This window comes from Mizuhopecten yessoensis, unplaced genomic scaffold (assembly GCF_002113885.1).
Source record: "Mizuhopecten yessoensis strain PY_sf001 unplaced genomic scaffold, ASM211388v2 scaffold9651, whole genome shotgun sequence".
Lineage (NCBI taxonomy): Eukaryota > Metazoa > Mollusca > Bivalvia > Pectinida > Pectinidae > Mizuhopecten > Mizuhopecten yessoensis.
This window is the reverse complement of record NW_018408154.1, coordinates 2069268-2134137: the sequence shown is the minus strand read 5'-3', so window position 1 is coordinate 2134137 and position 64870 is coordinate 2069268. Positions and strand designations below refer to the sequence as shown.

General features: G+C 37.5%; 4 protein-coding genes and 1 long non-coding RNA gene across 9 annotated transcripts in view; 2 read left to right on the top strand and 3 right to left on the bottom strand.

Annotated features, from left to right (window-relative positions):
- Positions 1 to 4258: 4258 nt before the first annotated feature.
- On the bottom strand, positions 4259 to 13264 carry LOC110458555. 2 transcript variants are annotated; one of them, XM_021510309.1, is made up of 4 exons: positions 13169 to 13264; positions 10027 to 10777; positions 6949 to 7219; positions 4259 to 5099 (listed from the first exon to the last, which is right to left on the bottom strand). In XM_021510309.1, exons 2-4 carry the CDS (start codon positions 10614 to 10616, stop codon positions 4917 to 4919), a joined length of 1044 nt encoding a protein of 347 aa, XP_021365984.1. In that variant the 5' UTR covers positions 10617 to 10777; positions 13169 to 13264; the 3' UTR covers positions 4259 to 4916. The 2 variants fall into 2 exon arrangements, with proteins under 2 accessions (XP_021365984.1, XP_021365985.1); XM_021510310.1 differs by lacking the exon at positions 13169 to 13264 and adding an exon at positions 13085 to 13159.
- A 17-nt stretch (positions 13265 to 13281) lies between these two features.
- LOC110458554 (acyl-CoA dehydrogenase family member 10-like) lies at positions 13282 to 41774 on the top strand. 3 transcript variants are annotated; one of them, XM_021510308.1, is made up of 23 exons: positions 13282 to 13383; positions 15448 to 15654; positions 16837 to 16985; positions 17421 to 17618; positions 18047 to 18205; positions 18309 to 18468; positions 23340 to 23434; positions 23702 to 23817; positions 24243 to 24424; positions 24833 to 24983; positions 25603 to 25748; positions 26127 to 26300; positions 31084 to 31266; positions 31440 to 31606; positions 32055 to 32195; positions 32403 to 32540; positions 32687 to 32777; positions 33871 to 34029; positions 34275 to 34447; positions 34723 to 34866; positions 35831 to 35908; positions 37615 to 37766; positions 39225 to 41773. In XM_021510308.1, exons 2-22 carry the CDS (start codon positions 15456 to 15458, stop codon positions 37756 to 37758), a joined length of 3147 nt encoding a protein of 1048 aa, XP_021365983.1. In that variant the 5' UTR covers positions 13282 to 13383; positions 15448 to 15455; the 3' UTR covers positions 37759 to 37766; positions 39225 to 41773. The 3 variants fall into 3 exon arrangements, with proteins under 3 accessions (XP_021365983.1, XP_021365980.1, XP_021365981.1); XM_021510305.1 differs by lacking the exon at positions 37615 to 37766 and having other exon boundaries at positions 39225 to 41774; XM_021510306.1 differs by lacking the exons at positions 13282 to 13383; positions 37615 to 37766 and adding an exon at positions 13492 to 13712 and having other exon boundaries at positions 39225 to 41774.
- LOC110458556 lies at positions 24973 to 27177 on the bottom strand. Its single transcript, XR_002463809.1, has 3 exons — positions 27095 to 27177; positions 26629 to 26839; positions 24973 to 25024 (listed from the first exon to the last, which is right to left on the bottom strand). It is a non-coding gene; the product is annotated as an uncharacterized LOC110458556 (long non-coding RNA).
- Positions 41775 to 49835: 8061 nt separating the features above from the next.
- Positions 49836 to 59180, top strand: LOC110458597 (acyl-CoA dehydrogenase family member 10-like). Its single transcript, XM_021510369.1, is given in 11 exon segments — positions 49836 to 50372; positions 52896 to 53062; positions 53482 to 53622; positions 53742 to 53879; positions 54002 to 54092; positions 54503 to 54661; positions 54814 to 54986; positions 55265 to 55365; positions 55367 to 55406; positions 57287 to 57364; positions 57878 to 59180. Coding segments are annotated over 11 exon segments (1296 nt in total). The 5' UTR covers positions 49836 to 50320; the 3' UTR covers positions 58034 to 59180.
- A 2285-nt stretch (positions 59181 to 61465) lies between these two features.
- LOC110458579 (Fanconi anemia group J protein homolog) overlaps positions 61466 to 64870 on the bottom strand; it is a 52556-nt gene continuing 49151 nt past the window's right edge. For both annotated transcript variants that reach the window (XM_021510346.1, XM_021510345.1), the window contains exons 28-32: positions 63637 to 64870; positions 63361 to 63424; positions 62878 to 63003; positions 62477 to 62640; positions 61466 to 62029 (exon numbers count right to left, since the gene is read on the bottom strand). The exon at positions 63637 to 64870 is cut by the window's right edge and continues 120 nt beyond it. In XM_021510346.1, the coding sequence (XP_021366021.1) occupies positions 61988 to 62029; positions 62477 to 62640; positions 62878 to 63003; positions 63361 to 63424; positions 63637 to 64870 (1630 nt within the window). In that variant the 3' untranslated portion in view covers positions 61466 to 61987. The remainder of the gene's footprint in view (positions 62030 to 62476; positions 62641 to 62877; positions 63004 to 63360; positions 63425 to 63636) is intronic.

Below are 64870 nucleotides of genomic sequence, written 5' to 3'. Positions count from 1 at the left end.
TGCTGGGCAAAAAGAGACAAATGCAGTCATGATATTAGAATTGATCCTGGGGTCTGGCCACAACCGTAGGGACCTAGTTTCTGAGTCACAGCTTGGAAACAGTTGAGATCCCCACCCCATAACCATACATAAAATTGCTGGGCATGAAAAATTGAATACAGATATATATGCTACAAGGATTGGCCTTGGGGTCTGGCATATTCCCTTGGATCTCATTTGGAGAATATTCTGCCATGATTGCTTAGATATCCAGGTGGGCGATACAGGCCCTATGGGCCTCTTGTTATTATTACATGATTCAACAATATAATTGGTAGGCTGTTCTTTTGTTTATGCAAGTGAAAAAGTTTCCAAGTAAATAGAATATGTTCATTCAGAGCTACATAGTTATGCAATGATTTGTAATATAACATGTAGTCCTCTGTATATTAGATCTACCGTATTTGATCACAAACAAACCTTAGACCTCACTCGTACAGGTACTACCATAATGTACCATACACCTGGTCCTTGGCAGCATGACTATAAAACATGATGTATCATTACTCGACTTACGATAAAATGTTATAATATACAAATGTATTTATAACTGTTAATAATATGTCATGTTACTGAGCATGTCAATCAAATTATTTGCATTTTCTTGATTGTAAAAGAACGACATAAGTAAAAGTACCTTGCAAGAATCAATATATACATTATAATGTGCAAATGTTCATCCAAGACCAGTAGGTTAGGTACATAAATACTATTGTATTGCATTACATTTCCAGTATATAGCTTCATTATAAAATTATTCCAGGAACAGATGAACGGCATGTACATATTTGATTCTCATGTTATTCTTGCATTTTGTGAGATGAGAGGAAAAGTGTCAAAATGACACTCATCATGTTGCATTCATATATATGTACACACCACGAAAAAAAGATACAATAGTTAACATACTTTGCAACAGTGTTTACATGAACACAGGGGTTTTGTCAGGTGTATGGGGAATCGGCCATTGTCCTTAAAGTGGAAAATGTGTCAGAAGTTTGCTACAAATTGGAAAAACATAAGTACACAAGTTTTTGTGTAATTCGGAAAGAATACTTTCCCTTTAGTAGAGTGTTTGCCTGGCAGTTTGACTTAACTTCTGTATAGTTGCTAATATTCACGAGGGTTAAAATTTGCGAAATTAAAACCATCTTAAATATTTTGAGATCATCATCATAACATCCACGCTTCACACCTCCATGAAATCAGTTGAGCTGAGGCTACTAGATCAAGACATCGTATGGAACGAAGAACACTATACAAAATAGTGAGCAGGTAAATCGAAATTTTTAAAAAAATCTTATATCGTGGGTCATAACAATTGACAGAGTTGGAACATTGAGGTTGAAATTTGGAGAATATAGGGCCAAATTTCACATGACAAAATCCCTGGTACATACCTCTTTTCAGTATTTACATACCTTCTAACAGTATACAACTACATATAACAAAAACACTGATTTAAATAACAATCCAAAAGCACCAGTTTGTTTCCCAAAAAGAGATATAATGTAAATTGAATGTCACAACCAAATCCACAATTGTTGAAAAAAACAAATACTTGCAAAAAATATTTAAATTTTGGGTTTCAAAATATTTTAATTATGCATAACATAAATTGCATTGATTGCATATAACAAAGTCAAATACACTGTATATAGCTTTGAACTTGTGTAGGGTTATTTCTATATGTTTCAGGGAGAAAATCAATATTTCTGCATTGTAGAATTATGTACAACTGTTCAGTCTATGATATTTTAACACAGTGAAATGGTTTAACTATTAGATGTGCACTTATCCCTATAGTATTAATTCCTGTAGTATTTTTTCTACTTTGAATACTACAGTAGAGTTTTTGAAAAACAATGAAACATGTAATGTGTATTAACATTTTAACAGTTAATTGTAATTATACATTGTAACTTTCATTGTCTGTAACCTTGTAATTAATGCCTGCAACTGGAAATTTCTACTGCATCGTTATATCGTTGATTGAATACCAGATAATCCTCCAGCGAAAATAACAATGCCATGAAAAAATACCTCGTTCACAGTATGTGAAAAACTTAATGTTGTACGTCTTATACCATAGGCTCTTTTGGCGTTTCAGATCAGTAGAGTAAAAAATATGTATTGAAAACACATTCAAAAAGTTTAAAATAAGCTTCTTTCATAAATTTAAGAAACTATTTAGATAAAATGTATTTTTTTTCCAAACATCTGTGCCATCTAGATATTCAACTGATAAATATCAGTCAATGACACAGAATCAAACAAAATGTGGTAATAAATGACTTCAGGCCTATAGGGCAAACAAAGATATACACACCCCAGGTCTAAAGGAGACGTTCATGATACAACAATCCTCAGGAGACCAGGGGAGGTTTTGTGGCATAATGCACACCAGGGGAATAAGGGGAGTTTACAGTATAACAACCCCTAGGGGAATTAGAGCAGTTAACAGTATAACAATCCCCAGGGGACGGGGGGAGATTTTGTGGCATAATGAACACCAGGGGAATAAGGGGTATTTAAAGTATAACAATCCCTAGGGGACTGGGGAGAGTTTGTGGTAAAACAATCCCCAAAGGCTGAGTGCACGCGTACGTGGTTCACAATAAATCTATAACAAACCCCAGGGGACTATGCATGGGAAAGTTCATACTATAACAAACCCCAGGGGACTATGCATGGGAAAGTTCATAATATAACAAACCCCAGGGGACTATGGGAAAGTTCATAATATAACAAACCCGAGGGGACAATGGGAAAGTTCATAATATAACAAACCCCAGGGGACTATGGGAAAGTTCATAATATACATGTAACAAACTCCAGGGGACCATGGGAAAGTTGATACTATAACAAACTCCAGGGGACAGTGGGAAAGTTCATGATAAAACAAACCACAGGGGAGTATGGGAAAGATCATACTATAACAAACCCCAGACTATGGGAAAGTTCATGAAATAACTGGACTAATTGATTGATTGGTTTTACTTCTGCTTCACGACCAAGTTGTTTGGTTATCGAGCAGGCGATAATACCCAGGGGACTATGGGAGAGTCCATACTATAACTGTCCCCAGGTGACTATGGGAAAGTCCATAATATAACAAACCCCATGGGACAATGGGAAAGTTCATACTATAATAAACCCCAGGGGACTATGGGAAAGTCCATACTATAACAAACCCCAGACTATGGGAAAGTTCATGAAATAACTGGGCTAATTGGTTGATTGGTTTTACTTCTGCTTCACTTCCAAGTTGTTTGGTTATCGAGCAGGCGATAATTCCCAGGGGACTATGGGAGAGTACATACTATAACAAACCCCAGGGTACGATGCATGGGAAAGTTCATACAATAACAAACCCCAGGGGACTATAGGAAAGATCAAAAAAAAACAACCCCCAGGGGAATATGGGAAAGTTCATAATATAACAACCCCCAGGGGACAATGGGAAAGATCATAATATAACAAACCCCTGGGGACTATGCATGGGAAAGTTCATCATATAACAAACCCCAGGGGCCTATGGGAAAGTTCATAATATAACAAACACAAGGGGACTATGGGAAAGTCCATAATATAACAAACCCCATGGGACAATGGGAACGTTCATAATATAACAAACCCCTGGGGACAATGGGAAAATTCATAATATAACAAACCCGAGGGGACAATGGGAAAGTTCATGATAAAACAAACCACAGGGGACTATGGGAAAGATCATACTATAACAAACCCCAGACTATGGGAAAGTTCATGAAATAACTGGGCTAATTGGTTGATTGGTTTTACTTCTGCTTCACTTCCAAGTTGTTTGGTTATCGAGCAGGCGATAATTCCCAGGGGACTATGGGAGAGCCCATACTATAACAAACCCCAGGGGACTATGGGAAAGTTCCTAATATAACAAACCCGAGGGGACTATGGGAAAGTTCCTAATATAACAAACCCGAGGGGACAATGGGAAAGATCATAATATAACAAACCCCTGGGGACAATGGGAAAATTCATAATATAACAAACCCCTGGGGACAATGGGAAAATTCATAATATAACAAACCCCTGGGGACAATGGGAAAATTCATAATATAACAAACCCAAGGGGACTATGGGAAAGTCCATACTATAACACACCCCAGGGGACTATGGTAAAGTTCATAATATAACAACCCCCAGGGGAGAATGGGAAAGTTCATAATAAAACAAACCCCAGGGGAATATGGGAGAGTCCATACTATAACAAACCCCAGGGGACTATGGGAGATTCCATACTATAACAAACCCCAGGGGACTATGGGAGAGTCCATAAAATGACAAGCCCTAGAGGACCTGGGGATAATTGCCAATAAACAGAATTGTAGTTAAAACCACAATTTTCCAACTTTATTATCAGCTTATCTTGAAGCTGTAAATGACATCTGAAATTTACCATATATTAGCTGTTTTCAATATAAATTCTGCATTTCAAAATATTCATTCGTTTTTACCGTTTCAGTACTTCATACTAAACCAACAAATAAATATCACTACTCATGTGAAAGGAAGAAAATAAAGTAATAAACAATAACGAATCCACATGTTTCAAGCTTCCACATGTTTCAAGCTAATCATTATATGTCATTATCCTTATTGCACAATTTCACAAAATATTAAGATCAGTAGTAATGCCCTTCAACTGTTCTAACGAAATTGAAATCTTTCAACTTGAAAAGAAAAGTTATGACATTGAAACTTATTACCAGAATACCAGACAAGTTTTTTGTTTGTCTTTGAATTGAATTAATATAAGGAATGCAAATGACTGCACTATTTTAATTTAGTGAGAATCGCTGGTTTTACACCAAGCCTTTGTATGTTGTTAGGTATTATACATCACTGTCCGTCATGTGTTCCAGGATGTTATTCCAGCCTCTTTTGGACAGAAATCTGTACCCTTTCCCAGCCAGGTATTCAATGGTTTCTGCAGGAGTTTCCCATTGACGTTCGTGTAAATCCTCATAGATAATAAAGGCTGGCCGGTACCCAAGTTCCATAAAGCTATGGAGAATCTGTAAATACATAAAACATGTCCTCTACTTATGGTAACCATGTGTGTGTAAAAAGAAGGGATTATTTTCCATCTGTATATCATCAACGACGATGCATACAGTACTTCCAATTGTATTTTTCCTCTCTTTCAGTCTTTGAAATTGTAAAAGGAAATGAATAATTAATTCATTTGTTAAATTGCCTTTACTGGGTGAATAATTTGTTTCGTTATAATAAAACACTTATAGAATGGGTAATATTCAGGAAATAGCAAATTTATGGTCACCCTTGGTGAAAAACTATTCCCCTCGATGGCTTCGCCGCCTCGGGAAATAGTTTTTCACCTCGGGGGACCATAAATGTGCTATTTCCCTCCTACCCATTCTATAACTGTATATTATTATACCTCTACTTATTTTACACTATACCAAAGTAACCACATAAACAAGCTATTTCCCCTCTAACTGCATGCCAGGGAAATAGCTCGTCTGGAAGGGTGCGATAGTTTTGAAACTATTTCCCTCGGAAAATGCGGGAAATTGAGTGACATCTTGGGCGGGGTCTATCCGAATATTGACCAATCAGCGTAATCAAATTAATTCAGAATTCGCATTTATGTTATTGCTAATTTTCAAGCAAAAACTGTGATTTATTGTTTATTGTACATGTGATATCCTTTATTTCATGCTATTGCAAATACTGTTTTTTTCTGATGTTGATTCTCAAGAAAATGTTAGTTTTGTTAAAGTGTCCCAACTGTTGAAAATTTGTTGTCTAATAATATTTAGAATATTGTAAGGGAGTGTTTGTATCGGTATAATAAAATAGTTGAAGCATGGGTATTTCGGGATATAGCAAGTTTATGATCCCCCTCGTCCAGGACTATTTCCCTCGGCTTCGCCTCTGGAAATAGTCCTGGCCTCGAGGGATCATAAACTTGCTATATCCCTCATACCCATACTTTAACTGTTACCTATAGTATAGTAAAACTCCACTTACTCAAACCTGTGGGGTCTAGTTGAATAGTTAGAGGAAACTGTGGCATCATATATTATACTATAGTATAGTAAAACTCCACTTACTCAAACCCGTGGGGTCTAGGAAACTGTGGCATCATATATTATACTAAAGTATAGTAAAACTCCACTTACTCAAACTTGTGGGGTCTAGTTCAATAGTTAGAGGAAACTGTGGCATCATATCAATGAAATGGTGGCTGGTTTAAGATTAAAATCATCTATTTTACATCGGGACGAATGTCGAACAGCTCTGCTAACGTTTAGCATGATGCCGATGGTGATTCTATATGCACCATGGTAAGTAATTGAAAGGAAAGAAATATTTGTGACATTTTATAAGATACGAAACTGTTCAATGATTAATTGATCATAGATGTAATCGGTAACCCTACCTACAACCCTATTTTTTTTGTGCATACCCTAAAACATTTTAAGGCAATTGTCAAAGAAGCAAAGTTAAAGTCAAGATCACTCTCCTATACAAACCATATCCAATTATATGTTGAAATAAATTTGTTACCTACCTACGTATATACCTACCCCTTAATTTTCCCAACATATTCCACGAAACATATATATATTTTGTCTGGCCTTTAGTGACAATCAATTTCTGATGAAAGTGAGTGTACATGTCAAACTAGTCATCAACACATCACAATTAAACATTTCACTGATTGTGCTTTATGAATTTGTATAAAATTCTTGCTCAGAGAAAGTGAAGTTTGAATTTTTCAGTTTAGGACAGTAAGAACAAACCATTAAATGTGTTCAGCTACATCTGTTGCAGTAATTGTAAATATCTGCACTATTGGTTAGATTAGTCGTAATTGTTAGAAGTGTGAAATCTTACTGTGTTTCCACCACCTTCAGCGTCAATAGACAGAATACCGAAGTAGCGTGGGATGCCGTACTTTGTGACAAAAGTCTTTACACTGAGACTCTGGACCTTGATTAGACTCTGGCGAAGCTTTTTGTCGTACAAGTCCCTCTCCTGGAGGACATGGCCTTCCATCGATACCATGTCGTCAGTATTCACGAAGTCCACCATAGCATCGCTGTTACCGATGATTGCCTCCACAAACCTCACAGTCTGGTTGCCATCTCGATACGGATTGTTGTACCTGTAAAGGAAACAAAAGTGGGTAAAATTCTTTAGACAGGTATCTATGCTGGAGAAGTGACTCAAAGGATTGAAGTCTGTGTCTAACAATTGTCAAAGGTTCAGTCAATTTGACCTCCAGTCTGACAAAGATGCACATGGTGCTGGCTTCAACAAGAACATAATGACTTCTGATTCAAAGCCATTCCTTGCATATATTACAGCAACCAGTTTTTCGGGCAAATCCATTCTTATTGACATTATTTACTTACAGGGGATTGAATAATAGAAATAGTGACCTTGACCTCAACTTCTGACCCATCAATCTAAAATGCAATTCTGCCTGCTTTCAAAATATATAATGTAATCGGGTGAGGCCTCGTGCCATCATGTCCAGACAGCGTGACATTTAAAATGATCCTTGGAAGATTCCATAATTAGTAACACTACAGCATTGTAAGGTTGTACATGCATACCAACAAAAGACAGGAAGCCCAGAGGGCCTGTATTGGTCACCTGGATATTTGAGCAATCATAGGAAAATATTCTCAATAAAAGTACTTTTTGAGTCTCCTTGGTATAAGAATGTTCCAGACTAAATTAAGCTTTATACTACTCTATCCCAGCATGCTATTGGTCAAATATCATCACCCAGCACCTCCTGGTATTGCATCAGAAGTTGTTTAGTTATTTAGATGTTTGACCCCTGTGACCTTGAAAGAAGGTCAAGGTAATTTATTTGGGGAGACTTTATAGCACTTTGTCCCAATTACCTACTGGCCAAATATCATTGCTCTTGGCCTCTTGGTTATTCAAAAGAAGATGTTTTAAAATTGTTAACACTTTTTACATTTGTGACCTTGAAAGTAGGTCAAGGTAATTTATTTGAGGAACCTACATATATCACTCTATCCAAGGTACCTACATGCCAAGTATCAGCACTCTGGTCTCCTGTTTATTAAAAAGAAGTTATATATAGGTTTTTAACACTTTTTAACCCTGTGACCATAAAAGTAGGTCAAAGTCATTTATTTGAGGAAATTTTATATCACTCTGTTCAAGGTACTTACTGGGCAAGTATCTGTACCCTAGGCCTCCTGGATATACTGAAGAAGTTGTTTAATAAAGGTTTTTACAATTTTGAACCCTGTGACCTTCAAAGTAGGTCAAGGTCATATATTAGAGGAAATTATATAGCACTCTGTCCCAGGTACCTAATGGCCAAATATCATGGTCCAAAGTCCTCCAGGTCTAAAGAAGAAGTCATTCAAAAAATAAGTTGACGATGACGGACAACACACCATAAGCTCAACAGACAGACAGATGGACAGACAGACAGATACGAAAACTTTGCGCTCCCTCCAAATGCAGTTGGTGAACATGTGTATGAAGCTACAGTTGTGCAAAGGGAACTACCACATATAGTGTAATAAAGAAAATGAATAGTGACAGATCATACATACATGCAATGCATGCGATTCAGTTTAACTTGGGGAGGACCCTATTCATCATACTACTGTCTATTGGGATGAGACAGGGGTATCTTAATTCTTGGGAGAAGATTCTTGCATTGCTGAACACTCTGGAAGCCTTGTATGACAACAAAATAATGTTCTCCTTTGGAACGAGTTTCCCAGATCTTTTCTGGCCTTTAAGTCCAGGCATATGTAGCATCAGCTGTAAAACCATGACAATATAACATTGCACTCAAATGACACAAGTACAATGTGAATGCTTTATTTTAATGCTGATATGTCAAATGGAAGACAAAATAACCACACTCTCTTTCCATAGACGAAACGTCCTGGGTTGAGTGACATTTGAAAATTATCAAGCAAATTCGTGGAATTTATATCCCCCGCTTGCAAGACATTGTAGGTAAACATTATTGAGGTTAGGGTTAGAAATATGAGTATCGTGCTGTTGAGACATAATGTATAGCTTGAGACTTGAAGAAAAAAACAAGCCTTATACAGAAGTTAAAGACTTTTTACTGAACATGTAGGTATTACGGTGTAAATTAATCGTTTAATCCATCAGAATTTACTCACCTCATTAATTAACCGTAAATATGCACAAATCACATCGGTTGGCAAACTTAGCATGAGTCGGATGTGCATACAGAATTTGGTTGAAATATCTGCACAATATCTAAAGCAATTATCACACGAAAACCAAGATTGGTGGAAAGACAGAGGAACATAAACATTGTTATTAAGTTTGAAGGAATTTGGCTAATATTTGTTAGAGTAATGATCAAGTGGCCATAACTCTGCCAAATGGGGTCCGGTTGTCAAACTTGGGAGAGCCCTTAATGCGTTGAACCCTGTAACTAAGTTTGAAGACAATCGGATAATATTTGCGAGAGTTAATGAACAGAAACAGCAGATAATGATGTTTTTCGTTATTCAAGGGTCCATAACTCCGCCAAATAAAGTTCGCTGAAAGTAGTCATCGAACTTGGCAGAGCCCTTAAAGCATATAACCCTGTTACCAAGTTTGAAGAAAATCGGTTTACATTTGTTGTAGTTATTGCACGGAAACGAATCGTGACAGACAAACTGACAAACCCAAATTAATATCCCCTCGGTGAAAGCGGGGGATAAACATTATCACAGTGTTCAACGGGTAAACAATACAAATCACTCACTCAGTCATAGCTTGATAAAAGGACCAGTTGGTCTTGTTGAAATGTTGACGGTTAATATGTACATTGTTTTTGTATAAAGTAAAACTTTGATATTATACCACACAGGGTTGATATAGGGTCACTCCTTTTTTTCACTACAATAGACTATCAAAAACAAGTGACCTAGTCACCTTACTTACCTGCGTAGATTGAGCATTGCCATTCTCAGCTGTTTCGTCTGTGGCTCCACAAGGATGGCATCCCATCCCCACTGTATAAAGTTGAAAGAGTTACTGGACAGGAATCCGTCATTAGCACCAATATCTACCACCAGGTGTTCATACATAAACTTCCGTCGTCTTGACAGGCGTCTATACAAAAACAGTGATTCTCCAGAATGGGAAACATCAAGTCCAAGCATCCCAACTTTCATACGATTTGATCCATCTTCTGGAAACGCGACGTACACACGTTCCAAAGTCTGTTGTATCAAGGAAACAAAACCACCTGCCTTCCCTGAATATACAAAATCTCTAACCATTTTACTTTCTGCAAATTTATCGATCCAAGAATTGCTCTGTTTGTTGAGTACCGGGGTGATGTTGTCCTTCATCAGGTGGTATCCGTACATGATGAACATATTAAAGAACATAAGTTCTATAATCAGCACACCAACTACCACAAAACAGCAACATTTGAATACCTTTAGGGGGTGTGTGGCACATACACAGCCTTTCAGGGACCTCCAGTCCCTATCAGGCACCAAGGAGGAAATCTTCAAGTACTTCATTGTAGAGGATAACCAGTAATGTGGTCCAGTTTTGTATTATCTATAATTAGATTTAGATAGTCATGTTGTGCTTGAAGTAATCCCATATCCTGAACTCGTCCCTGTAGGGATTTCCATTCCTTATATCTAACTGCAATGTGTTTATACAATAAATAGAAATTCTGAAATGGAAAATAATAAGTTAAAATCAGTTAAGCACTGAAAGGCTAGGCTTTTCACTAGAACTAAGGACTGAAATAATATACTGAAATATACTAAATGACTCTTCAGCAGATACAAGTTAAAGTTCTTTATTTACCTTAAGCCTTACGACTTATCATGATCGGTGTAAATATATTAAACAGGATATTTACGTATGTATTGCTTGTGCAAACTAAAACAAAATGAAACTCTTCTTCTATATCATTAAGATCACACTTTGCACATAATATATTAGTTCTATCAATGCCAACAGGTAATGCCCAGTTTCAATATTTAATTTGCGAGCTGACAGTCAAAATCAAGCAATTTCTTGTATATGACAGTAATAAAATTGTATCATTTAATTCTCTGTAAATTAAAGCATACCTTTAGAGATACCTGTAATTTCACTATATCCCTCTTGATTAAAAATGTCAAATAATCTTGCCTTAATAATTGAAAATGTGAAATTGTTCCAATTCTGAGCGTCCCAGATATATCCTAAGCCTATAACCGATACAATACATCTTTTATTTCAGACCCATTGATCTTTAATTAGCAGCATATGCGTACCTGCTCAGAGTTTAACCTCCAACATACTTGTAGTACATGTATAATTTACAATAAACTTACCACAATGTCAATAAACTAATGTACCATCGAGGTATTTTGTCACAACTGGCTAAATAATATAACTCATTCACAACTTGACTCACTGTAAGTCATTCAGGTAATGCATTACAACACTGCATTGCAAAAAATATTCATAGAATTAACTTTCTTAAAATTATTATCGTTAAACATAAACATATATAATTATTAAATTCCATTTAATTTTTTTTTAATTTTTTTTTTATCAATTTACAGCACTGATCCATTTCTTAAATTTTTTTCAATTTTTAAAATCATGTACATGTACATACATCAAGTCATCAACAAAACAAAACCAAATTGTTTCCACCAAATCTGGAAAGAAACTTGTCCATTGTGTACCCTACATGTTGTACTCTGAAGTTCAAGCTTTTGACTAGTATTTACATTATCGATCCAGCTAAATTTGGATTTATGTACACAGGCTTAACTCTATTTAAACCATAATGTCAATAAGAGTTTAAATGTCGCGTTATCACATGGACTTGTAACTGATCTTAATAAAACTAAAATGAGCATATACATTTGTACAAAGAAGATTGTGGTAACATCTAAAACGTAGAAACGAAAGCAATAAGGACAAAATAGTCCAATATTGCGGGTACTATCATCTGATCATGCAAATGTCCGTTGGATGAGTATTACTTAAATAGATCTTGTCTGTCATTGTTTTTTGGTAGTGACAGAAAACACTTAGTTAATGTCTGTGAAAAACTAAGAATGTTGTTCAAAGAAAAAGAAAAAAGCAAGAGGCCCTGTATCGCTAACTTGGATGTTAAATGTAAGTTGACAAAAAAGCCTAGGCAGGGGTAACTGTCATTGCCATATGGTACATCTTGTATCGTTGTTTCGGTAGGGGAAACTTGGCTTAGAAGTCTGATAATAAGTAAGATTAAATTGCTGCACATGCCTTATTACCTATGTACAATTGGTGACCTACTCATGAATAGTTAATATAATGTTGTATAGATTGTTAAAAGTACCTAGGGAAGAATTTTAGAAGGAGTCTGGATCTATAGTATATACATTTATAGAGTCAGTCTTGAGTTTGAGCGAGTCAGTTTTTTTAGGTTCGGGAATGAGAGCCTCTGAAAAGAGAGGCCAGGGAGTTGAAGGCCTTGGCTGGAGGAGCCAGGGATGAGATTGACCCCAAATAGCCTAGACGGCACTTGGTGTGCTTTAGAACTACTGTAGATCAAATGTGTTTGATGTTATATACTAGCTGCATGCTGAAACTATACCAAAATTGTAAAAATAAACATGTCAAAATAAAGGAGAATGAGTTAATTAGATAATGGCTTATATACCATATTAAAATCTTAACCTTTTATTCTATTCTTGTACATAAGAAAAAAACCTATATATTTTGGGCCAAAATCCCCCATTTATAATCACTTGACAAACACATCTTCTGGAGTTAAAAGTTAGTGGCTTAATTTGTCTTTAAAATAATACAAATTGTCCTGTGTGCTCGCGCGATAGACATTCTTGGGCAAGAATTAGTATACAACAAGAATGTTTGACTGCTTTCAATCCGTCCTGTGATTCATCAGTGATTCTTGGTGTAAATTATTGTAAGGATGGGTTACCTTTTTGGTAATTTGGTCTACCAACTCTTTCAAAACTCAAGGACTTACATTTGTATGTTGCTAGGACCTGATTCCAAAGCTATAAGAACACATGTTACGGTTAGTGAAATTAGTAAGTTTGTGACATCTTACCTATCACAAAATCCGCGCTCAACGTATTCATCTGTGTTGTTATTAAAAGGATAATAAGTATAATCTGCTCCTCTGCAGAAATCGTTTTGGTGAGTCAGACGTTTCGTAAGGGGAGATCACTCTAAAAAGTGTCGGTGCAAATCCGAACAGAAAGTCAACAATCCGCCGAGCCAGCTCGGTTGCTTACCTTTTATTGGTCAAGAAGTTTAAAACAGGTCACGACGTCTTGGTCATTTATCATGCATTTTATATCAATATGTTTTCTTATTATATGCAGTAATGCTAAACACAATGAATTGTTTATGTGAATGTAGAAACGGTACTTCACCCCATGGGCCATGATTATGATATGAAAATTTTGTTGCCTTGGCCTTATACAGTATTATTGCTAAACACACTTTGGACTGTAGTTTGTCTTCTACTATGTATCATAACCTTATCTGCTATGGACATCTAGAATCATCGTGTGATTGTCTGCCAATATACCTAACATATAATTATAATCGTGTAAAAATAAGGCCTGTGATTGGTGTTACTGAGTGAGGTAATGTTAAATTTAAACTTTATTTAGTTTACAGCTATAATGAAACAAGTTATTACAGCTTATATTAATCCTGGACTGAACGATGGTAATAGTAACTTAATATCTCTCTTAAGTGGAGGCATATCAAGGAGAACAAAAAGAAAAATAGGCTGATGTGATTTTTTTTCTACAAGTTGCTCATTTAATAATATTGTTTATAAAAATCTATTTGAGGTAGGATAAATGTGTTGACTAATTACATGAATTAAATCATAGCTGTCAACCCTCCCTCCTTAGGAAGGAGACTCCATCATTACGGAGGGTGACTCCTTCATATTGACCAAAATTGACAGATCACCCTCAAATAAAAAAAAATCAAATCGTTTTCTGTTTCAAGTCCAAACACACACAAACCAAAAATCTACATCCTGTGGTCAAATGATCTAGTTACTGCAGGGTGTGTGTAATGATCATAACAGGTGTGTCAGGATCAAATGAATGCCTTTAGGAGTTATTTTTATACAAATAAAGGGAAAGATAAAATAAGCAAAGCAGTTTCAGTCCCCTTTCTCAATCTTTCTCCCTCATTGCAAATGTGGAATGCGACCAATCTCCTTCATTGAAGGTTTCAGAGGTTGACACCTGTGATAATATTTGTCAGTGATATTTTACGGACTGGAGAGTACTTTCACACTAGTTTTGATAAAGATATCTATATTATAACTGTACTTTTATTTACTGAAGTGTAAATCAAACACAATTACAGCTTATTCCTCAAAAGAAAAATGGTGACACACACATCTAAAACAGTATTGATATTCCTGCAATGTACATGGATGTCTTAATTCATACAAATATTATCAGAAATTAATGTGATACTATACATATGTTTGTAATATGAAACCATTGTAATGGTTGGTTGTGAGTTTGTCAGACCAATAAACAGAATAGAAAAATAATTGTGTACGTGATGCTTATCTTTAAACTTAATTGTGTAGGTGATGCTTATCGTTAAACTTAATTGTGTAGGTGATGCTTATCTTTAAATTTAATTGTGTAGGTGATGCTTATCTTTAAATTTAATTGTGTAGGTGATGCTTATCTTTAAACTTAATTGTGTAGGTAATGCTTACCTTTCAACTTAATTGTGTACGTGGTGCTTATCTTTAAATTTAATTGTGTAGGTGATGCTTATCTTTAAATTTAATTGTGTAGGTGATGCTTATCTTTAAACATCCTTGATTAATGCTTTTCAAAAGATTTTTGTGATTGTGGATATATCACAAAATAATTGGAGAGATACCACTGTTCTAAAACCATAGCTTAAAAGGTTATTAAGGATTTCCAGGATAATTTCAAAGCCGGCTTAATTTCAAGGTTGTCTTATTAATATTTTGAGGTCATTTGTATTGACCATAATTAAGGCATGTATGACATATCTTCAAGGCCATCTTTCTTTCAAATCTTTATAAATGGCAGTACTGCTGGGTGTGTGTAATGATCATAACAGGTGTGTCTGAATCACATGAATGCTTTTTGGACTTATTTGAAAACATAAAAAGGGAAAGATAAATTGAACAAAGCCGTTTCAGTCACATTTCACACACTTTCTCCCTCATTGGAAATGTGGAATGAAGGAGATCTCCCTCATTGTATTTAAAAGTCCTTATTAACTTGAACCAGGCTTTTTGATATGGTTTTAATATATAAAAATATTTGAAACTAGGATAAACACAGTGATATATTATTTTTACAGATGGAAACATGCTGAGATGTTCTGTACTCCTTCCTAACCTATTAGGAAAGACATTCAGTGATTCCAGTAGAGTCTTGTTACCTGCCCTTTGTACCGCTTCACCACCAGGTGTCAGGAGGATGGCTGCGCCCAATCAGAAAAAAACCAAGGCAGTGATCTTTGATCTTGGAGGAGTTATTGTCCCTCCCCCATTTAAGATGTTTGAAGGTAATACTCGTTATATAGTGCAGTTATATTGGATCAATATATATATGTGTCGGGTGTATAATATTGTGTGTCTCTGCCTATTGTTTGACAATTAAGAGTACGCTCTGTTACATATTTATTTAGTGGCTGCAGGAGTATCTAGTATTGAGAATGATTTGGTCCCTGATAGTGATAGACTATACATTAAGCATTCAGCGATTTGCTCTGCCATGCAATTGTGACTAAATTTAGTGCATGATTCTTGTCACTGAAAGCATCTAAAGATTATTTTCTCGAGACAACAAGTTCAATAAATATTTTGGTTCACACTAGTGATAAAAACAATAATGGTAGACAATGTTTTTTATTGATTTTAGAAACATTTCTTCATATCAAGTCTATCACACCAGGCTCCACTTGATATTTATAATGATGATTTTCCTCCTCAAAATTCCAGGGTTTACTTATCTCACTTACATTCTCTGCACCCCTGGAATATGTCATGACAAATTGACGGCATGAAGGTAGCAGCTTGACTGATTTCAGGGTAAAAATAACTGACCAATTGCTAGCTAGGCTGATATCTGTCCTTAGAAGACTACATAGGAGCGACGCCCGGCTTTAACGTCAATCAATGCTACTGTGATGCCTCTGCATGATTCTTTTGGTGTACATCAAAGTATCATACTAGTTTTAACTGTATTACCTGCAAGGTGGCCTGTACAGAACCTTCAATTTTGTCATGAGGTATTGTGAAGAGAACGTAAATGAGCGTAACCCCTGGAATTTCGAGGATGGCCTTGTCTAATCAGTATATACATTCTAAATGATGAATAGATCATAATGTAATTATAAATGAATTTAAAGATACAATGTATAGATGCATCATGAACTTTCATTCATGCACCAGTAAACAAGGAACATATATTGTTGTTCCTTTCCAGAACTGAAATGTCTTTCGAAAAATAATAGCAAGAAGGACTTATTCACAGTATTTACCTGGAAATCCTATCATCAACAAGACCACATTTAATACTTTTATATCCAAGAGTTTTTATCTTGTAGATAATATATAAACATTTTTTTTTCAGTAATTAATAACTAATCATGATCTTACATGATACATGTATTATGTGATATAGCATAATTAAATTATATTAGATTATTTTTATAAAATTAATGATTAACATTCTGGCACTGCAGATTATGAGAAAGCTAAAGGTCTGCCTCCAAAGTCCATATCGCGGGTCGTAGTGGAAGGCGGCAGCAATGGGTCCTGGAATAAACTGGAGAGTGGCCAGCTCTCTGTCACACAGTTCTTTGATGTGTTCCAGAAAGAGTATTTTGACTTGGTTTGTTCACCTTATTTACTTGTCTTCTGAATCGGATTTCTGATGTACAATTACTAGTTCTGGGTACACAATACATTAATGCCTAGTAAATACTGTTGTTATTGTGGTTTCCCACTTTTTCTTCTTTTTAAAAAAAGTATATTTAATAATGTTTTTTTTTTTGATTGCAATGTACATGTAGTGCTGAATATGCAAGGCTATGTTTTACACTAGCAATGATTTGTCATTCTCAAAACTATGGAAAATATGCAGAGAACTAGACAACATCCATTTCGATATTGACATACCGTATGTACAATATGTATATCAGTAATGGTTAGTACAGGTACCAATAGTTTCTTTATATATCATTACCAAAATGATTAAACTATTTTAATTTACTCTAACGCTTATAAAGTTGCACAAACCCAACCAGACATGCATGTATTATTACAGACAGGGAAGAATATTGACGTGGCCGAGTTGTTTCGAGGCTTTGGTAAGTACCTAGGGAAACCCTACCCTCAGATGATCGACGCAGTTCAGTGTGTAAGAGCCGAGGGACTGAAGACTGCCCTTCTCACAAACAACTGGCACTGGCCTGGCAGGGACTCCAGCAACAGCCTGCCCCTCAGCCGTAGTCTATTTGATGTGGTAGGTCAGTTAAAAGTGTTCACAAAGAGTTTCGTTTCTCTGCAACTTTTCAGAAATTTTTAACATTAGACAAATGAAATTTAGTGCATTCAGTAATATGTACCAGTCTTGCTGCATAAATGGTACATGTTCAGGGGTAAAGCCTGACAGACCTGTATATGTTATGTAATCTTTGAACGTCTTTGTCATGGCTCATAAAAGTATTAACATCAAACCACTAGCTTAGGTCTGTCCATATTATATAAATGAACAACTTTCATCTAATTTTGGTTTATCTGTTAGCAATGTGCTAAATAAGAGTGGCCAAGTTTTGTTTTTTGTTTAAACCCCACAGGAATAGGAAAGTATGGAACTAAGAGTTAAGATATTCTAACACACTGTTTACCATTATATTCTATTATCTACATAGAATATCTGTTTGTGGGTAGATCATTGAGTCGTGTGTTGTGGGGATGAGGAAGCCAGACCCTCGGATCTATGAGATGTGCCTGAAGCAACTAGATGTGGCTCCAGAGGAATCAGTTTTCCTTGACGACCTCGGTGGCAACCTCAAGGCGGCAAAGGCTCTCGGCATCAATACTATTAAGGTCAGTTTATGAATGTGAGATCACATTTTTAATACCAGGGGAGGGGGTATCTGTTATTTACATATAGAATTTTGTTTGAATGAATGTATTATTCCTTGTTCAGGTATCAAATCCTGACGTAGCGATTCGAGAGTTGGAAGGGTTCTTGGGTGTACCCCTCCATGGTTATGTAGAAGGAACCGTAGCTGTGGCAGAACACCTAAAGGTGCCAATGGACAGACTGGAGGACTACCTCAAAAACGTTCTCCACATTCAATCCTCAGGTAAAATGGTAACTCTATTCCTTTTGTTCACTCTCAAAGGTTGAAACACAGCATTATGGATATAAGTGTTTGTGTAAGTTTATGTTGGGAAAACTATTACTGTGGAGGTAGGGGAGACTGTTACTCTGGGAGTAGGGGAGACTGTTACTGTGGGGGTAGGGGAGACTGTTACTCTGGGAGTAGGGGAGACTGTTACTGTGGGGGCAGGGGAGACTGTTACTGTGGGGATAGGGGAGACTGTTACTCTGGGAGTAGGAGAGACTGTTACTCTGGGAGTAGAGAGACTGTTACTGTGGGGGGTAGGGAAGACTGTTACTGTGGGGGTAGGGGAGACTGTTACTGTGGGGGGAGGGGAGACTGTTACTGTGGGGGTAGGGAAGACTGTTACTGTGGGGGGAGGGGAGACTGTTACTGTGGGGGTAGGGGAGACTGTTACTGTGGGGAAGTGGAGACTGTTACTGTGGGAGTAGGGGAGACTGTTACTGTGGGGGGAGGGGAGACTGTAAATGTGGGTAGGGGAGACTGTGACTGTGGGGGTAGGGGAGACTGTTACTGTGGGGGTAGGGAAGACTGTTACTGGGGGGGTAGGGGAGACTGTTACTGGGGGGGTAGGGGAGACTGTTACTGGGGGGGTAGGGGAGACTGTTACTGGGGGGGTAGGGGAGACTGTAACTGTGGGAGTACGGGAGACTGTTACTGTGGGGTTAGGGGAGACTGGTACTGTTGGGGAAGAGGAGACTGTTACTGTGGGGGTAGGGAAGACTGTTACTGGGGGGGTAGGGGAGACTGTTACTGGGGGGGTAGGGGAGACTGTTACTGGGGGGGTAGGGAAGACTGTTACTGTGGGGGTAGGGGAGACTGTAACTGTGGGAGTACGGGAGACTGTTACTGTGGGGTTAGGGGAGACTGGTACTGTTGGGGAAGAGGAGACTGTTACTGTGGGGGTAGGGAAGACTGTTACTGTGGGGGGAGGGGAGACTGTTACTGTGGGGGTAGGGAAGACTGTTACTGTGGGGGGAGGGGAGACTGTTACTGTGGGGGTAGGGGAGACTGTAACTGTGGGAGTACGGGAGACTGTTACTGTGGGGTTAGGGGAGACTGGTACTGTTGGGGAAGAGGAGACTGTTACTGTGGGGGGAGGGGAGACTGTAAATGTGGGTAGGGGAGACTGTGACTGTGGGGGTAGGGGAGACTGTTACTGTGGGGGTAGGGGTGAGTGTTATTGTGGGGGTAGGGGTGACTGTTATTGTTTGGGAAGGGGAGACTGTAACTGTGGGGGTAGGGGAGACTGTTACTGGGGGGGGGAGACTTTAAATGTGGGTAGGGGAGACTGTTATTGTGAGGGTAGGGGAGACTGTTACTGTGGGGGGAGGGGAGACTGTTAATGTGGGGGTAGGGGAGACGGTAACTGTGGGGGTAGGGAAGACTGTTACTGTGGGGGAAGGGGAGACTGTAACTGTGGGGGAAGGGGAGACTGTTACTGTGGGGGTAGGGGAGACTGTTACTGTGGGTGTAGGGGAGACTTACTGTGGGGGTAGAGGAGACTTACTGTGGGGGTAGGGGAGACTTACTGTGGGGGTAGAGGAGACTTAATGTGGGGGTAGGGGAGACGGTAACTGTGGGGGTAGGGAGGACTGTTACTGTGGGGGAGGGGGAGACAGTAGCTGGGGGGGAGGGGGAGACGGTAACTGTGGGGGTAGGGAGGACTGTTACTGTGGGGGAGGGGGAGACAGTAATGGGGGGGGAGGGGGAGACTGTGGGGGGGGGGGTAGGGGAGACTGTTGCTGTGGGGGAAGGGGAGACAGTAACTGTGGGGGTAGGGAGGACTGTTACTGTGGGGGAGGGGGAGACAGTAGCTGGGGGGGAGGGGGAGACGGTAACTGTGGGGGAAGGGGGGGAGGGTGTTTTGGGGGGGGGGGGGGGGGGGAGACTTACTGTGGGGGTAGAGGAGACTTACTGTGGGGGTGGAGGGGGCTTACTGTGGGGGGAGGGGAGGCTGTAAATGTGGGTAGGGGAGACTGTTATTGTGGGGGGAGGGGAGACAGTAACTGTGGGGGTAGGGAGGACTGTTACTGTGGGGGAGGGGGAGACAGTAGCTGGGGGGGAGGGGGAGACGGTAACTGTGGGGGGAGGGAAGACTGTTACTGTGGGAGTTGGGAAGACTGTTACTTTGGGGGTAGGTGAGACTGTAACTGTCCGAGTTGGGAAGACTGTTACTGTGGGAGTAGGGGAGACTAACTGTGGGGGTAGAGGAGTCTTACTGTGGGGATAGGGGAGACTTACTGTAAGTTAGGGCTGAAAGAGACTGATCCGCTCCAGATCTTAACAGCCGGGCCTTGCTTATCCAGTCACCTTCATTCCCAACTAAAAGAAGCCAGATTTGGAGACAGCTGAAAAGGGATTTTATTGAAAAAAAAGTCTTTCCCCTTAAATGCTGGCGGGATTAATCGACAATTGGTAAAGTGATGGCTGAAAGGAAAAAGGATAAACCATCTGTTTTTAATAAGACAAAATTAAGAAACCATTGGTTATCTCTTAGATATATTTATCACTTTCCAGCTTGTGAATTCAGAAACAATCATGGTAGAAAGGTGGCTGGTTTGTAAGCTCACCTGCCCGAAGGGCAAGTGAGCTAATGCCATGGTGCGTCGTCCATCGTCCGTCTGTCCGCTCTCAACTTTTTACTTTAAACAACTTCTTTTCAGTTACCAAAATGCCTAGGATGATGATATTTGGCCAGTAGAATGCTGGAATCAGGGGCTACCAAGTTGTTCAAATGAATGACCAATTTTGAAGGTCACAGGGGTCAAATATCTTAAAATCTTCAAGCAACTTCTGCTTAATAACCAAAAGGCCCAGGGTACTGACATTGGGCCTGTAGCATGTTGGGGTGAAGGACTACCAAGTTTGTTCAAATGAATGACCTTTACCCATATTCAAGGTCACAGGGGTCAAATATCTTAAAATCTTCAAGCAACTTCTGCTTAATAACCAAAAGGCCCAGGGTACTGACATTGGGCCTGTAGCATGTTGGGGTGAAGGACTACCAAGTTTGTTCAAATGAATGACCTTGACCCACTTTCAACCTAATGTTCTTGTTCGACACTCAAGGTCAGAGTAGGGGAAACTGTTACTGTGGGGGTAGTGGAGACTGTTACTGTGGGAGTTGGGAAGACTGTTACTTTGGGGGTAGGGGAGACTGTTAGTGTGGGGGTAGGGGTGAGTGTTATTGTGGGGGTAGGGGAATTGTGGGGGTAGGGGAGACGGTAACTGTGGGGGTAGGGAGGACTGTTACTGTGGGGGAGGGGGAGACAGTAACTGGGGGGGAGGGGGAGACGGTAACTGTGGGGGAAGGGGGGGAGGGTGTTTTGGGGGGGGGGGGGGGGGGGGGGGAGACGGTAAGTGGGGGGGAAGCGGAGACTATTACTGTAGAGGGTAGGGGATACTGTTACTGTGGGGCTAGGGGCGACTTACTGTAAGTTAGGGCTGAAAGAGACTGATCCTCTCCATATCTTAACAGCAGGGCCTTGCTTATCCAGTCACCTTCATTCCCAACTAAAAGAAGCCAGATTTGGAGACAGCTGAAAAGGGATTTTATTGAAAAAAAAGTCTTTCCCCTTAAATGCTGGCGGGATTAATCGACAATTGGTAAAGTGATGGCTGAAATGAAAAAGGACAAACCATCTGTTTTTAATAAGTCAAAATTAAGAAACCATTGGTTATCTCTTAGATATATTTATCACTTTCCAGCTTGTGAATTCAGAAACAATCATGGTAGAAAGGTGGCTGGATTGTAAGCTCACCTGCCCGAAGGGCAAGTGAGCTTATGCCATGGTGCGTCGTCCATCGTCCGTCTGTCCGCTGTCAACTTTTTACTTTAAACAACTTCTTTTCAGTTACCAAAATGCCTAGGATGATGATATTTGGCCAGTAGCATGCTGGAATCAGGGGCTACCAAGTTGTTCAAATGAATGACCAATTTTCAAGGTCACAGGGGTCAAATATCTTAAAATCTTCAAGCAACTTCTGCTTAATAACCAAAAGGCCCAGGGTACTGATATTGGGCCTGTAGCATGCTTGAATGAAGGGCTACCAAGTTTGTTCAAATGAATGACTTGACCCATGTTGAGGGTCACTTGTGTCAGATGTCTTAAAATCTTCAAACAACTTCTTCTCAATAACCAAAAGGCCCAGGGTACTGACATTGGGCCTGTAGCATGTTGGGGTGAAGGACTACCAAGTTTGTTCAAATGAATGACCTTGACCAACTTTCAAGGTGACAGGGGTCAAATGTCTTAAAATCTTCAAACGACTTCTTCTCAATAACCAAAAGGCCCAGGGTACTGATATTGGGCCTGTAGCATGCTGGGATGAAGGACTACCAAGTTTGTTCAAATGAATGACCTTGACCCACTTTCAACCTAATGTCCTTGTTCGACACTCAAGGTCACAGGCGTCATATGTTTAAAACTTTTGAAAGGTTCTTATGAATCAAACACTGATATTCTGCCTGTAGCTGTATTTTAGTCCACTTTTAAGATTACAAGTGTGACATCAATACCAGGTGAGTGATGTAGGTCCATTGGGCCTCTTGTTGAGAGTCCACTCTATAGATACAGAGGTGACAGGGGTTCCATTGTAATTATATTATTTAGTCATTAGACTTAACTAGATGATGACAAAGCCACAGTATAAGATATAGAGAGGTGACTGGATGATAGGGGTTACCTATTAAGAAATACTACACATGCTTATTTTATAATTATTTTCTGTATATTTGTGAGATTCGTGACTTTAATACGCTAGAACGCGGGCTAGATTGTCAAAGATATTTGAAAAGATAGCAATATATTTGCATCCTTAAATTTCAGATCCTCCTCACATCCGCTGTTTTCTGCATGGCCAGTCCAATCCAACTTACTATGTATCTTATGGAGGCAAACAGCTCGTCCTCCGCAAGAAACCGGTTTGTAAACAGATTGATCATTCACTGGTAGTCAAGAGGCTGTCATTCGACAAATATGATCTCCGATGATAGTGTTGGATACCCTTTGTCGAAAGAAAACATTTATGCATCTCTGATATTGCTGCTTCTTAATGTTAAAAAAGGAAATTGTTATGTCATGTGTGTATATATTTTGATAGTTTGCTAGAAATAAAATTGTGTAATTCTTTAATTGGACACTTGATTTGAAAGCAAACTGACATTGTTTCCTGTACTCTTCCTTTGAAGCCAGGAAAGCTACTGCCATCAGCCCATGCTGTAGAGAGAGAATTTCAAGTGATGCAGGCTCTTGGACAACATGGTGTGCCCATGCCTAAAATGTATGGACTTTGTGAAGACCCTAGGTACGTAGTAAACCAGTACTGATGCCATAATAGGAGCTCTTATAACTAAAGTAAAGTACAGTATGTTTTCCATATTCAACATATATGCAAGAAATAATTGAAATATCCTGTTTGTATGTTATGCAATGAGCTAGAAATGGATGCTGCGAGGCATGTTACAGGCAAATTTTGCTCTGCCCCTTTGTTACTCTTGTTTTCCAAGTTGAGATGGGTGTACAATACAGGGCCCAAATACATGTTGTTCAGATTCATTTATAGACATCAAATTAAAACCCTAAGCTCAGATATGAAAAAAAAAATCAGTAATGATTTTCAAATTCATAAAAGAAGCTTTTAGAACAACTTGAGGACTGATTAGTAAATTGGTTCCTGTCCGCATCAACAATATTTTAAGTTGTGGCATTACGTCTTTATTATTTTGACAGTGTAATTGGGACACCATTTTACATAATGGAGTACCTGAAGGGTCGGATCTTTATTGACCGGTCACTACCTGGTATGACCAAAGCCCAGCGGAGGGAACTGTTCTCGTGTATGGCAGACACGCTTTGTCAGATCCATCGGGTGGACATCAGTGCTGCCGGCCTTGATAGCTTTGGCAAAAAAGGTCAGAGGAAACAAATCAATATAGTATGGCTATGTGATCTTTAGACAATCATTTTCCTCATTCGCCATTTTGTGGTTTAAGGTTGATATACTTAAAAATTATCTTGCAGCCTAAAATCTTGATTGCCTTAAATGTTCATTTATGATAATGAGCCGTGCAGCGTACCTTCCACTACATTGCAACTTTCTTCTTAGGTGACAATTATCTTTTCTCTTTAATTGGAATTTTTATTAAACTTTTGAAATTACCTTACCAACATCAAATAAATATCAAATAAAATCAAGTAATATAAAATGAAAATAAAGAGCAGTTTTAGAAGAGAGGAAGTTAAAACCTTTAATAACAAATTCTTGCAAAATTGACCTTCAGTTTAGTTTGGTTGTTGACCTTGACATTTATCATTTGTAGGTGGTTACTTAAAGCGGAACTTCACCAGGTGGGCACGTCAGTACGAGGCGAGTAAGACACGGGAGATTGAGTCGATGAACAAGCTGATGCGGTGGATAACTGAACGCATGCCCTCAGACGAACGAGTCACAGTGGTACATGGAGACTTCAGGTATCGGCAGGCCTCAGAACCAAACTGTTGACACCTAATGACTAAAGATAATAATCTTCCATTCTGAAATTGCTGTTTTAATACGTGATAAATTTTCATGTTCCGTCAGGAATGATGAGAAGGTCTCAAAGATTCCTTAAAACATTGCTATTCACAATCACAAGGTATAAAGCCCATGCACGGAGTAAACTCTCCCCACTCTAATTTTGACAAACATTGTATGTTAAATGCTGTATAAATCCTTCTTTGATTTCCATGCAAGGTTCAACATGGACAAGGTAATATTTTTCAACATAAAGGCAAAAATAACTTGTGTGACATCTCCGAGCTTAAATGTATGTACATAAATTTCGATGTTAAATACAAAACTTTTCACAAGTAGATATCCTGGGGCTGTTCTATGAGTAATCATATGAAGAGGTGCGAGGCACCTGTATTAAGTTAGGTCAGATGGGTGGTGGGATTAAATGAGCTCTGCCTACCATTGCTGATATCAAGTTACTTTTAACATTTGATGGGTGGTGTGGTCTCTTTATGAAATATTCTTACAAGTTGGAATATTTATATTGCCAAATATTTCAATTGCAGGATGTCTTACTAACAAATTGTCCCATTTCAGACTCGACAATCTGATATTCCATCCCGACAGACCTGAAGTGATTGGGGTCCTAGACTGGGAGCTATCTACAATAGGAGACCCCATAACAGACCTTTTCTCAGCGATGGTTAACTATTACCTGCCTAGTGATTTCTTTATGTTTGCAGGTAAGAACAAAATGTTTGCATGGGAAACAAGATGGCTGACTTCAATTAGTTTTCAACTCATAATTGCTAAAAGTTCTAAATTTAGTATTACAATATGGAAAAATGATGGAAATCTTTTTTATTTTTTTCTAACAAGCAATTGCTCTTGAAGTAAATTGTAGACAATTCAGAAATAAAAGTCTTTTGTATCGTCATTCGTCTGTTAGTTGTAATTATTGCCTGGCTAAATTCTTATTGCATGTGTAGGATCATAATAACTCTAAACGTAGTACTTTTGAAATCTTTAACACATGTACACATATTCTATTGCAAAGGTTGTTTTTTGTGCAGTGCAAACTTTACGGTTTTGATTTCAAAGTTTTTTTTATCTTATTCCAGAATCAGGTGATGTAGATATGCGGGAAATTGGGTGTCCGTCTGTTGAGGAGTTTGTCGCTGAGTACTGTCAGAAAATGGGTATCCCCCCTATAGATAACTGGGACTTCTATGTGGCTTTTGGACTGTTCAGATTTATTGCCATCATACAAGGAGTTTACAAGCGGGCCATTTCTGGTGAGTACTGCTTTCTATATCACCTGCAAAAGCATTCGGAAGATTGTCATGTGAAGTGAGTGTTGTAAATGTTTGCATTATGAATTCCAGTTGACTTCTTTCAAAGAAAAGACAAGAACTTGATAAAATATGGTAAAGATACATATAACCCCAGTACCTAGCTGGAGTTTAATATTTGGCATACTATTTGCAAATTTAATGAGGATGCTGCAATGTCTGACATGAGTTTCTGTCACCTCTTGGTCTTTAGTGGTCTGTCATGAATGTTTGTTTCATATCGATCAAAGGAGTGTCACATAGTTGTTTGTAACCTTAGGGAAAGTCTTACCTCAGTAAGTATCACCTGTTGGTGTCTGTGGTATCTGACATGGCGGTTTGTCACCAGTTGATCTTGGAGAAGCAGGCATAGTAATTTGTCAACTACTGATCTAGGGTTATTCTTTGCAGTAGTATTTATCACCTGTTGATGTCCATGGTATCTGACATGGCAGTTTGTCACCTGCAGTTGATCTTCGGAAGTCCATCAATATAAGTCTCCCCTTTAAAGGAAGGGAGACATATTGTAATAGTACTGATTCTCCTGATGATTAAAGTGTTGTCTTATATCGGTCACTGTATAAGTGTGCAATTTGAAATAAAACCTAAAGTGTACCTCCTTCATCCAAGGATAACATTACATTGCAATTCATTTTCAATGACCTTTACCTTTAGTTCAATAAGTGCAATTCTTTTTAAAGCTATTTAAAGACATTTTAATAACTGAACAATACATATTGTACCTAATCTTCCCCTACCTTGAGGGTGTGACAGAGAAATCTCCAACCTGAATTAGGTGTTTTTCACTTGTTCATCTTGGATCATTTTCACAAAGATGTTTGTTACCCGTTGATATCTTGGTCAGTCTCACTAGGATGTTTGTCACCTGCTGATCTTGGTCAGTATCACAAAGATGTTTGTCACCTGATGATCTTGGTCAGTATCACAAAGATGTTTGTCACCTGTTGATCTTGGTCTGTCTCACAGAGATGTTTGTCATGATAAATGATCACTTTAAATGAATCAATATGTGACGGATGGTGAACGATATTTATTATATATAATCACATGAAATGAACATATGAAAGTATTATACAAGAGATGGGTCATTATTTGAATTTTCCAGATCATTATAACTAATAACATGTATTGCATACAGTGAAAATCCCATGGTACCACCACTATTCAAACTGTTACCCTCAGTCTTGCTAATGCCCTTTATTTTTGAAGAATTAATCAGGAAAAGTGTCTCCTACAGATTGAATTTTGTAAATGTAAATGTATTTTGTTTGTTTTGTTGTTATGCATTTGTTGTTTAAATGCTAGGGCCTCCAATGAAAGTTTTACATTTTTATGTATATAAATAAAATGCTGTTCTCTCTTACTGCATCATGCTCTCATATATGAAAAGAGAAAAATACCTGTATTTTGTTTAATTTTAACATGCATCGATGAATTAAAAGCATTGAAAAATGGAAATACAGGATTGGATATTTTATTTCATATACATTTATTAGGTCGTAATAATGTTTGGTTTCTGGACATGTATATATGTACCATGAATCACTAACATGTTCATTGAATATAATCAGAAACCCAATGTTACTATGACATCATGAATGTTGAAATAATAAACTCCATTCTGTAAGTAACATTTTATTAAAGGGAAACATAAAATGCTGACCGTTAATCATTGTATCTTACGTGACAAAATAAAACTTTTACACAGAAATGGTTATATCTATTGCCATACTGTATTAACAATTAACGACTTTGAAAGTACAAAGTCAAATACAGGAAAAGTACAATAATTAATATGAGAAAAGCTAAAGAATGGCCCATATTCTTTGGACTTATAGAGCCTTTCCCTATGCTTAGTCTATAAAAAATATATCATATTCCTGGGGCTGATGTGTTTTGCTCATTAACTCTCTAGGGAGGGAATCCTTTTCTTCTGTCCCTTTTACCACCAACTGGCAGCTGAAGTATGATGCCATCTTATAATAAAAAAAGTGTTGCCTTTCAATTATTGCAATTCAAATGTTGCTTGTCTACAGCCTATGGTTTGGCATAGAAATCATTCACATCTAAACAGGAGAAAAAAATCAGTTTCAGTTTTACATTTGTAAATCGCTACATCAAATTAATATAATTGTCGATTTTTGTATTGGATTCATATGGAGTTTGTTTTCCTAGTTGAACCTAGTGAAAAGTGTATTATAACTTAGCAATGTATTTGATGTATTGCTTCAATGGGAGACTGAAGTGTTAACTATTTGATGTATTGCTTCAATGGGAGACTGAAGTGTTAACTATTTGATGTATTGCTTCAATGGGAGACTGAAGTGTTAACTATTTGATGTATTGCTTCAATGGGAGACTGAAGTGTTAACTATTTGATGTATTGCTTCAATGGGAGACTGAAGTGTTAACTATTTGATGTATTGCTTCAATGGGAGACTGAAGTGTTAACTATTTGATGTATTGCTTCAATGGGAGACTGAAGTGTTAACTATTTGATGTATTGCTTCAATGGGAGACTGAAGTGTTAACTATTTGATGTATTGCTTCAATGGGAGACTGAAGTGTTAACTATTTGATGTATTGCTTCAATGGGAGACTGAAGTGTTAACTATTTGATGTATTGCTTCAATGGGAGACTGAAGTGTTAACTATTTGATGTATTGCTTCAATGGGAGACTGAAGTGTTAACTATTTAATGTATTGCTTCAATGGAAGACTGAAGTGTTAACTATTTGATGTATTGCTTCAATGGAAGACTGAAGTGTTAACTATTTGATGTATTGCTTCAATGCATGGGAGACTGAAGTGTTAAAAATTATTTCCAGAATTAAAGTATATATCACTTACATCTATACATTCTTGTTACCATATATATATTATTATGTAGGTAACTTGTTCACTGTTTACAGTAACACATTTATGACAATAGTCACAATACAATACGTAATGTGTAGAAACTGAACAGGTGTAAGGATATTGTACAGGACATGAATCCAACAACTCACTTAATCTGGCCTGAGATGTGTGTTATCACTGGTATATTCACCTGTACATGTAGATCACTAGTACAGAGACAATATCAGTAGATCTAGAAGGGGTCGAATTCTAGGACACCATTCCCTGGCTGTAATCTGGGTCATTGTGAGGGAATAACTTCTGTAACACTCCTGTAAGTTAGTATGCCTCTTACTTGTGTCTCAAAATGTTTATTCCTAGTGATTCCTTTGCGAAATTAACCACAATACTTGTTTATGACATTTTATTATGTGTGTGAATGTTGGTATTGACTTTAAAGCCCTGAAATTGTCTACGTGATACATGTATGTCAGTGTCTAAAGGTAGATACACATTATGTACATGTATGTACCTGCTATATTGCTGGTGAAACAGAGGCAGTGACTGAATTACTAGTTAAACAATAGCATAAATAAATCGATAGTCTGTTCATGATCATTACCAAATATGTATACAACAATGATAAGTAAACTTGGTTATTATAAAACAGCTGGTGAAAACGTTGTGGATAAGGTAGTGTTTAGGAATATGTATTTGTTACTGATGTTTAGTACAGAACACTAGGAACTAAGGAAGTGCATTGTTCTCCAAAGGAGGTTTTTAGCTCAGCTTATGGTGCGACGTCTGTCGCCCGTCCAGCGGCAACTTCTTCTGAATAACCTAGAGGCCTAGGGTGACGATATTCGCCAGTAACATGTTAGGATGGAGGGCTACAGAGTTTGTTCAATTGAATGACCTTGACTTATATTCAAGGTCACAGGGGTCAAATATATTTAAAACCTTTAAACATTTTTTTCTGAATATCCAAAAGGCCTAGGATGATGATATTTGTCCAGTAACATGCTGGGATGAAGGGTTACCAAGTTCGTTTTTTTGAATCAAACACTGCTATTTTGCCTGTAGCTGTGTTTTAGTCCAATTTTAAGATTACAAGTGTGAGATTAATACCAGGTGAGTGATTCAGGCCCATTGGGCCTCTTGTTGTAGCGTGGTATCATTCTCGTATATTTGTTTACTTAGGGGGATGGAAGGTACATGTAGCTTATAGGGTCAAAGATAACACTTGACATATTTTGAAATTTACAGTTTAGTTTATATTTACACCATGGTATGATATCGTAAAGTTCTACAACTGATTGATGTTGTTGGTCACTTCTCAAGGTTAAAAGGTGAAGGTCACATTTGACCACTTTGGAAGGAAACAGCTTGTGTGCAAGATATTTCATGAACCCTTCAACTGATTTAGTTTATGTTTACAAGTTACAACATAATATAGTACATGTAACATTGCATATTACAAATATAGTACTGATTAGATTTCGGTGGTCAGCAGTCAAGGTAAGGGTCAAAGGTCACACCTTACAACTTTTGGGAGGATGATGGGTGAATATATCTATTTGAGCTCGGTGGGGTGGTCTGGTGGTGCAGTGGATAGCACAGAGAACATGGATAGCCTTCACCCATACAACCTCGATTTAATTGATTCCCCAATCGGACATAAAACATGCAAGCCTCGGTTTCCTCCTACATTAGGACCTCCCTGTGCACTGACATCCAGGCAAGCAAACATGATTATAACTTGTGTTATAATTGTTATAAAATATATAAAGTTACATTGTATATATTGAGCTCCCACTCATTTTTCTTGATTCTGTAAAGAAATAGTGATTACAAATATTTGTCTATCTGTATATGTTTTTTTCAACAGGCCAAAAAAGTCACCCAAAATCTGAACTCGCCGGAATGTTTGCTGTTAGGGTTGCTGATGAGGCCTGGGAGCTTATTTCTAAGAGCAAGCTGAAGCCCACTCTGTCGCCGACGGCAGGCTCCGTCTCTGCTGACCAGGGAGGCAAGAGAAACTACTCGACCTCAGCTGGTGATGAAGCATTAGGTATGAGCATTAATCCTACACTTACTTATAATCTATTTATCTCAAAGCAGCATGTTAAAAAATGTCCTGTGCTTGCTTCAGAATCAACTTAAGCAAACCCATAGTACATTATATATGTACAGCATATTGTGTATGGAGAGAAGCATGGTAATGCAATGGTTCCCTGGTTACAGGTAAGATGGCAGTGACCCCTGAGGCCCTGCCAGAGAGGGCCAGAGACATCTTCTTCCGTGTGAAAAAGTTCATAAACAACGAGATCATGCCACATGAGGCAGAGTTGGTAAAGTTTACCAAATCTGACAAGAAGTGGGAGGTCAACCCTATGGTAGAGGAGTTAAAGGTCAGTGAGCATTAGGTATATCATAGGTAGTTATATAAAACTGATGGACAAGGTCAAGGTCACAGATCATTAAGTAATTATAGACAGTTGACAGAGAGGTGAAAGCCAGAGGGCATTGTTTAAACCATGTTATATACAAGTTCAAGGTCAGACTGTATTGGTCACATCATAGATAGGGTAATGAACAAGGTGAAGGTCAGACACGACTTGTAAAATTATAAAATGGTTAATGGACAATGTCAAGGTCAAGCAGTACTGACTATATCAGAGGTAGTTTAATGTAGGAGTATGTGGTCAATGTCATGCGGCTCCTGTCATCGTGAGTAGGTTTAGTAAGTTATGGTTATACAGAATTGTATCCTTACTTTTAAAATGATGCGATAAAGAAAGTCGGTGCCAGACAAAAAACTCCTGTAAAGATGATAACATTCAGTGATGATGTTTTCAGACAAAAGCTAAGGCCCAGGGTTTGTGGAACCTGTTCATGCCAGTAGAATCTGACCCAGATGTGAAGTATGGAGCCGGACTGACCAACCTTCAGTATGCCTTTATGGCAGAGGAGATGGGCAAGTGTATATGGGCCTCTGAGGTAAGTAGAATTTAAGAATGTTACTGAGTGATCAGAGCCTGAGTAAGTTTAAATTGTACATGGTGGTACCGTTATACAGCTAAATTCTGTTTAAAATCTTTAAAACTAATGCGTTAAAATACACAGGAGACATTAAATCATTACTATTTTCATAAAGGTCTCTTGAAATAGATAAACAACCACAAGTTATTGTCAAAATTTTATTAGGCCTTCAACTGTGCTGCGCCGGACACTGGTAACATGGAGACACTAGTGAAGTATGGTACAGAGGAACAGAAACAGCAGTGGCTGATCCCCCTCCTCAACGGCGAAATCAGGTCCTGCTTCGGTATGACAGAACCCCAGGTAAGTACTCCGGTACTTTTAATGGTTAAGTTTAGATATGGAGCTAAGAAAATAAAAAGTTTGTTTGTTAACTGAGTGACCTTATACCAGAATTGACACAAATGACCTGCAAACTACATGTACAGTATATTGTATTTATATTGTAGGTGGCGTCGTCTGATGCGACAAATATTGAGTCGTCCATAGAGCGAAGGTCTGACCACTACCTCATCAACGGTCACAAATGGTGGACATCTGGTAGGTGCTGACACTTGTACATGTACTTGTGTTAATTTCAAACTCTGATTTACAACAACTTTATTTGTAGCTCATGATCAGCTTTTCAAAGACCAGAGGACTTATGTAGTCAGCTCAGTAACAGGAACAACAAATTTAACATTACTCATTGTTTCACGTTTTTGTGCGAATGCTGAAATTCATACATATGACTTTCACTTTTTGTACAAGGATGCTAATATTTGACATAGAGAATCCCTTGGAGTTTAACATTATTGCAGTGCAGTCAACACTATTTTTTTTACCCGTTTTGACTAATATCTCATTTTATGAAAATCTCTTGGTATAGTTTTAGTACTAAAATGTTGATATTTTGCAAAAAGGTTTTTGAGTGCCAGTCTTTCTTACATTGTTATGGTGTACTTCAATAGTTCTACTTAAGTTGACATTTGGCGTGGAGGTTCCTGAGGGGTCATACAGTACTGTACACAAGTCAAACAGAATTGTTTTTATGTCACTAGCATCATTCAAATGATCCATGATGTAATCGCCTTTTGTCCGTCATTGTGCTTCATCCATAGTGTGTCAGGCATTGTCAGTAAACGAACACATTTTCTACTTATCAGATATATCCATCAAATGCTGATGAAACTATCAGTCTGTAGTGTAGATAAGAAATTTTACTCCAGAAGAGCTGAAGAGCATGGCCATAATATAACTAAAGGTTGTCACAGAGTGCAAAACAAGACATCTCCTCTGAAATAAACTCTTGTTAAACATTTCATAAAATGATCCAATGATGATGTGGATCAGAATCTGTACCCATCAAGACAGGTGCCCTCCTCCAATATAAAGGTTTCTTGTTTGTTGACAGGTGCCCTCCTTCAATATAAAGGTTTCTTGTTTGTTGACAGGGTCCCTCCTCCAATATAAAGGTTGCTTGTTTGTTGACAGGGGCCTTACTCCAATATAAAGGTTGCTTGTTTGTTGACAGGTGCCCTCCTCCAATATAAAGGTTTCTTGTTTGTTGACAGGGGCCCTCCTCCAATATAATGGTTCCTTGTTTGTTGACAGGTGCCCTCCTTCAATATAAAGGTTTCTTGTTTGTTGACAGGTGCCCTCCATCCGCATTGTAAAGTATGTATCTTCATGGGTAAAACTGACAAGGGAGCCAGCGTCCATAAGCAGCAGAGCATGATCCTCGTTCCCATGGATGCCCCCGGGGTCAAAATCATCCGACCTTTGTCTGTCTTTGGCTTCATGGATGAACCAGGTAGGCTCTTCCTTGCCTTTCGAATGTTTCCTACTATGTTTTGTATTTGAAAATACATAATGCATTGCTTTATGCATCATGTGCTGAATACTGCAGTTATGCTGTATGGTATTTGTAAAAAATGTTGACTATGACAACCCATTGTCGATTGCTACACTGATTAAATGTCTTAAAATATCGATAAATGTAAAATCTATGCATAAAACTTGTATCTTATATAATTATGTCATGTTATATTTGAATAGCGGGCCATGCAGAGGTGACCTTTGAGAATGTAAAAGTACCACTTACCAACATTCTGCTGGGAGAGGGTCGAGGATTTGAGATTGCTCAAGGCCGATTAGGGCCTGGCAGAATCCACCATTGTATGCGGCTAATAGGCAATGCAGAGAGAGCGCTGGAGCTCATGGTCAAACGCGTAAGTAGTGAGATTCAGACAAGGCAGACATTCCTGGAGCTTGTTATTTGTATGCAGAAACATTTTTCATATTGTGTAGCTTTCAGTAAAAAGGGAATCCAAAACTTTTGTCGTCATATTCTTTTGTTAGGAAATGTGAATGCTTTATAAGTCGATAGCAGTTTTAATCAACATTAAAAGCATATGTGAGAAAGAATTGACCAATTTACCCGATTTGAGAAAGAAAACTCATAAGGGTTTTTTCATTAACAGATGACATACTTTTTATGTTGTAGACCCAGGAACGCATTGCCTTTGGGAAGCCCCTGGCTGCCCAGGGTACCATTCAGGCGGACGTGGCCCAGTCCAGGATAGAGATAGAACAAGCCAGACTGCTCACACTCAGGGCCGCTTACATCATGGATAACTTTGGCAATAAGGTACGTTATGAGGGCTGGTCTTTTACAAGTCATTTACAATGNCTTTAGTCTGGTTGTCCCACTATTGTTTCATCACCTTTAGTCTGGTTGTCCCACTATTGTTTCATCACCTTTAGTCTGGTTGTCCCACTATTGTTTCATCACCTTTAGTCTGGTTGTCCCACTATTGTTTCATCACCTTTAGTCTGGTTGTCCCACTATTGTTTCATCACCTTTAGTCTGGTTGTCCCACTATTGTTTCATCACCTTTAGTCTGGTTGTCCCACTATTGTTTCATCACCTTTAGTCTGGTTGTCCCACTATTGTTTCATCACCTTTAGTCTGGTTGTCCCACTATTGTTTCATCACCTTTAGTCTGGTTGTCCCACTATTGTTTCATCACCTTTAGTCTGGTTGTCCCACTATTGTTTCATCACCTTTAGTCTGGTTGTCCCACTATTGTTTCATCACCTTTAGTCTGGTTGTCCCACTATTGTTTCATCACCTTTAGTCTGGTTGTCCCACTATTGTTTCATCACCTTTAGTCTGGTTGTCCCACTATTGTTTCATCACCTTTAGTCTGGTTGTCCCACTATTGTTTCATCACCTTTAGTCTGGTTGTCCCACTATTGTTTCATCACCTTTAGTCTGGTTGTCCCACTATCCACTACATATTATGAGAATATAGATGGATAGATTACTGAAGCATTACTGTACACTGCTAATCCTGGGTCATGCGTATGATGAGTGCTAATTCTAAAATTGACATTGACAATATAAGGTGTATTTGTTTTGATTCTGTAGAATCACACAGATTGATGTGAGGGTTCAATATAAGCAATGAAGATTATTTTGTAGAAATTCAGCTTTGTATTACCAAGTTAGATGATGCATAGAAAGAAATACAAAATGAAAAAATGTCAGATGATTCCCCTGTGAACGGAATATCTGTAAACTTAAAAAATTGTTGGTAATATAATTTCAGGTTGCAGCTCCAGACATAGCGATGATAAAGGTTGCGGCACCAAATATGGCGCTGAAGGTCATAGATAGAGCTATACAGGTATGTATCTGTTGGTGTAATGTGACAGTGTACAAGAATAGATCTCCTAACATATATATATGACAGGATCAAGGTCAGTTGTGATATTATAAACATATCCCCGTCACAGGTAACAATGTGCCATTGCTAGGTCACAAACTCCTACAGTGTGAGGTTCAGTTATAGTATTATTAACCTGTTCCCATCACAGGTAACAATGTGCCATTGCTAGGTCACAAACTCCTACAGTGTGAGGTTCAATTATAGTATTATTAACCTATCCCCATCACAGGTGACAATGTGCCATTGCTAGGTCACAAACTCCTACGGTGTGAGGTTCAGTTATAGTATTATTAACCTATCCCCATCACAGGTAACAATGTGCCATTGCTAGGTCTCAAACTCCTACAGTGCGAGGTTCAGTTATAGTATTATTGACCTGTTCCTAGCACAGGTAACAATGTGCCATTGCCAGGTCACAAACTCCTACAGTGTGAGGGTCAGTTATAGTATTATTGACCTGTTCCCATCACAGGTAACAATGTGCCATTGCTAGGTCTCAAACTCCTACAGTGCGAGGTTCAGTTATAGTATTATTAACCTATCCCCGTCACAGGTAACAATGTGCCATTGCTAGGTCACAAACTCCTACAGTGCAAGGTTCAGTTATAGTATTATTAACCTATCCCCATCACAGGTAACATTGTGCCATTGCTAGGTCACAAACTCCTACAGTGCAAGGTTCAGTTATAGTATTATTGACCTATCCCCATCACAGGTAACAATGTGCCAGTGCTAGGTCACAAACTCCTACAGTGCGAGGTTCAGTTATAGTATTATTGACCTGTTCCTATCACAGGTAACAATGTGCCATTGCCAGGTCACAAACTCCTACAGTGTGAGGTTCAGTTATAGTATTATTGACCTGTTCCTATCACAGGTAACAATGGGCCATTGCCAGGTCACAAACTCCTACAGTGTGATGTTCAGTTATAGTATTATTAACCTATCCCCATCACAGGTAACAATGTGCCATTGCTAGGTCACAAACTCCTACGGTGTGAGGTTCAGTTATAGTATTATTGACCTATCCCCATCACAGGTAACAATGTGCCATTGCTAGGTCACAAACTCCTACAGTGTGAGGTTCAGTTATAGTATTATTGACCTATCCCCATCACAGGTAACAATGTGCCATTGCTAGGTCACAAACGCCTACAGTGCGAGGTTCAGTTATAGTATTATTAACCTATCCCCATCACAGGTAACAATGTGCCATTGCTAGGTCACAAACTCCTACAGTGCGAGGTTCAGTTATAGTATTATTAACCTGTTCCTATCACTTGTGTCACTGCTTCAATCCTTGCCTGAACCAGCTTATTATACTGTCAACAGATAACTGAACATTGAGTGTACACATAATGTCAATCGCCCTGAGAGCACAGTTGTGGATCTGATAATTAAAAATTCATTTATTGTGACAGAACTTGCCAGGAGGAACTTTTGGTACTTTAATACCTTGGTAGCAGTAAAATGCTCCTTAAGGTCCCCAATTCCCACCCTATATTTAAAATTCAAAATGAGTACAGTAGGACATAGCCTAACTTCTGAATGTATATTTACTATATTACCTTTTATACCTGTAATTAAATGCACTATTTTATTATATTTGTACATGTATTCCCATGTAGCATTAGACAGATTACCTCCCTTGTGTCCCCTTTCAGTCCTTCGGGGGTGCAGGTCTTGATGACTCCCTGCCCCTAGCCAGTATGTTTGCTTGGGCCCGAATTCTGAGGCTGGCAGATGGACCAGACGAAGTCCACAGGAGAACCATTGCCAGATATGAATACAAGAAATCAAAACTATGATTCGAAAGGTCTGCACCGATTGTTGTCTCTGCTTGGCGTTTGTTGTCTCTGCTTGACGTTTGTTGTCTCTGCTTGGCGTTCGCACTAATATCCCAGCTGTATACACTGTGTTTTATTGGCAGTATTTCTCTGTTGTAGATTCTTTTAGTTTTAATAGTTTGCCTGGCACTTCCTGTCTAAAATCCCTTCTATAAAAATTCTTTGAATCTTAATTGAAGGTCTTAGCTTACTGAATCCTTATTAAGGTTAATTGGTCATGTTTCATTGATATTTAACTTACTATGATAATATGTTGTAAAGTCGTTTTCTGTCTTTAGTTTACTTTTAGCTGAATCGAAGATGATATTAATTGGAATTGGTCAATTTGTTCTTTTTCTACCATTCCTTAACATAACGCTTAACAGGTTTTTGGTCTTTTATGCGTTTGCAAACCAATCACAAAATATATGATACATACAGTATACAGTAATTATTTTAGGATTGTTTGAACACTGTTTTTAGGAAGGCTGTTTTAATGGGATGTATTACTTTTGATACAGTCCATCATGTCTCGGATGCTCCCCAACAAATCAGTTATTATGTGGCTCGGCTACCTTCCCATTCTCTCCTTAAGGTCAAACCTCCAGATGTCAAACTGTTGTTATTTTCTTTTAAGATTTTTCCATTTTGATAATAACTACTAATACTGCTAATAGAAAAAGATATCATAAATCAAATTTATTGACATTAAACATTGGTCACTGTGATGCAAAGTAAACAAATAGTGTGATTAAAAGTGATTTAAGTGAAATTAGTACATTCTTAGGATGCTGCTGCTTTTCTCTCTATTATTTATTGCAAGTCTTTTATGGGTTTGTATTTTCTAGCACCACTAACATAGTATAAGTAAACATTATCTTATGTTTGCTTCAAAATGGCATATGATTTTCCTAGAAAAACATTGCAATCCTAAAAATTCTAAGTTATTGAACACAAACAGTAATTGAAAACCTATTTTGCAAATGAGCTTTTAAAAATGGCGTTAGTTAATGTATACTGTATGTTTAGGGGAGTGAAGAAACCCTAGCCTTTGATCAATTTTCCAACTGTATCATCATGAAACAAAGGGAATCATTGAGTAAAAAAGTTAAAAACTATTGATCTTTATTGTACGATTATAATCTTTGTGATCTCTTTGTAAAAAAAAAAGGGTTTGGAGTCAAAGTAATATAAGGCAATCCAGTTATTTCGAAATCATATTTTATCTTTATATTTTTGAAATTTGATATTAGATTTATTTTTGAAAGTAAATGTTGAAGGTATTTCAGAAAGTTGATGTAGGATATACTTGAGAAAGTTGATGTAAGATATATTTGAGAAAGCTGATGGTGGATATATTTGAGAATGTTGATGTCAGGTGATCATGAATATTGTACATAATTTGGAACTGTTTATTGGTAACTCCTGTCCTTTGTGTTCTTACACAGGTACATGGGGGTGCAGGTTTAAGTCTTGACTTCCCCCTGGCAGCCATGTATGCTCATGCACGGACATTACGTTTAGCTGACGGACCGGACGAGGTGCACAGACGTGCTGTGGCCAGAATTGAATACCGTCGGGCCAGCAAAGTCAACAAGCTGTAAACACACAGCAAAAAAAAATATTATCTAATTGAAGATATTTAGACATGTACTGATGACACAGCACAGTGATTTCTTACTGAGTGGTAGTCAGTATGGATAAATAAGTTACATGTTAAAAATGTGAAGTTAATCAATCCTAAGCTAGAATCCACTATAAACAGTTTAAGTACATGTATCTGTGAGAAGAGAAAAATCACTTTTCAGAAAAAGAAACTTGTATTCGGGAAAGTAAATTGCAGACTTCGTTGTTTAAATTTTACATAAATATGATTTGATAAATTATCTGTAAATGAAAGTAGTAAGAATTTGTTTTGATTGAGCAGAATATTTAAATTTGTTTCTGATATATATACATGTTCTTTAAGTTCAGTTTATTATAAGCCTGTGATACTGAATATAGTGCTTCTTCATATAGTGATTATATAGATGGCAATTTGTTTTCATTAACATGATGTATAATATAATATAATTGTGTACGTTTGGAGTGTATTTTGATGGTGCAGTATACAATAATTGTGTACGTTTGGAGTGTATTTTGATGGTGCAGCTATACAATAATAGTGTACGTTTGGGGTGTATTTTGAAGGTGAAGTATACAATAATAGTGTACATGGAATGTGATGGTGACATTACACTGAAGTATATATGTGGTGTGCTGTACAGTCTGTGTGTTAAACTGTCGACAGTGTTTTATGAGACTTGGCAGCATACTTGTAAAGCACTATAATAATATGTTATCAATTATACCAGCATCAGTGATTGAAGTAATGTTTAATACCACAGGAGAGGTTCAGATATATAGATATTTGATGTTCCTGATAACTGCTGTTAAGATTTGCTCAAACATTGAGGCTGATTTTGTATAATTGTACATTTTTTATGCTTATTTGTACATGAGCTTTGATACTACATCTGTGTAATTGAAAATTTCTATACTGCTTGTTTTGTAAACAGTGTCATTTACAATGTTATATCATATGCAATCATAGTTTTACAAAAACAAAGAGAATACATTTGATAATAACAGAATACGGTGTTTGTTAAAAGTGAACCGTAATAATGAATAATGTTAAATACCAGTTTTGAAGTTTTTTGAAACTCATATAATATCTACTAAGCAGCACTTGTTTACCAAATATCATTACATTTAGTTATCAAACAAATACAGGAAGCAGAAACCAAATTTCCATTAGGAAAGGATTTTGTTTTTGTAAGTTGAGTAAGTTTAATAATAATCTGCTATAAAATGAAATTCATTAAGAGAGTTACTTTCTTGCCTCCTAAGAAGTGCCTGCCCTATAGAACTCTGACCAGTAGCTACCTGTGAATAAAATGCCATAAAGTTTCCTAAAATAAATGACCTTGACCAAACATTAAGGTCAGAGGATTTGAATAGGAATTTTTTTTTCAAATGGCATCATGTAAAATTTCCTGAGGTTTATAGCCATGATACACTAGTATGTTATAAAGCTCAGCCATGCACATGGTGTTATGTATTGTGTTGAGGTCATAGGTCAACTTTGAGATTTGGCTGGGGTAAAACGCTCTAAAAAAACTCCTGTTAAGTTGAAGATGGCTTAAGGTCATGTGACTGGTAGCAACTTACAGGTTGTGCAAATTGTTAAGGTCATTTAGTCTGCTACATGTAACAGTATGCTTGCATCAACTTTTTAAATCAACTTCTTAATAATCAAACAGCCTAAAATCTAGGTGTTTGGCGAGTAGCATGCAGGATTAGACGGTTATCAAGTTTGTTAAAATGAATGATTTTGAACCACTTTCTAGGTACCAAAGATCAGATGTTTTAAAACTTTTCAAAGAACTGAAGAACCAAAAAGCATAAGTTCATGATATTTGGCCTGTAGCATACTGGAGTAGAGGACTACTAAGTTTCAGTTGATGTACCTTGACTCGCATTTAAGGTCACATGTATCAAATGTCTTAAACCTTTAAACTAAATCTTCTAAATAACCAAGAGGTCAAAGGTCATGATGTTTAGACAGTAAGCTTCTATCGCATCACTTTTAACTAAGTCATTTTTTATCAACGTTCTTGTCACAGGGTTCAAATGTGCTTAAAACTTATAAAAATGTTCATGCCTAGACGAGTTAACATTTAGAGTGCTAGAATATTACTCTATGAACTTTGTTCAATTATCAACTTTGTTCAATTACCTGACCTTGACAAGCTTTAAGGGTGACGGGAGTAAAACATAAATTCTTGCTACAAAAACGGATAAGGTGCAGAGTAATGGCATTGTGGATGATTGAATCAATGGCATTTTAAATTTGATTCATGCAGTGCACATGCGTTAAAACATATACAAGTGATTTTACATTTCATTTTAACAGGACTTCTCATGAATTCAATAATGTATATTAAATCAAATCTACAATTACACCAAAATTGTCAAGTAATTTAGTTCTAAAACAATATGATATTTGATATCAAAGTTTTACTTTATACACAAACAATGTACATATCAAACTCATCGTGACTGACTGGTCCCTTCGTCAAGCTTCTGACTGAGGGAGCAGTTTGCACTGTTTACCAGTATAATGAGGTGACAAAATTGTCCATTTTATTTGTCGCTCGACACAAGACGTTTCGCCTATCGATAGTGAATAGACTTTATCAAATAGGTTACTGGTTTGGTGTAGATCTAGCCCACTCTAGCTCAATCATGGGTCCTATATAGAAGAAACTGTGAGGAAACTCTGTCTGAGCAGTAAGGCTGTATAGTGTGAAGAAGCACACGAATTGAGGAGTTTTCAGCAGAATTTTTAAACTACACTGCCTGTTAAAAGAACTGGTGGATGATGGTGATGACTTGCTGGCTAATAACTTGTTTTTGTTGTGACCATTTTTGATTGCAGATATGCACAAAAATACGAATACCTAGTAAGATTGCATACAGAACATGTGTAGGAAGATTGGAGTCGATAACTATATCAGTTATTGAAAAGGAGTCGAATGTCTTAGTCAAAGCCCATTGCGACCATTTTTCTTTGGTCCAAAAAGTTAAACCTTATAAGGAGGGGTTTTTTTTGCACCCAGTTTGGACTTGAAAGCAGTAGCTGTTCATGAGAAGATGATGTTAAAAAAATCTTAGTCAATCAGTGGCCAGGACAGCCATTTTGAATTGTGGATCTACAAAATCATAGCACTTTTTTCGGCACTTCATAAGGAACATTTATACAAAGTTGAACTCAGTTGCAGTCCTTGAGAAGTAATCGAAGATGTCTCAACTTATCAAAAGTCAGATTTAGATTTGTTGATCGATTAAAAAAGTAAGAGCACTTTGCAAGGAACATTTGTACCAGGTTTGGAGTCAATAGTTGCAGGAGTTCTTAAGAAGATGAAAATGTCTTTGACTATCACAGGCCACGGCGGCTATTTTTTTTTTTTTTTTTATCGACCCAAAATGTAAGAACACTTTGTCGGGACTTTCAGAGGGACATTTTCACCAAAATTTTAGTCCATTTTAGGAGCAGTTCTGAACAAGAAGTCAAAACTATCTTAACCAATCAGAGCTCACGATGGCCTTTTTTGAAGTTTTGATAACATCATAAGGAACATTGGTATCAAAATGGAGTTAGTAGCTGCAACAATTCTTGAGAAGATGTTGAAAATGACTCAGCCTATCAGAGCCAAGATTGGCCAATTAGAATTTAGATTACGCTTAAAATGTAAAAACTCTTTGTTTAAACTTCATAAGGAAGATCTGCACAAAGTTAAGAGTCATGAGCTTTCGCAGTTTTGGAAAAAAGGTCGGGATGTCTTAGCTAAACAAAGGCCAGGTTAACTTTGTTGGATTTTGGATCGACCAAACAGAGCAATTTGCAAGGACCTCACAAGGTACATCTGTACCACGTTTTGAGTCGATAGCTACAGGAGTTCTTGAGAAGAAGATGAAAATATCTCGGTCAATCAGAGGCCAGTGTGGCTATTTTGATGTTTGCATCCACCCAAAAAGTAATATTTTGTCTGGACCACACAAGCGGATTTATTTTGCACCAAATTGAGAGTGAATAGCTGCATCGGTTCTTGAGAAGATGTTCAAAATGTCTCGGCCAATTAGAGCGAAGGAGGGGCCTTTCGAATTTTGGAGAGACATTATTTCAGTCTCATGAGGAATCAAGGTCTGGATTCAATGGTAGTGGTAGTAGTTCATGACAAGAAGTCGAATATGTTTTGGTCTATTACAGGCATGGACGGCAATTTTGAAGTCTGGATCGACCAAATGATAAAGAAAGGTAACAAGCAACAGGCACCACTACACCCCTCTACCTGCACGGCAACGCTAGTAGGGAGTGACGGGAGGCTAACTTTTAAACTGAAGGAGGAAGCCGTAGTACACGGGGGGTATCATTGTGTCACTGATTGATATATAGCTGAAAACACGTCATTAATATAAAGAGGACAAGTAGGGCTCGAACCTAGGCATTTGTCCGTGGCCGACTCTCGATTACACATAATAAAGGAGCTCCAACCTGACACCGCTGCGCCACCGGGAAATCCCGAGAACGCATTGCATACTTTAAATACATGTACATCCAATCATGATAGTGAATACTTATATGCTGAATGTAAGGTAAAGAGTATTATCTATTTCCAGAAGGCGACACGTATGAAGAAGACCAAAGGGAGGATATGGTATTTACATATTATATTTTAGTAAATAGATATCTAATTTTGTCTTCGTAATGCGGACATTTGTGACAATATGTGAATATCTTCTATGTCATTCCTATTTCATAACGTTTATTATCTATTTCCTATTTTGACATTAGTATACCACATTCAATAGTTAGCTTGTTTGCTGATTTTCAGATGTACCCAAAGTTACAGCTTTATCTCTGTACCTGCAGGCATGCATTGTGCACTTCAGACGTTGAGTATTTATAAAGTCTTTTTAAATGTCATCTCCGTGACGACGGACGGACAACGGATGCTATGGTACGACATGGGCTGGCCATTGCACCTGTTGAGCTAACGATCTAATAGTTTTGTTGTACATGTAGCTATCAGAGTGTTAACAAATAGGGGGAAATGCTAAATGTGTCGTTCATGGAGCATATCTCCATAACCAGCTAAGATTAACCTCTTACAGCTTTCATTTCATGCGGCTGCATAGTCCTCATAGCCCTGACACACTAATGTGTCCATCTACTTATATATTCATGGCCGCAGCTTTCTTTGTTTGTGTTTTACATCATATTAACATATTAACAGCTTTGGTCATTTAAAGACGTGCCAGGTTTTGGTGGTGGAGGAAAGCCGGAGTTCCCGGATAAAAACCACCGACCTACGGCCAGTATCTGGCGTCTGCCCTACATACGTGGGTCTCGAACCCGCGACTCAGTGGTGGAGTGCTAGTGTTAGCAGAATGTCAGACGCCTTAACCACTTGGCCACAGCCAAAATAAATGTCTACGAAAATATGGTATTTGGAGTTGTGTGTCTAGCTTCACCAAATCCATGTCCTTGTTTGTGTATTGGCAGCTTCCGACTGTTTCACTTGGCAGGGATCTACCTGACCGTCATTGTACATACACCAATCCGTAACTGCCCTGGCAAATTACGTGGGTTCGATTAACGAACCACGGTTGATCATGATAAACTAGGGCCAACCTATTTCACAATACATAACCAGGTTCAAGCATGGTCTAACATTTTTCTTTCATTGGACAATCATGTTTACAATAACTGGTCAAACCATCAACCACAGTCTAACTATGCTCTGACCATGGTCAAACCATGATGTTGCCATGATCAAATAATGACTATGCTTTTGAACATAAACTATGGTCAACCATAGCCAATAATTTGCCTAGGTAATATCTTTTTGTCACACCTTTGACATTTGGATTCCCTTAGCGGGGATCTGAAGGACTATGTTGATTTTCTCTCGTTAATTTCAAGATCAATTCTAACACAAAATGTATATAACATGGGCCAGTTGCTCGAACGTTCATTTAAAGTTAATGATGGATTAAACCTTCATTAAACCTTCATTAATTAGCATGACGTCATTAGGAAAATATTGGACCACTTGGTCTTAACATCCTTGACACTACGTACACATTTCCCGAGGGAACTTACTTTTCCTGCGATATCGCTGTAAGCGTTTGTACAATAGTTGTTATATATATATGTATGCTAGTGGGTAAATCGGAACACCATGTAAAGAATTCGAAACATCTAGCGGAAGCTATGTCTACCATTATGATTCAAGAAGACGAAGATTTCATTTCACATGCTGCTTTCTCTCTCTTTACCAAAAGCTTAGAATGAGACAGATCCTGGCGCAAAATCACAAATCCCCAGATTCAGGACATCATGGATTTACTGGAATTTGTGTTAACAACAACATATTTCAGTTTCGGAAACAACATCTATCAACAACGCTTCGGCACTGCTATAGGTCTCCCATTGTGGCCAATTTGTTCATGGAACATCTGGAGCAAGAAGCAATAGACACTGCCCTAAAGAATGCAAGCCTAGCTTACGGAAACGATATGATGACGACATACTTGAGATAATCAAGAAGGGATCACAAAAGGACCTTGGGCCTTAGCTTTTGCCTGAAAACATCATTACCGGAATATTCATTCCTTCAACGAAGGATGTCGGTGAACATTGATGTATCTGACCTGGACTATGAGTGTTGCTTCTATCGTAATGTAACAAGTTCTGTCTGACATGGTCTTTGCCCCTTTCCCTATAATAATCGCTGGAAACACACAGAAATGACGCACCGTTTGGGAAAGTTTGATTGCAGATGCAGAAAGTCAAAGCAAATTAATATACTAATTTATCATGTGGTCATTTCTTCGATTAAGAACACAACAGTGGTTTTAAAAATCAAAAAATAAAATATCCATCTCAAAGGTGTTATTAATAAATCTGTGATGTAGCCAGTGGTGTCTGACCGTGTTTTCATCTACAACCCTATACCTATACTACAAATACAGGCTTTGAACTCGTATATAACTACCTATGGTGTACATAATGTTCTTTGACCTTGAACTCTTCCATCAGAGGGTTGACCTCCTATTCTTGTCCGATCTGGAGAAATGTAGTAACACTGCTTCATGTGGGATGATATCTTCTTTAATGAACCTTTTTACGCGGTAGAAAATGTCCTTGGCCCTCTCTGGCAGGGCCTCATGTGTAACGGTCATCATACCTGTTAGCAGGGGGGAACATTGTAGTGATGTTCCGATTAATCGACTAAGTCGAGCATCGGTCAGTTAGGCTACCAAACTGATTAATCGACTAAGTCGAGCATCGGTCAGTTAGGCTAACAAACTGATCAATCGAGTACAAAATCCATGATCGATTTTAGTCGGAATGCTTATGTGTAGATATTATGGAGTTTTCAGTAGACATTTTCCTCAGCTACTTTGTTCAATTTATGGCATCATCACTGCATGACTTTCTTTTAGCTCATAGCTGCTAGTTAGGACTATATATTACAAATTCAGTGTTTGAAGAGAGGCATTTCTCATATTATAATTACATGGTATCACTTCTTTGTTTACCTAAGTGACTCGCAACAACAGCATGGAGGATTCCACTATGTAGTTCTACAAAACGATTATTAATCGATCATCGGTTGGTTAATGGTAACCAATGATCGATCATAAAATGTCAACCGATTCCCAACACTAGGAAACAATATGCAAGTTTTCGTCTCAGTAATGGCTTACAATGAGATTATTCAAAGATTTATAGATAAAGACTCAGACAGTCATGTCAACTTAAATGACATCAGATGAAAAGTGTACTGTAACGTTAAAACTGATATTGCACTTAACGTTTTTCATTTGTATTTGTTTGATTTAGATAGAGAGTATTGGGCCATGTGGTGTGTCCTGTATAAAGAAGACTGTTCTTTCACAAGTATGATATGATGGAAAGTAATATGAGTTCTGTGTGAAAGGAGTTTTCTCATCCTATTTTTTTGCATTTAGAATCTAAAGTATACTGCTAATTAAATCCTAAATTGACATTACGGGTCAGTCTTTAAAGATAACTCCTTAAGTGCGGCTCCGCTGGGGCAGAGAAAAAGGGCCCGAAAATGAACGTTGAGTGTTGAGTCCCGCTCCAGGAAAACAATAGGCTAACACTTCTCCTTAAGTATGGATTAAGTGATTTTCGGTGTATTTGATTGACGATTCAATGTGTTTGGATTCGAGTGCTATATGATTAAAGGATATGCCCCCATCCTTCCCGCCATACTCTTGTTTAGTTAAGATTTTTAAATAATCTGTCGAGCGATATAGATCAAGCATCAGGTACTGTTTGTATCCTCTTGTTATTACAGAGTAGCCATTTCGTATGAATAAGTTATCTGGTAAAGACTGTTGTCAGAATAACTGATGTCATTGTTCATGTCATAGCCATTACTTTCTAGTACAGTTAGGAGCTGAAATCTAGTTTTGTTTGAATGCACAACAAAGTTATTCATGTTTTTAATTTCTGATTTATATTATGGCTATTAAGTTGTTGGGTGAAATTCAACGAGCTAGCATACATTCCCTAATATCCCAACACCTCCGGTGCTGTATTGCATGAGCTCAAATTAAAGTAATGCAATTTTGTTATGAAATGTCCCACTCTAAAAAAATGAAATGGGAAATATTTTATTCGACCAACAATGAAAAAAATTGGAGAGTTCATCCGAGAACAAAACCATAATTTAAAATTTACAATGTATTCCTAAAAAAGCAAATGAAATTTAAAAAAATAATTATTACTTCATTCGTATATGTCAATATATCCTTCGCGTACACTGTTGTTACACTTTAAATGATGTTGATACTGTTATCCAGTGACAATATTGTGGATAAATGTAACCAGTGTACCACTTCTATCACATTACTTAACATCTTTGATGATATTTTTATCCTACACATGTTTTACAAATTAAGATTAATTTGGCTAGAAAATAAATATTTAACAACAAACGTTAAACAACGTGCTTTACTTCAAAATATATCACAAGTTAAATGCTTACAGTTGAATAACAGTTTGCTCTGCGACACCGGGCGGAGGGAAGGACAACGGACGCCACATGTACGGTATATATCATAGGCTTGCCATCAGATCAGTTTAGCTGAAAATGCACCATCGTATAATAGTACTAGGCTCTTTGGCGTTGGTAGCCTAATGAAAACATGTATATCTTTAAAAAAAAACCCAATTAAACTGACTCATCGAAACTGCATACAGAGCACACAGACGACGAGATAAAATTTCACCTCGACGTAACTCTTTATCATGCTGCACCGTCAAATTTGATAATATTTGACAGCAATACCTTGATCTACTGACTTAGGATATGTTCCTGCCAAAATCCCATCGTGTCAATATGCTACCATAAATTGCCTGTCAACAAACTTTGGTGTGGTTAAATAGTGCAAAGAATAATAGCAAAGTGTGGCAAACCCTTAATCGAAATATTTAATTCTTAGAAATATATAACCAGGGGTCCACTACACATCCCTGATATAACCAAGGAAAGAATTTGAAAGGATCCTAGTTAATAACACTATTAGTTATCTAAATATCAGTATACAATCTTACTATTGAATATGGAAGGTGGAATACTATTAAAAGAGGAACCGGATAATGTGATAGGGAATAATGAAGAAGAAGATGAATTCGAAGCACAGTGTATTTTGAAATGATCTTGGTACGCTGACATAAACATACAATATGAACTAATTCAAATAACTTTGAACAAGGGAGGTAATTCCAACAGTATAGGCACTATAAGTTTGTCAAATGTTCTCAAAAAACAGCTCCTTTATAAAGACATAGAAAGAACAAAATACAAATATAATAGGATATATATATTGTGTTTAAAAACAATATATTTTAGTAAATACGGTTCATAAGGTACATCATACAAGCATAAATTTATCCCACTGCTAATTAGTAGTATTGTATTTAAAATCAGGAAACTGGGTAAATTTGTAGTACATTCAAACAAAGGGGGATTTTACTAACGTTACTAGATATAGATCAGTTTCCAGTGTCATAATGTCCCTAGGTTTAGATTGACGCGATCATTACGTGGTCTGGTATATGTTGTAAAATAGTCACCAGAAATACGGAGTAAGTAGATGCACAGAGTGTAAGTTAACATTTAAACTGCACCAAATGAGTTCATTTAGGAACCATCAGTGGAATTAATATTCAAAAGATTGAAAATCTATGTTTAGTATGTTCCGCATTATGTGTAAAAAGATTAACTAAGAAGTCGGAAGATTAAACGTTATAAAAACGCACGCACCATAAATAACCTCATAGATAAGATAATGTTTACACACAGGTACTAGCCTCGCTTATCCTATAATCAAGGTTGCTAACTCTGTCCGCCTTGTAAAATGACCCCGTTCCAGAAAACATGTGATTAAGTCATAACCGTTCATAGTACATTTTTATGACGCCGGGAACAGTATAGATCGACAGGAAAATATCTTTTCTTTAATTTGATGTATGATTTGCCATATATCATGCAGTGTAATTTTCGGTAGACTTCATGAAACATCGAAAAATGGTAAAAAAAAAAAAGTTAGAGAAAATGGCAGGCTCTGTTCAGATTTCCGATCGACAGCCTGCATGACCAGCTTGAAAACTAGACTCGAGGGTCCGACATGATAATGTAAGACCATGAACTATCATACTAGTAAGTTTGTTTACTATCGTAGAAACACTGTACCGACATTGATTAGCGGACATGTCGTGTGTTTTGCGCTACCCACTAGGGATTTAGCATGTCATCCCGTGGACAGCACAGTGTCCGACCAACTGAAATTCGACAATTTGTCGATGTTTCATGATATATGGCAAATCATACATCAAATTAAAGAAAAAAATATTTTCCAGTCGATCTAGACTGCTCCCGGCGTCATACTATGAACTTATATGACTAAATCACATGTTTTCTGGAACGGGGTCATTTTACTAGGCGGACAGAGTAAGCAACCTTGATTATATTATAGGTGTAGTTTTTACCAGGCGACTGGGTTAAAGTCCTGTATTTCACCCGACACCACTGATTTAGTGGTGACCATGTTTTCAGACAACGGACGACATATTTAGGACGTAGGAAACATAAAACTAAGGGAAAGAAGTGTCCGAAAGTGTGAAAAGGGTAAACGTGGAACCAATAAGGAATACATCTAGTTCCCGTACAGTAAGTTGTGATAGTGAAAATAGTGTTGTGCTTTATCATTAGTGTGCGTGAGTATGTGTGTCTTTCATGCATTGCTATGTAATAGTGGTGTAGTTCTTGGTTAAAATATGACTATACCACAGTGCTTCAGTTGGTAACTCACGTTTATTTCGTTATGACATTCATTTAGCTCTGTAACAAATAATAAAACAAACATAGATACGCTGTCAAACTAGCCATACTTTCACAACTCACATACACGAAGGGAAATAACTCGTACAAGGACAAAATGATCGGAACAATACGTTACGTTATTACAATCTTCTACGATTGTCGAAGATACAATTCTACAATAATTCAGATATATGTGGTAGCTATATCTGAGTGTGGCTCAAAGCCATTGTTCAGCTACGGAGCGCACCCGTGCATGACACACGTACGTCTACAGGTACAGCTACGTCATAATAATAATATAAAAAAAATTCTATATTTCACACGTTATCACACATAAAACCATGACTTACACACAAGTGTATATTTCATTAGTACATAGTTTATGAAATAACTAATCAAATATAGTAGTCATAATGAGGTATTTTAAATATAAAGCAATTCAGATTCTTATATAACGAGATCGTTTGATCTCTCGTCTTAAATTAGCTCTTTACTAATTAATCCTTAAAACATATTACAAAAACCTACATCCTATATTTATTCTATCTATAAAAAAGAAGTGCAAGTAGAACATATTAGAAAGGTAAAAACACTTACATGTAAATTTGTTAGGTCCGTCCAGTCAAAAGAATATGTCTGACACTGACTTACACAAAGAATATGTCTGACACTGACTTACACAAAGAATATGTCTGCCACTGACTTACACAAAGAATATGTCTGACACGGACTTACACAAAGAATATGTCAGACACTGACTTACACAAAGAATATGTCTGACACTGACTTAAACAAAGAATATCCTGCCCAATTGCCCAATCGAAACAACCAATTAAATAACAGAAACTGCCCTTGAAAAAGCTACTGTTTTATTGAAATATAGAGGAATACGTCGAGTGCATTGTAGAAAAACTTTTAAATTATTTCACAATAAATATATTATAATATACATTTTCCATTCCGTAGGAGAGGGCTTGTATAGGCATTACGCCTGTTGCCCAATTCCTTTTGAAATTTGTATAAGATGCAATATTCAATAAAAAAAAATGTGAAAATGAAATGAAACAACCAATTAAATAACAGAAACAACCCTTGAAAAAGCTACTGTTTTATTGAAATATAGAGGTATACGTCGAGTGCATTGTAGAAACATATTGAACTATAGCACTCATTATCAGCTTACTTATTCTTAAGAAATGGCTTGTCGGTAATGATGTTAAATTAAGTGCCTCTCAAAACGTTTGTCAGTACACACCGAACATGTATGTTTGATAAATATAACACAGTAATTACAGAACAACTTTGTTTGATAAATAAAAAACAATAAATACCGAAAATGCTTGTTTGATAAACAAAACAAAATGAACATCGGACATGCGCATGTTTAATATACAAAACATCAATATCAAACATGTATTTATATATATGTGTTTGATAATTAAAACACAATAAATACAGAAAATGTAAGTTTGATAGATATAATCTCAGAGCGGTGATTGAGTCCAAAATGCTGAAATTTCAATTTAAAAAAATGCTGAAAACCGGTATGCTATGTCTAAATATGATGAAAATGTTGATTTCTCTATTGCATGATACACAGTTGAGTGTAAAACCAAAATCAATATATACAAGAAGATAAAAAAAAGTAACGTATGCTATATCGCTCACCCGATTATCTAAATATTTTACATCAATTAGCCCGATGTTTTCCTCCTGGGAGTCCCTTCATTTTCGGACTTTCTTTGCTGCCCCAGATAAGCCACACTTACGGAGTTATCTTTTAGGACTGATCCCTATTGTACATGAGTAGTATACTTAGCTAGCAAATGCAAAATAAATCAACATGAGGAAACTCCTATCACACAGAAACCATAATACCTTTCGTCATATCACCTTTGTGGAAGCACCTTCTCCTATAACTCAAGACCCAATGTTCTCTATCAAATTAAATAAATAAAAATCATAAACATCAAGCGTAATATCAGTTAAAGCGTTACAGTGCACCTTTCATCTGATTGAATTTAAGTAGACATGACTGTCGAGGTTATTATCTAAAAATCTTCGAATAATTTCATAGAACGGAACTTATATTTTCCAAATAACAAGCCATTACTGAGACGACACATATACATACTGTTTCCCTGCTAACAGGTATGATGACCGTTACACACGAGGCCTTGCCAGAGAGGGCCAAGGACATTTTCTACCGCGTGAAAAGGTTCATCAAGGAAGAGATCAACCCACATGAAGCAGTGTTACTACAGTTCTCCAGATCTGACAAGAAATTGGAGGTCAACCCCCTGGTGGAAGAGTTCAAGGTCAGCGAGCATTAGTTACACCATAGGTAGTTATATACACGTTCAAAGCCTGTATTAGAAGTATAGGTATAGGGTTATAGATAAAAAAAAAAAAAGGTCAGATACCGCATGCTACATCATAAATGCCTTTCAGCACTCTTTTGATTCTAGATTTTATAAACTACACTGATGTATCTTTAATTGAAGAAATGACCACATGGTGCATAAGTATGTTGCCTTTGTTTGGCTTTCTCCATCTGCAATCACAATTTCCCAAAAAGTATGTCATTTCTGTGCTTTTTTAGCGATTACAATAGGGTAATGGGCAAGAACAAGGTCAGACAGAGCTTGTTACAGTAGGTTAGAGCTATGTCATGTATACAAATTTTCACCGACATTCTTTTTTGAAGGAATACATGTTCCAGTAATGACGTTTTCAGGCTAAAGCTAAGGCCCAAGGTTTGTGGAACCTGTTCATGCCAGTAGAATCTGACCCAGATATGAAGTACGGAGCTGGACTGACCAATCTTCAGTTCGCCTTCATGGCGGAAGAGATGGGCAAGTGTGTGTGGGCCGCCGAGGTAAGTAACACAAAGTCTGGTTAAAACTGGATCGAGATAATGCTGTCAAATATTTGGCTAGTTTGACGAGAAAGATGACTGACCAAATGTTACCTGTGTTCTGTGCTGAATGTTTCCAGGCGTTTAACTGTTCGGCGCCAGACACGGCTAACATGGAGACACTAGTGAAGTATGGTACAGAGGAACAGCAACAGCAGTGGCTGATCCCCCTCCTCAACGGCGAAATCAGGTCTTGCGTCGGCATGACAGAACCCCATGTAGTCACTGGTTTTTCTGATGATGATAAATTGTTCATGCAGATATCAAAATTTAACATGTTGTGAAATAATGAAAGAGTCTAGTTTAAAGAAGGCCTGTTAAGTTGTTAACCAAATTGTAGGTGGCGTCGTCTGATGCGACAAACATTGAGGCGTCAATCGAGCGAAGGTCTGACCACTACCTAATCAACGGTCATAAATGGTGGACATCAGGTAAGAACTGACCAATCGCTTTTTATGTTAATAATTAACTTTCCTCCCTTGTTTCGGTTTTCAATGTCATTCTGCTTAGCCTCATCTGTTTATTTCTTAACTACAAAAGGGCATGACATTTTACCAGGTACATATGGTCCCATTTGCTTTTGAAAGTTTATAGAATGCAACGAATTGTGCCATAACATTGAAGTGCCTTTATTCTCAAATATAATATCCTTTTGATATTTAAAAGGTGCCCTTCTCCAGTTTAATATGTTTCCTTGGTTGTTGAGAAGTGCTCTCCTTCTCCAGAATAATGATTCATTGGTTGTTTACAGGTGCTCTATGCCCTCGTCCTCCAGCGTAAATGATCTCGTAGTTTTTGACAAGTGTCAGTCTTTAATATAAAGATTTTTGTTTGATGATAGGCGCTATTCATCCCAAATGTAAAGTGTGCTTCTTCATGGGAAAGACTGACAAAGGAGCCAGCATTCATAAGCAACAAAGCATGATCCTCGTTCCCATGGATGCCACCGGGGTCAAGGTCATACGACCTTTGTCTACATTTGGCTACATGCATGAACCAGGTACTTAATCATTTCATTATTTATACAGAACAGTGTATAGTCAAATATCCAGTGCCAATACAAATTTTGATTTTGTTAAGTTTTGTTTGAAGACCAAGGAATTTTATTAAAATAAAGCATAATCATATTAAGACATCATTTTGTTTTAATAGCGGGCCACGCTGAGGTGATATTTGATAATGTGAAAGTACCACTAACTAACATTCTGCTTGGAGAGGGTCGGGGGTTTGAAATCGCTCAGGAGAATCTAGGTCCTGGCAGGATCCATTTTTGTATGCATATGATAGGTAATGCAGAGTTAGCCCTGGAACTAATGATCAAACGGGTGAGTAAGAAGTAAACAGAGCTCTGAAATGCAAGGTTAAATATACCATAACCAAGAGGCTCAAATGTAATACTTGGAAACTCCGAGTTAGATTAGTAAGTAATCAATGGAGAGCTACTTCATTTCTATTGTATATATGTGAAAATGAATTTGATCTAATTATTTATTTGATTTTTGTTTTTCACGGAAAAAAACCCCATTGTAACATATCACTTACCTTCGTACGACCTACTTCAATAATGACCAATACCTCAACTTGAAATACATTTATGTTTCAGACCCAAGAACGCGTTGCATTTGGGAAGCCCCTGGCCGCTCAGGGCACCATCCAAGCCGACGTGGCCCAGTGCCGGATCGAGATTGACCAGGCTAGACTACTCACTCAGGGCCGCCTACATCATGGATAATTTTGGAAATAAGGTATGTAACAAGGGCTTAAATGTCAGAAAGGTCCTTAATTAATGACCGCCAATGTCATGGCTAACCAGAGTATTGATTTGTCAAATTATGAAAACTGACGTTTATAAAATCTCCATAGCATAATGTCCTTCAACATGTAAAGAACGCGTACGGTTACCATATTATATAATGTGTTGAAGCATGTTGGTAATGTTGTCGTACCTTTTTACCAAATAAATAGAATTGAAGCGATGCTGTATGTACTGGACAGTTTCCCGAATACCACTCGGTTTCGTGAATAAACATCTGATTCACGAATGTAAATCTGAAACCGAGCCATCTTTGTGTCCATCCTCAACGTTACATTTAGCCCGAGTTTCCTCTGGCCCAGATAGATCTATCTGTCAAAATGTCTAAGTCTGGTGTCAGGGCCAGAGGAAACTCGGGCTACGTTACATGATGATATCACAATGATGTACTTCAGATTGTTTAGCTCTCGCACGATTGTTACTTTTTGTAAATTTACGGGTTAGATGATACAATGAACATGCTATAATTTCAAATATCCTTCTGTTATCTATAATGTGTTGATTTACAGGGAAAGATTATCACGATTTCAAATATTTCATTAATATTCATTTAAACACAAGTACACAAGAAAAAGAAGTTAGCAATCGTTGTTCTGTTCCGGCGTTAAACAAAACAAACTTTACAGAACCGTCAAAAGAAGGTTTATTTGAAATAATAAAGTTGGTGGGGAAATCCATCCCAATACATTTGATGTTTTCAGTTTATCTGTACCATTAACCGTTAACATCCTACACCATTTTGAATATTTCCTTCGATCTTTTTAAAATGCACAAATGTAAAAACATGTATTTCTCCAATGTTTATGCTGGTTAATTCATTTGAACATGCATGCTATAAAGGTTTTCCTTGATGTCCTTCCTAATTTGTTAACATTGCCCGTTTTTATCTTAATTGCGATAACTCATTAATAGGTGAATTGATTAAGTTCATCTTTGGACATATTTTGTAGAGTAACATGATTTTCTCAGAAACATTTTTGTGTCAAAGGTCAACTTTTGGTTTTCAACAAGAGTCAAAGTTTAAATGCACTTTATTGGGTTACAAACTTTATTTTTTTCCCTAAGTTCTACAAGGTTTAGAGCACATGTATTAATATTTGATATGAAAGATGCTGAGATGTTTGGCTATCAGGTTTGAAAATATGGTTGAACCTGATCAACATTCAAGGTCACATGTTTCAAAAAGCTCAAATTTCTTTAAACCAAAATATTTCGAAAAATGTTTCAGGCATTTACATAATATTTTAACATGGTGTCGAGGGTGAGAGTCCGCTTCTTTTAACTTTAGAAATATTTTCGTCTCAGAGGTCAACTTCCGGTTTTTGGTTGGGCTCAAATTTCAGAACTGCTATTTTGGGTAACAACCTCTAATTTTTATTTATCAAGTTCTACGAAGTCAAGAGTCTTGATATTTTATCTGTAAGATGCTAGCGAAGATGGTTGGCTAGCAAGTTTGACCTTGATCAACTTTCAAGGTCACGGAGGTCAAATTTCTTTAAATCAAAATATTTCGAAAACTGTTTCCGCATTTAACATTATATTTTGGTGTAGTGTATAGGGCATGGAACCACATATTTCGCTCAAGAAACATTATTTTAAGAATTGATTCTAACATGTTTTACATAAAATAGTAATTTAAGAAAACATTATCTGGCTACGCCATACGATTTTATTTCATACAGAAAATTTGCAGCATTTTGTTATTCACTAGAATATTGAAAAGGATTCTTATTAATTGAGCAAGTTTATTGTTACATAGAAAGTTTACAGCTACAGAATAAGGACAATTATAGGTTTTTATTTAAATTACAGGTTGCAGCTGCAGACATATCCATGATAAAGGTTGTGACACCAAATATGGCGCTGAATGTTATAGACAGGGCTGTACAGGTATATATCTGGCGATATAATAGAGCGGTGTAAACCTAGGAAGGTCTCCTGACATATGACAGGGGAAAGTATAGATAACATTGTCCATAGTTTCGTTACTGACTCCTACAATATGAGATTCAGTAAAAATCACCACCTAGGGATGCTTCCAGTCAAATTTAGTTAAATTCCAATTAGTGGTTAAGAAGAAGAAGTCGTTTAAAGAAATTGTTGCAGACGGACGGACGGACGGACGGATGCCGGACGCCACGGTATGGCATAAGCTCACCTTGGTCCTTCGGATAGCCAAATACCCAGAATTTGACGCCCGATTCATCGGAACAATTACTCCAGTGTTATCAACATATAATCATCAACAAGAAACAAATAAGTAATGCTTGCTTTGTCTTAGACTTACAATTTTAATAGATTTTTTCTTAATTCCCTTTTCAAGTAATAAGTGAACATTCTTGAGATCAGATATCTTTGATAATGTAATATTTAGCAAACGTTTTTCTTCATTGCATGTTCTAGGTGCATGGAGGTGCAGGTCTAAGCCAGGACTTTCCGCTGGCATTTATGCTTGCTTCTGCCCGGATATTACGGATAGCTGATGGATCAGACGAGGTACACAGACGCGCCGTGGCCAGAATGGAATACCGTCGAGCTAGACAGATCAACAAGCTGTAAACGCACAGCAGCAAAACTGACAATCAAGTTTGGGAGAATAAAATACAATGAGTACTAATAGTTCGTTGTTTTGCAACATGTTTGATAATAGAGTGGCCAAAACTGTCTGTAGTGGTTTTATAATGTATGTTTGACATATATGTGAAATTAATGCATTCAAATAATAAAAGTCAGAATGAAAAAGAGCTTGAGGTACTCTACAGCAAATGCCAGAAGCAACCTGATATTAGGTTATTTAAAAATCAATTTAAATCCCTATTGATAATGAACTAATGCATATAAGTATGTATATTAATATGAGAAATGTGTTAAAAGAAGATTCACTTTTTACATTTAACTACTATTCAGGACTCAAATACTTATTTGACAGCCACTTTACGGACTCGCCACGTTGTGGCTTAGCGAGTTGTTTCCAGTGTTTCAGAGTTGAGACACTGAGTAGTTTCCAGTGTTTCAGGCTTAGTGAGTAGTTTCCAGTGGTTCAAAGTTGAGACACCGGTCATTTGTGATCTTTGATTGACAAACAAACCAGACCTGTTCGAAAGCTTGCAAAAAAAAATAATAAAAAAATTCATGTATCTCGTTCTCGAATGATACTTTAGGGGTTTATATACATTAGTGTGAAAGTCTCGAGTCATAAAAAAGTAGGAAACAATTTTAACACACAATCATTTTAAAAGCACATCATTCACAATATTGGGTAGGAATATATAGCGGAAACTGGTCAGAAAATAAATGAAGCAGCAAACCCTTATAACTCAGTAATGATCAGGTTTATTCATGTATGTAAAGATGTACATACCATTACACGTAAAACAATACATACAGTAAAAAACCTTTACAATCACATGCACGTCCTGCTTACTGCTTCCAATAAAGCAAAAAATTAAAATTAATATCTGATAAGAGACATTGTCTTATGAGACTCGGTCAAGTTCTATACCATAATCATATAAGGAAGTAATTTCTTTAGACTTGTCATGTTACAGAAACTGTTCTGCTAAATTGTTTAATAACAATAACACATCAATATCAGAGACAACAATATAAAAGGCAATTAAACCTGTGGAATAATAGAATCTCTCACCCCCTTTGGGGTGAGATAGGGGAATCTGAATCCGAGGGGGAAGATTCTTAAGTTGCCAAACACGAGGCTTTGTCAAGTGTTTGGCAACTTAAGAATCTTTCCCCAAGGGTTTAGATTCCTCTATCTTACCCACAAGGGGGAGGGGGTGAAGGATTCTTTTTCTCTTAATAATAATAATAATAATTGGAGGTTCTAATATACCACTTTATCACAACCTAGTTCATCTCAAAGCGGTTCACAAATTATGATCCGTGGTTATAGGGCCTTTGCAACCAGCCAATACATTTCTCAACTCCCTGGGGAGCATACAGCCGAAGCTGCCATTTCGGTGCTAACAGGTAGCATTCAACAATTCTAACACTGCCCAACCATTTACAGCCGAGTAGACTGGAACAAGAGGAGTAAAGTATCTTGCTCAAAGATACAACACATTGCCGTGACGTGGCGCAAACCTGCAACCCTTCGGTCACGAGCCCGGCGTCCTACCACTGGACTACCGTGCCTCTTACCCTGTTCTCTCATTGTGTATCATATACACAGTGTAATGACAACGTTTCATGCTAAATTCAGTGTTGACGTGTCGTTGATGGATTGTTGACGTGACGTCATTGTATTGTTGAAGTGATCTCATACCGTTTTTATGGATAGGGGAATCCTCACGTCCCAACCCTAGGGTGAGACAAGGAAATCTCACACCGGTAAACGTGTGGATACACCTGTCCAGGGTAAGAGAATTTAGATTTCTCCCACCCTTCACAAGTGTCGCCCCCTAGGGGGAGATAGCCTCTCGTGCCGAATAGCTCGTGTTCAATTGTGAGTCATTAAAATGTGTCACTTGTAATTGTGACGTCATCAAAAGTGAATGACGATATTCATACCCCACACATGCTTTTGTAAACAAGCATGGCAGACTACTGTCGACGGTGGAGTCGTGACTGAAATAATAGGATGGGAAAAAAATAATCATCCTCTACCTTGAGGGTGTAACAGAGAAATCTCGAACCCTCGGGGATGATTTTGTTTTGTTTTTTGGTTGTTAAACCCTCGGCAGAGCCTTGGGTTAGACAACCAAACAAGAGGCCCATTGGCCTTAACGGTCACCCGAGTCCTACAATATTTATTTTTGTTGTTGAAATATGTACCAATTTGAGTAAAAAATAGTATAATGTTAACTTAACTTTGTCAGGACCATGAGCTGATCATTCCTAGACCAATTTTAAGTGAGATCGGCCTATTAGAACTTAGTAGCAAAATAGCGGCCATGGCAGCCAAATTGTATTTCTGATTGACCCGAAAAATAACAACACTTTGTCAGGACCATGATTCGATCATTCCTACAAAGTTTCAGTTCAATCGGCCAAGTAGATCTTTACTTTAAGTTTGAAATAGTTTACCAAAATGGCAGCTGTGGTGGCCATATTGGATTTCTGATCGACCTGAAAAATAACAACACTTTGTCAGGACCATGAGTCAATCATTCCTACAAAGTTTCAGTTCAATCGGCCTAGCAGAACTTGACTTTAAGTTTGAAATATGTTTTCAAAATGGTGGCCGTGGCGGCCATATTGGATTTATGATTGACCTGAAAAATAACAACACTTTGTCAGGACCATGAGTCGATCATTCCTACAAACTTTAAGTTCAATCGGTCCAGCAGAACTTGACTTTAAGTTTGAAATAGGTTTTCAAAATGGCGGCCGTGGTGGCCATATTGGATTTCTGATCGACCCAAAAAATAACAACACTTTGTCAGGACCATGAGGCGATCATTCCTACCAACTTTCAGTTCAATCGGTCCAGCAGAACTTGACTTTAAGTTTGAAATAGGTTTTCAAAATGGTGGCTGTGGCGGCCATATTGGATTTCTGATCGACCCGAAAAATAACAACACTTTGTCAGGACCATGAGGCGATCATTCCTACCAACTTTCAGTTCAATCGGTCCAGCAGAACTTGACTTTAAGTTTGAAATAGGTTTTCAAAATGGCGGCCGTGGCGGCCATATTGGATTTCTGATCGACCCGAAAAATAACAACACTTTGTCAGGACCATGAGGCGATCATTCCTACCAACTTTCAGTTCAATCGGTCCAGCAGAACTTGACTTTAAGTTTGAAATAGGTTTTCAAAATGGCGGCCGTGGCGGCCATATTGGATTTCTGATCGACCCGAAAAATAACAACACTTTGTCAGGACCATGAGGCGATCATTCCTACCAACTTTCAGTTCAATCGGCCCAGCAGAACTTGACTTTAAGTTTGAAATGTAAAATGTTAACGGACGACGGACGAAAACGGATAGCAATAGGTCACTTGAGCTAAAGCTCAGGTGACCTAAAAACCTTTAAAAAAAACATCACCCCTCGGGTAGGAGATTTCTCTGTCACACCCTCAAGGTAGGGGAAGATTCTATTAGTCAACTTAAGTGGTATGCTCATTAATGATGTATCAGTATTTGTAGTAATGTATTTGTCTGGACAGGTTTTAAAGCCTCTTCTATAAGAAGCCCCTTCAACAGAAAATGTTAGGATTGTAAGCACTCTTCATAAAAAAACAGTCTGAAGTTGAGCTGTGAACAACATTTATACACTAATATGAAAACGAATTGATTTACACTGTTTAATTCATTAAATATGTAACCAAATACATGCGACATTATTTTCAAACCTTAGTGGTCTTCCCCTTGAATGAAATAAGGAATTGTTTAGTTCCTTACAATTACTAAATTACTAGTTTCTCTGTTCAAAACAATCAACAAATTTAACATTAAAAAGAATTTCTTAATAAATTTCAGGTCACATGCAAATTTTGATTTCTCTCTATTCTTCCTTGTAAATATCGGCAAGAAACAAACAAATTTTGATTTCTTGCTATCCTTCCTTGATTTTCATGTCATTGGAGAGTAGCCATGTCTGAAATAGTAAAACAAATTCATTTTAGTGATCATATAATTTTAGATTTATGAGAAAAACAAAACCACCTCAATAAATATATAAAATAATTATTCATTAACTATCAGTTACATTAGCGACCATATAATTTGATATTAAACATCAATTACTACACAAACATATTTCCAAAAGACAAATATTCCAGCATTAATTCACAAGGCAAAGTATTCCAAATTCAAACTTGTGAATCTTCATTCCTACTTAATAGCCTGGGATATCTGTCACTTGTTTATGTCACCAGTAATAGCCTGGGATATCTGTCACTTGTTTTATGTCACCAGTAATAGCCTGGGATATCTGTCACTTGTTTTATGTCACCAGTTCAAACAAGGAGTTTAAAATACAAAAGCGAAAATATTTTTTATGGAAAAAGAAGTTTACAGTATTTACTGAACATGTTTTGTGTACCTGTCCGACACTGTACAGTTGGTTGTCCTGGGTCGTACTGACAATGCGGGCTCCGATTATGTCCTTGTCACTGTTCCTTGTGTTGGTTTTACAGCAGCCACGACAGCGTAGGTATTGTACACAGCACCCTGTCTCCTCCGACCATGTAGAATTCATTGTAATACCTGTAAGTGATAATTGTAATACCTAGTCAGGTACTGCATGTAGCATCTGATCCCACCTAATAAACCACATCAATATACTGTTACACATGCACACAGCATGGAGTGGACAACTGGAGGACTATTGAAGCAAAATTTGCAAAAATTCAAATTTCCGACATCAAAGACAAAATCATATCTCTTGAACTGATCCTCTGATATTTTTACTTAAATCAAATTTTAATTTTAATAACATTTTACCTTCCACATTCACTTCTACAGGCAAAAACTGGTCTGGTTTGGTGACCACAGTGTAGATATACGCCGCATTCTTGTGACGCGATATGCCTTTCAGGAAACCAGGAATTCTCAATCTCTTTTCAAAATCTGACAACAAGCAATCCATTTGATTCAATCAATAGGTGACATAAATGTTACATTATTATCAGTACACTAACAACTATGATGTCTTGCAGCGTCCCTATTTTAAAATATTGTAGACAGCATAGGAAGGAAAAATTAAGTCGATTACATTAACAGAAAAAGCAGAGAAAAGTCGAGAAGTCTTAACTTATTAACCAAAATGTATTTATACAACTGTCATAACTAAAATTTTATCTGTCTGACATTTAAAATACTTGATGTGCTGAAAATGTAATTGGTTTCACAAAGTAACTATCCCTGAACAAAAGGTAGGGTTACATGTAGCAAACAGTGGAATGTAAGACTTGTAATATAACTGACCTTTGAGGTTTGGAATGATGACTGTTTCACAACTTGCACATGATAAACTGGGCTGATCAGAAGGCTGTAAAGGACATTAATAGCATAAGTACCCATGGCAACATGAAATGTTCGAAAATGATTTATATATTCAATATTCTGATCTTTCAAGAGCAATTACATCCCACTTTGCTAATGTTAACTTCCATATCTCAGTGCTAAAACAATTAAAGCAGTTTGAATTATCATTAAAAAATTATAACATAATATCTAAATGGACATTTAAGTGAGTCTTACTTCATTTTCTTTAGAATTATCCATGTTGTCGAGGAAGTCAACTCCTTTCGAGCGTTTGCTGGTTAAATTGTTGGACCGACTTTGAGTCTTTCGCTTTGTACCTCGCCTCCTGGTTTTCAGTGGTTCATCCTCACCATCAACTATTGACGTTTCCACCTGACAATCAGTGATAGCATTCCCAGACACAGATCTACGCTTCACTTTAAAGTCATTGTCACTGGATTCCCCATCCATGTTTTCTTGCTTTGTTCCAGATTCCATGTCGCTCTTTTTTCGGAAGATAGGCTTTCGACCGACTGGTGTTTCAGACTTTATCTTCACATCACTATTTTGTGTCCCTATTAGTTTTGTATCATCCTTGTCAGGTTGACACAGGTCATGTAGAGGGTCCTCATTGTCAGTCTGTATACCGGTGTCCTTTATATCCTCTAGCGTATCTGCATCAAACACATTAGGAGTTGTTGGTCGTTCAGTAGACATGTCCGAACATTCTCCAGATTTATTCACAACATTTTCAAATGACTTTTCAGGCAATTTACAAAACTTAAAGAAGTTGTTGATTTTGGATTCACTTCCACTTTCATTTTTACTTTTGTCCAATGGTTTTTCAACAGAGTGATCAAGGCTAGAAACACACTGAGTGGAAGAATTTTGTGCGGTAGTTGATGCGATTCCAGCACTTGAGCCGACACACGACGATTGTGTAGATACTGCGACCACACCTTTACTCGGGCCTTCTGATAGTCGTTTGGGAAGAAGAATACTTTTCATACCTGTCTTCATAGGTAAGGTTGAGGTGTGCTTTGTGAGGGGTGTTGACACAATTGTCGCTACATTTTGATTGAACGAGTCTTGTTGATTGACGGGACTATCTGGGGGCTCGATGAGGAACAACTGTTGCATAGGAGTGCCTTCATTTATCATGACATAGTAGGGTTTGTCCTGTGGCAACAATTTGGAATTGAGTAACTTAAGAACTTGCTCATGAGCTGGTCCCAGCATAGAACCCTGTCCAGGAACTGAAGGCTGGGTAGGGTCAGATGAACTTTGACCCTTAATGGGACCTTTAAGGACCTGTTGGCTTTGTGAAGCCTTTCTAAGTGTTGCATCCCCATTGACCTCTGTCGGTGATATCAACCTACATTCCATTTGATTGGTGCTTTGTAACCTTTGATTTGATTGGTTGGCAGTTTCTTTGCCTGGTTTGATTGGTGTGAAGATTGAAAAGTGTTTC

Bases quoted from the DNA above. Each gene is read 5' to 3' on its own strand.
- LOC110458555 (XM_021510309.1), bottom strand. From the start codon at position 10,616: ATGAAGTACTTGAAGATTTCCTCCTTGGTGCCTGATAGGGACTGGAGG. The intron at 7,220-10,026 runs GTAAGTAAGGTG...TTTCCTTTACAG, and splicing joins GCAATGCTCAATCTACGCAG to GTACAACAATCCGTATCGAG. The intron at 5,100-6,948 runs GTAAGATTTCAC...ATGTATTTACAG, and splicing joins CTGAAGGTGGTGGAAACACA to ATTCTCCATAGCTTTATGGA.
- LOC110458554 (XM_021510305.1), top strand. From the start codon at position 15,456: ATGCTGAGATGTTCTGTACTCCTTCCTAACCTATTAGGAAAGACATTC. The intron at 24,425-24,832 runs GTCAGAGGAAAC...TATCATTTGTAG, and splicing joins TGATAGCTTTGGCAAAAAAG to GTGGTTACTTAAAGCGGAAC. The intron at 34,030-34,274 runs GTAGGCTCTTCC...ATATTTGAATAG, and splicing joins TGGCTTCATGGATGAACCAG to CGGGCCATGCAGAGGTGACC.